Source organism: Garra rufa, chromosome 3, assembly GCF_049309525.1.
Source record: "Garra rufa chromosome 3, GarRuf1.0, whole genome shotgun sequence".
Classification (NCBI taxonomy): domain Eukaryota; kingdom Metazoa; phylum Chordata; class Actinopteri; order Cypriniformes; family Cyprinidae; genus Garra; species Garra rufa.
Window position 1 is genome coordinate 64,091,800 of NC_133363.1, and position 57,773 is coordinate 64,149,572.

The window sequence follows — 57,773 nt, forward strand, 5'->3', positions numbered from 1 at the left end:
TGGTGGTCGGTCAATGTGATGTCTTCTTGGGCGTTGGCTGGATATGAGAGTTGAGCGTGCGCTGATAAAGTTCGGGTCAACGAAGACGTTTAAGTCGGTCGCGGCTTGCACAAACTTAACTAGACACGAAACTCTCAACGGAAAGAAATAAAAAAAGATTAAAAAAAAAAAAACAGAAGTGGAATGATCTCCTCATGTTTCCTTTAGATGAGGAGGCTGGCATTCAGGCCAGGCGGCGTCGAGACGCCGCGGCGCGAAGCACGTGAAGAGCGTTGTCAGGAGTAAGAAAAGTTGCAAGAGAAGAGAGAGATTTGAGGGTGTCCTTGAGTTTTTAAACTCAGCCTTTGGACACCTCCCAAAATGATGTCTTGACCAATTAGAACATTGGCTGAACTCCGGTGGGCTGCTGGTTTCACCTTCCAAACCACAAATCCCAATGTTATCTTATTAGTCCCGTGATCCCAAATTCCCGCTCTTTGCAGAGATAAATTTGGACATGATTTCTATAACAAGACTATAATACATTTCGCAAAGAATTGAATTACAGGAACATTTTGAGAATGCGATTTCCAACTCGGACATATCAAACATCAATATAAACCATTAAACTATTCAAGAGTTATCAAAAGGGACATACACAATGAGTGATTAAAACATAATAGACAAATGTATGGGTTACATATATGAATAGGAAATTATGCAGAGAAATGATGAGTTGCTCATGAGTCCTTTAAGCATAATTTTGGGTGCATATGTACATCAATGGACAGTTTTCTGTGCCCTTCTGTGAGGGTCTGTTCTCTAAGCTGGGAGGTCAAAAGTTTAGGGAAGGAATTTCCGTTGTGTCCTGTGTGTGGGGGAAAACCAACCATATCGCTAATGACTTTAATCATGTGATGTTCAAAATGTGCATCTCTTTGACCATTAATCTTGGTTACTTGCTCCAAATTTGACAATCTCCTTATTCGAAGGATTTGATTATGAAGAAGTGTCTTTGTGTTAATTTTAAGTTCTTGGTTAGTTAGGTCTGCTTCAGGCTGGCGTTCTGGCGCCAGCTATGAAACGTCAGATTTATGATGGGGGGCCTCTTGTGGAATGTGAGTCTGTAGTGTTTTTACTTCTAATCGACTCTCCCAAATTGTTTGATTCGCGCTGATATACTACATATCCCCCTTTCGATCGGTGATGTGTTGTTGGCAGAAGACATCGACGAGCGCTGGAGAAACACAGGCAGAAGAAGCAGACACAAACACAGCAAACAACAAGACAACACTTCCAGGACAGTTACTGTACCGGTGCATGGCATTACGCTATTCAGGTACATGTAGTACCTGGAAAATGGTCGAATTCACCTAGATATTGTTGTTCAAATTTGTTTTTGTATGATGATCCTTTGATCAAATTTTGTGATTAAGTTTGTTTGTTTATTTTAGGTATTAAATTTAGAGACGTTCACCTTAGTTTATGGTGACATCATCTGTGGTAAAATGAGTTGACCTATCTTGCATGGAGCTCTCTGGCTCTCATTCAGTTCAGAATGGTTTGCGGATATTAGGTGTGGCAAGTCAATCCTAATATCAGACCTTTGACCCTTGTAGGGTGGCTAGGAGTTTCACCTGCTAAAGCAAGAGGGGAAGGAAAGCGATAGGCAAGAGGAAAAAAACAAAACAAAGAAAATTAGCTGCGGGTTTTCCTAGTCAGGGTTGCGAGTACTATTGAGCTAGGATGGCAGGTGCAGCTGATGTGTCATGTACCTTAACATAGTGTCCGGTGTTCTACCTGGGGTGAGGCTAGTTGCATGTTGTAAAACTATGTTAAACTGAGATTTGAATATTCTACTCGTGGGAAGAATATGTTTGTCAAAGGTGTTATCAGTAGGTGTGGTTACCTCTGGGTGTGAAAGTTAATTGTGTAGTGTATGTATGGTCAGATCTGTTTCAGTCTGTTTTGGCTCCCCCTTTTCTTGTAGGTCGGTGAAGATGCTCTCTGCATCCTTGGCTTGGATAAGGGTGTGTTCAGATGGGGGTCAGTCCAGCAAGGCAGGAAGTTCTTTAGCAGACAGTCGGAGGTAGTTTGGCATGGCTGTGTGAAGCTGGGGTGCAAAACTTTGTCTCCTATGTTGCATTTCACTTGTGATGCCTTCTGGTTGTGGCAGACTTTCTGACCTTCTGTGCTTTAGTGGTTGCTGTTGCACAGACATGAATGTGGTTCATGGAGTTGAAGTTCATTTGACAGTTTCTTTGTAAGTGATGGGTGACTGAGGTGATGTTCTTTGGTACCTCAGAGTTTTCATCAGCGGTTGGCTGTGAGAGACTTGTTTGTTCTGGGCGGTTGTTGAACAGGTGCTTGTCATCTCTGATGCGGTGGTGTACCAGGTGAATGTCGGCCTTCCGTTCTGTCGCTGGTCACAGCGAGCATGACTTCTGTTTCTAGTCATTTGTGTCTAGCTGGTTTTCAAGGAACTCTTTCAGTTGTTTCATGACTTGTTCCATGTCTTCTGAGGGTGAACAGTCTTGTTCTTGTGTAGACTTAGCACTGTGGGTGTCTAAGTGATGCTGATGTGGGTTCTGTCTTTGCTTACCCACTCTAGTTGTTGTTGGACAAGCCGGTCGTTTGGCTTTGCACTTCCAGTTAGGTTTCCAGCTGATCCTTTCTTTTGGGCTTCTTGAGAAGTGTGGCTGGTCCCATGGCTTTTCCCAGCGGTTGGGCTGATAGCTGTTGCGGACATGGGGCTCACGTTCTCTTTGCTCTTGATGGAAGACTCGGGTGTTGTGATGCCACTGGGTGTCGTCCAGTGCAAGGCGTGAGTCTTTGGTTACAGAGTTCAAGAGTGTGGAGGTTTTGTTACCTTTCTTTGAGGTCAACTTTTGCTTGGTGTAGGCCTTCTGTGTTAGATCGCGCAACTGTTGGATGGTCATGGAGCGCGGACAGGCCATGACGCAGAGGTGACGACTGACTCCAGGGTGCAGATTTTTCAGAAAAAGGCTTTTGAAGCTCACCTCTTCTTCAAGGTCAGGTTTGTGTGTGCACCGAAGTAGGCTTTTCGGAGCCGGTTATAGTAGGCTTGTGGCGTCTCTTGTCGACCTTGTTTGGTCTCCAAGGCAGTTAACAGTCCATATTCAGACTCAGGGTCTGTAAACTCTTTGATCAGGACCTCACAAAGTAGCTGGTAGTTTGACTTTGTGTGACTGAGTTGTCGATCTATGCAGTTTCGTACTTCGACACTTGACGTTGCTCTTAGGAGGTACAACCTGTCTCTGTCAGTCACATGAGGTCTCATTTCTAAATGAAAATTAATATCTTGCAGGTGGGCCTGGATGTCGTGGCCCTCTTTGGAGTTCGGGTCAAACTGGCTGATGCTTTTATACAGCTTGTTGAGGTCTTTGATGGTCAACCCAGGTGCAGCTCCAAGGTCTGCTTGGATGGGGTTTCTGCTTTCAGTGGCAGGAAAGAGCTGTGTGGCGAAGGCTAGTGATGTTTCGGGAGGTGGTTTTTCACTTCCTTCGTTGGATGTCAGTTCTTGGATGTGAGACTTAGCTCTGCTCAGCAGTGGTGAGGCTGAGATATGCTTCGCTCTTCTTGGCTCTTGTTCCAGTTCATAAGCATATTTTAACTCTTTTCTGACCACGTAGAGCTCATTGTTGGCATTGTCTAGATGTTGGGTCAGACTGTCTATTTCAGTGCTGTACCTTTCAAGGTGGTTTTCTAAGGCACTGATTTCAGCATTCTTGTTGCTGATGTCGTTCTTGGCTTTCTCTAGTAGCTGTTCGGCATACTGGAGTCTGTTTACCAGGTCTCCCTGGGCAGCCTTTGCTTGTTGCTGGTCAAGTTGAGCTGTTGCCAGGGCTGCTTGAAGCTTTTTAACTTGTTCCGTTGTTTCCTGCTCCCTCTCGTTGGGTGCTTTGAGTTGATCTTGAACTTTCACTTCCAGCTTGTCTATGCGGCGTTGAGCACGTGACAGCTCCTCTTGAAGATGGGTGATGTGCTTGTCGCTCAGTTTTAGCTGGGTTGTGTAGGCATCGCTTAGGGAGCTGGTGATTTTGACTAGCTCCTCGTGGTTGTTGTTCTGGCTTGAATCTTGTGTCAGGAACCTTCTCATTAAGAATAATAACAGTTCAAAGGCCTTGGGGGTGAGGCTGTCCGTCATGCCTCTCAGCCAAGTGTTCACATCTTCCCCGTGGGCAAGGGGGTCTGCAGTCTGTGGCATGTTTGCACGCTGAGGAGAAGGGAGACTGACACAGATCTGTGTGAGGTAGAAGCCTATGTGTGGTGGGACAACTAAGTGTTGTGTCAGTGATTGTGAACCCCTAATGAAATGTGGTGATGATAGTGTTGGTCTCAGGGTGTCTAGGTAGACTAGGGATGTGAAGACTTTGTCACTCTAATGAGGAAGAGGAAAGAAAACAAGAGAAAAAGGTGAAAACACTTCAGTAAAATAAAACAATTCCCTTTTCCAATGGGAGGAATTTTACCAAGATTCTGTTAAAAAGGTAAACAATATTATTATATCTCTGTTCGAGACGTGAGAATATAATAATAATGCTGGTATCTCTTTTCTTAGTCTGACAGGATTGACACCGAACACCTTACAGTTGGACCGCTTACCAAGGAGGCTTCGAAAGCGACTGGTGTTCAACACTTAACTCTAAAAATTGATCTCAGTATGGGATGAGATGCAAAAATTTGGAATGCGTTTTCAAATTCAGGGAGGTTAGGAAGAAGAAGGAGGGTTTGATTACAATCAAATTCATAAGGATGATTACTGTTCTTTGACAAGATTTTGCATTTCATTCACTTAGAATCGATTGATGGTTCTTACAGGTCCCTGCAAATGTGAGGAGTAAAGAAGAAAGAAAGCAGGAGAGACTTGGGTAGAAAGGAAGAGAAGGAGACTTAGCAAATTGAGTGGATTGGGTCCACTCACAGGCTGCGTGGCTGTTATACCCGACTACGAGTAGCGTGTTGTTTATAGTTGCTGCACAACTAATGAAACACCGATAAATTTTGAGTGAAAGAGAGTTGTCTTTCTAATTTATTTGAACTCGTAGCGAGGGATAACAATGTCTCCTATTAAAGCTCAGGTGTGTCGTTCCCAAGCTAGGATAAGGAGGTAAAGGAGAAAGGTAAAGTAGAATGAAATTAAAAGTAATAAATGGCAAAATGATCAAAATGAAATTAAGTGCAGGAGGAAAAACACAAAATAACTAAACAAATAAAATAAAATAAAAATGGAGGTTAATTGTATAACCAAGAGAAAAAGAAATAGGGGTAAAAACGCAATTAAAGAAATGAGTAAGTGTGATTCTGAATAGAATCTGTTGATAGGGGTAACAAATCAATTAGGTAAAATAAGTTACCCTTAACTTTCAAAGTTCAAGGCTTATTAGTACCTAAAATGATTTGACCTAAAAGAGAGAATACTAGAAATAATGATCATATGAAATGACCAGATGAGGAAATTCAAATGAGTCCAAATAAATTTAATGTTTGAATTAAATTTCAATTTGTCACAATTAATAATTGTGAAGTAATATTCCCCTTTCTAGTAAAATGCATATAAAGTGGTAAAGTTAGAAAATTGAGAAATAGGACAGAAAAATAGACCAACAGGTGTATTAGTTCAGAGGTTTAAACTTTAAAGGGTTAAATAACTTTAGCTTTGCCCACACACACTGTATTCAACCACTGGATGTTAATGCTAACTACCTTTGAGGCTAATCTTTAGCATAGACTTCAATGTAAAAGCAACAGTTTCGTTAGCTTAGCAACACCGTGGAGTTTGTTTATGGTATGACGTCAATGTGCTGCGCGTGCAGTTCAGAGTTGCTCCGGAAGTAGGTTAAGACTTCCGAGTCACCACCGTAGCTACGGCAACCAAAACAAACAATAGTGGGCTACGCACATGGAACATTACATTGCAAGTTCAGTTAAGCATGTTACATGAAATGGCAGTGCATTTCAACACTATATACATAACAACATCACTTCTTCCCAGCCAGCAATGACTTGTGGGGCCCAGCTGGGTTAACTACGGGTTCCATGGGAACTGTGTGGGCATGGGCTTTGGCTGGGTGAAATCAGCGGGTCCCATGTAGGTTTTGTAGTATGAGTCCCACATAGGAAGCCCATATGAGCTGATTACATGGGTCACATAAGGGACAGGCATGGGCCAAGTGGGCATGGGTTTGATCTGGGAACACATATATGGGTCTTGCATGACATATTTATGGGCCAAGTGGGCATGGGTTTTATCTGGGAATGCATATATGGGTCCTGCATGGCATATTTATGGGCTAAGTGGGCATGGGTTTGAACTGGGAATGCATATATGGGTCCTGCATGGCATATTTATGGGCCAAGTGGGCATGGGTTTGAACTGGAAATGCACATATGGGTCCTGCATAGAATTTTTATAGGCCAAGTGGGCATGGGTTTGAACTGGGAACACAAATATGGGTCCTGCATGACATATTTATGGGCCAAGTGGGCATGGGTTTGATCTGGGAACGCATATATGGGTCTTGAATGGCATATCTATGGGCCAAGTGGGCATGGGTTTGAACTGGGAATGCATATATGGGTCCTGCATGGCATATTTATGGGCCAAGTGGGCATGGGTTTGAACTGGGAATGCACATATGGGTCCTGCATAGAATTTTTATAGGCCAAGTGGGCATGGGTTTGAACTGGGAACACAAATATGGGTCCTGCATGACATATTTATGGGCCAAGTGGGCATGGGTTTGATCTGGGAATACATATATGGGTCCTGCATGACATATTTATGGGCCAAGTGGGCATGGGTTTGATCTGGGAACGCATATATGGGTCTTGAATGGCATATCTATGGGCCAAGTGGGCATGGGTTTGAACTGGGAATGCATATATGGGTCCTACATGGCATATTTATGGGCCAAGTGGGCATGGGTTTGAACTGGGAATGCACATATGGGTCCTGCATAGAATTTTTATAGGCCAAGTGGGCATGGGTTTGAACTGGGAACACAAATATGGGTCCTGCTTGACATATTTATGGGCCAAGTGGGCATGGGTTTGATCTGGGAATACATATATGGGTCCTGCATGACATATTTATGGGCCAAGTGGGCATGGGTTTGATCTGGGAACGCATATATGGGTCTTGAATGGCATATTTATGGGCCAAGTGGGCATGGGTTTGATCTGGGAATACATATATGGGTCCTGCATGACATATTTATGGGCCAAGTGGACATGGGTTTGATCTGGGAACGCATATATGGGTCTTGAATGGCATTTTTATGGGCCAAGTGGGCATAGGTTTGAACTGGGAATGCACATATGGGTCCTGCATAGAATTTTTATAGGCCAAGTGGGCATGGGTTTAAAATGGGAACACAAATATGGGTCCTGCATGACATATTTATGGGCCAAGTGGCCATGGGTTTGAACTGGGAATACATATATGGGTCCTGCATGACATATTTATGGGCCAAGTGGGCATGGGTTTGATCTGGGAATACATATATGGGTCCTGCATGACATATTTATGGGCCAAGTGGACATGGGTTTGAACTGGGAATACATATATGGGTCCTGCATGACATATTTATGGGCCAAGTGGGCATAGGTTTGATCTGGGAACACATATATGGGTCTTGAATGGCATGTTTATAAGCTAAGTTTGGTTTGAACTGCAATTTTACTAATTTACTAATTTACTAATTTTACAGAAAATAACTAACTTTTTTACAGTAGTTTTCTGTGATTTCAAATTACATTCATAACTTAGTAATATTACTAATAGTGGTGGGCCGTTATTGGCGTTAACGTGCTGCGTTAACGTGAGACTCTTATCAGGCGATAAAAAGAATATCGCCTTTAATCTATTCTCAAAGTTGGGTTGGGAACTGGGTCTAAACTACGCATGATATGATGACTTTCACCTTGATATTTTAGTGTGGATGACGTATACCTAGCCACTGTAGGAGGTGAGAACGAGTCTTCAACCTGTGTGTATGCCTACTATGAGTGTGAAATGACCACATCAAACGAGACGTGCAAACATGGATGCACCTATGAAGCCGCCGGGTTTGCTTCAGGGCAGGTGCGTTGCTAGACCCTGCACGTGCCCCAGTAAAATCTCAAGTTTGAGTTATAATTTACTTTGATAATCCCAAAATAAAGACATTAAACTATATGCAACAACTGAATTGACGCTTCTAAAAGCAACGCAGTTTAATCGAAGACTATGCACACAGATATCCATGCCCGCACGCGTCTGTGTATTTAAGGGGAACGCGCACGTCGTGCAGCCTTTTGCGCAGAAGTACTTGGTTACACAAGTTTGTATAGTTAATTATGTTGTAAATGCAATTGTCAAGCAGTTTTTGATGCATTTTGGAAACAGGAGATGAGTGCCTGGTCTAATGTGCCACCTGGTTTGAGAAACCCATTCTCAAAGACTACCTTTTAGTCATTATTTGGGTAGCACACATATTCAGATAGCCTTCAGCAGAATTCAAATTAGCCATTTTAATCTAGATTAATCTAGATTAATTTCAAAATTACAGTGAGATTAATCTAGATTTTAAAAAAATTATCTATGCCCACCACTAATTACTAACAATATCTGTAAACGAACAACTTGACTGTTATTTTAGGTCCTATATCATTAAAGGCAAATTACATTTTTTTTCTTTTTTATACAGGAAAATTACTTTTACAGTATTTTTGTGTTATTTTAAATTGTTGAAAACTTTGTAAAATTACAAACAATATCTGTAAATTAACAACTTAACTATTATTTTAAGTATTATTCCATTAATGACAAATTACAGGAATTCTTTTTTTTTTTTTGCAGTATTTTTTCTGTTTTCTTAAATTACTTACACATTGACATAAAATTACAAAAACAATCTGTAATTAAATAATGTAGCTCATTAAGGTTTATGTCTATACTAACAATTTAATGTTCTTTTTGTACACTGTGTTCCAAATTATTATGCAAATTGGATATAAGTGTCATAAACATAAAAAAAAAATTGTTTTTCAATTAAACTCATGGATGGTATTGTGTCTCATGGCTCTTTGGGTCACTGAAATGAATCTCAGACACCTGTGATAAATAGTTTGCCAAATGAGCCCAATTAAAGGAAAATGACTTAAGAAGGATGTTCCACATTATTAAGCAGGCCACAGGTTTCAAGCAACATGGGGAAAGAAAAAAGATCTCTCTGCTGCCGAAAAGCGTCAAATAGTACAATGCCTTGGACAAGGTATGAAAACATTAGATATTTCACAAAAACTTAAGTGTGATCATTGTGCTGTGCAGATTTGTGGCTGATTCAGAGCACAGACTGGTTTGTTCAGGAAAAGGCAGAATGAGGAAGGTTTCTGCCAGACAAATTCATCAGATTAAGAGAGCAGCTGCTAAAATGCCATTACAAAGTAGAAAACAGGTATTTGAAGCTGCTGGTGCCTCTGGAGTCCCGCGAACATCAAGGTGTAGGATCCTTCAGAGGCTTGCAGTTGAGCATAAACCTACTATTCGGCCACTCCTAATAATGCTCACAAGCAGAAATGGTTGCAGTGGGCCCAGACATACATGAAGACTAATTTTCAAACAGTCTTGTTTACTGATGAGTGTCGTGCATCTTTGGATGGTCCAGATGGATGGAGTAGTGGATGGAACATGTCCCAACAAGGCTGCGACGTTAGAGGTGGCGTTTTGGGCCGGAATCATAGGAAGAGAGCTTGTAGGTTCCTTTAGGGTCCCTGAAGGTGTGAAAATGACCTCGGCAAAGTATGAAAATGAGAAACTCATTGTGTGGCCCCCATCCTCCCCTGATCTCAACCAGATTGAGAACCTTTGGAGCATCCTCAAGCAAAAGATCTATTAGGTTGAGAAGCAGTTCACATCAAAACAGCAGCTCTGGGAGGCTATTCTGACATCCTGCAAACATATTCAATCAGAAACTCTCCAAAAACTCACAAGTTCAATGGATGCAAGAATTGATAGTGATATCAAAGAAGGGGTCCTATGTTAAGATGTAACTTGCCCTGTTAGGATGTTTTTGATTGAAATAGCTTTTGATTTCAGTAAATATGACCACCTAATGCTGCAAATTCAGAAAATGCCAATTTTCAGTTCTTTACAACCTATAAAATGTTTTAACTCTGTTGTGAATAATAATTTGGAACAGTGCATTTTCAGTTTTTTTTTATTTTTGAAATAAATACTGTTATCATTAGGAGGTTTTTTCAATAAAATTCAAATTATGCCCTATGGTTGATGACTTAAAAAATTATACTGACTGTCATTTGCATTGACTAATTATGAAAATCGGAGAAAGATATCATTTGCATAATAATTTGGAACACGGTGTAATTTGAAAGTAAATCTTATTAGTTTTTATTTAGGTGTATTTTACATTAAAACTCTGTAATTCTAAAAAAGTAGAATATGTATAAAATAGAAAATCAGTCTTAAAATCCACAAATCATGTAACCATGCAATAAAAATGCATTTTTTTTTTTTTATATATATAAAGAAAAAATTAACCAATAAAGAATGAGTGTATAATTTATTTGCATTAGTCGTGTCAAAAAGCAATACCACAGTAGTCCAAATGACAATACGTTTGCAGTCCTCTCTGGTGGAATATACAGTAGGATGATAATTTAGTGTGGGAAGCAGTGCATAATTCAAGTTGTTAAATGCTGAAAAAGCTATAGCGAATTCACTATAGCTCAGTTGACGCGCTTTCTTATTTAAATCACGCATTACCGGCTAAAAGTGAAACACGGCAAATTGCAATCTATGACGGTACTGGCGACAGCCAATGAGCGTTTGATTATCGCTGCCTTTGATTATTCTGGCCAATGACTAGTAGGGAGCCGTTTCCCGGTTAAATTTGAATATGCTGATCGGCTTCTGTTGCAGTCTGTTTCGGTCGTTCCTCTAGCAACGACTTTCACGTGGATTATTTTACGTCTGACTGTTTAATTCATATTTTGAGCGAGTTTTGGTTGTGGGATGAAGATTGAGAACAAACAAACGCGAATATGGACTTTTACCAGCAGCTAAAGATCATGCAAACTGCAAAAGGTAGGTACCTTTTACTATTATATAAAGTTCTATAGACTGTTACGCTAGTTACATTAAGGTACTTGTGGTAACTTGGCATGAAGAATCACACGGAAGTCAGGACTGAGGTACGGACGTTTTTTACTTCCAACCGCGATGCATACAGGATGAACAACACAGTCCCCGCACATCAGTACCCACACTGTCCTTCTGCCCAACAGCCGGTTCTTTAAAACAACCGCGACCTCTAGCGGTCGACAACAAGAACTACTTGAACTGTACTCAGTCTACTACACTTCTTCCCCCTCAAAAGTCAAAAACATGGAAAGAAGAAAGAGAAAAAACAAACAAACAAAAAAAAAAAAAAACAACAACAACAAAAAAAAAAATAATAATGTACCTTGTATTGTACCTACTTGTATAACTTATATAAATGCACCCTGAGTTATCTAACAAAGTCTTTCAGGTAACTTGGTTCATGTTTTTCTCTGGCTGACTTCCTTATGGCTGGCGACTGCAGCGACTGAGCAGCTACCCGTCCCGCTATTGGTAACTGTTCAGCAACAGCCTCTGGCTCTTCCTGTGACACTGGCAATGGCTCTTTCCATCCAACTGGCTCAACTGGAACACTGCTCACAGACTGCATAATTCCTTCTTCAATGACTGCTGAATTCTTAGTAACTATTGACTGGGGAACTGTGAGTATGTGGTTCTTGCGAAGCTGATCCACATGTCTTCTCCAGGTCTGTCCTGATCCTGTCAAGACAGTATACGACAGCGGACCCGTGCATTTCTCAACCACAGCCGGAACCCACTGTGGTCCGTAGCCATAATTTCTCACATACACAGCATCACCCTCCGAAAAGGTCCGCAGGTTTATGCTGTTGTCATGTTCTTCTTTCTGTTTCAACTGTTTCTTTTGTACTTTGGTTGCTAGGTCTGGAAAAAGCAGATCAAAAGTCGATCTTAATCTCCTGGACATCATCATTTCAGAAGGAGACAATCCAGTCGTGGTTTGTGGGGTAATCCTATAACTAAACAGGAACCTACTCACTCTTGTCTCCAATGTTTCTCCTCGCATTTTTTTGAGACCATTTTTGAAAGTCTGCACGGCTCTTTCCGCTAAGCCATTCGAGGAAGGGTGGAAGGGGGCTGTTCGGATGTGCTGAATTCCATTCTTTTTCATGAATGAAGCGAAATCTGCACTTGTAAAACAAGGTCCATTGTCTGATACCAACATCCGAGGCAGTCCGAATACACTGAAACTCTGTCTCAGTTTTTCTATAGTGGTCTGGGAAGTGGCTGTAGTGGTTGGGTAAACATCCATCCATTTTGAATGCGAGTCCACAACAATCAGAAACATCTTCCCTTGAAATGGACCAGCATAGTCAACATGTATTCTGGACCAGGGAGTTGTTGGCCACTCCCATGGATGTAAAGGAGCCGTGGCGGGTGCCTTCCCGCACTGTTGACACACTTCACATAACTGAGCCTCTCTTTCTACGTCTTTGTCCATATTGGGCCACCAGAAATAAGATCTGGCTAATCCCTTCATTTTTGAAATGCCTGTGTGAGTCTGGTGGAGTAGTTTTAACAACATTTCTCGTCCCTGTGTGGGAACAACAACTCTCGCGCCCCATACTACACAACCATCCCTGACACTCAGCTCCGTTTTCCTCTGATGGAAAGGTTGGAACTCCGGATCCAGCACTTTTGGCCATCCACTCAGGATGTATTCACGAACTCTGGACAACATGACATCCCGAGAGGTCCAGCGTCTAATTTGAGATGCATCAACTGGCGCGTCCCCCAATATGTCCAGCATGAGTACCTGTTCCGATTTCTTCTCCTCTGTCTCCTCATCCTTGATGGGCAGCCTGCTTAAAGCGTCAGCACAAACATTAGTTTTACCAGGCTTGAAAACTATGGTATAATCATAGGCACTCAGAAGCACGGCCCATCTTTGCACTCGTGGAGAGCCCATCTGGGGAATGGGTTTCTTCTCATTAAAGAGTGAAATCAATGGTTTATGATCCGTGCAGATGGTAAAGGCCCTCCCATACAGATATTTGTGGAACTTCTGTATTCCAAAAACCACTGCAAGCCCCTCTTTATCCAGCTGTGAGTATCTTTTCTCAGCCCCTGACAGCGTGCGTGACATGAAACTTATTGGTCGTTCACTTCCATCTGCTAATCTGTGTGATAACACGGCCCCTAGTCCGTAGGGGGAAGCATCACAAGCCAATACCAGTTCCTTATCGGCTGAATAATGCACCAGAACGCTCGCAGATTGCAGCAGCTTCTTAGAATGCTGAAAAGCCTCTTCTTGTTCTGCCATCCACTCCCAGCGCTTCTCTTTTTTCAAAAGCTCATACAGTGGGGCCAGGCAAGTTGCTAGATTCGGGAGAAATTTACCATAGTAGTTTAATAACCCCAAGTAGGCCTTCAATTCTGACACAGAAGATGGAGATGGGGCCTCTACTATAGCCTTCACTTTCCTTTCCACAGGCTGAAGGCCGTGCTTATTCACTCTATGTCCTAGATACTCCACATCATCTTGCAAGAACACGCACTTCCCCCTTTTTAGTCTCAACCCTGCATCTGCCAGCCTTTGCAGCACCGCCCCCAGGTTCTCTAAGTGGTCTGCTGTATCCACGCCTGTTATCAAGATATCGTCCAGATAAACAGCTACTTTGGGGATTCCCTGTACCAATCCCTCCATTATCCTTTGGAAAATGGCCGGAGCAGAAGCCACTCCAAAAGGTAACCGCCGATATGTAAATAGACCTCGTTGAGTATTTATTGTCAAGAACTTCTGAGACTCCTCATCGACCATCACCTGCTGGTAGGCATGACTCAGGTCCAATTTGGAAAACTTTTTGCCTCCTGACAATGTGCTGCACAGATCTTCCAGACGAGGTATGGGGTACTGCTCCAAGGATGCTGCTCGATTCACAGTCAGCTTATAATCACCGCAGAGCCGTATGGAGCCATCAGTTTTCAGAATCGGAACTACTGGTGCAGCCCACTCAGAGTACTTTACAGGGCGGATTACATTTTCCTTCTGTAGACGATTTAACTCCTCATCGACCTTTGTACGCATTGCATAGGGCACTGATCTGGGGCGAAAAAATCTAGGCGCTGCCTCTGGAGAGACATGAATTTTTGCTTGAACTCCTCTCAATGTCCCTAGTTCCTCCTTAAAAACGTCACTGTATTTCACCAGCACCTTCTGCAAAAAATCATCTTCAGTCTGAATCTGCAAAACTTGTCTGTCCTGCTTTATCTGGTCCCACAATAATTTCAATTCTGATAGCCAGCCCCTACCCAGCAGGTTCGGACCATTGCCAGCCACTACAACAACAGGGAGCGTCTTCTTTTGATCTTGATACTCCACTGTAACCTGGCTGGTGCCTCTCACTTCGATTGGCTGGCCTGTATAAGTTTCCAACTTAATTCCAGTGTTTTTTATTTTTGTGCTTTTACCACTTTTTCTCAGGGCCTTAAATGTCTCCTCATTTAAGACGGTAAGACTACATCCAGTGTCTATTTCTAGCTTCACTCTGTGTCCATCCATTTGCATGTCAACTGTATACGGCTGTACTTTAGCTAGATTTTGACTGTTTACAGTCTTTATGTATTCCTTGATGCAACCCAGTGTGAATGTATCAACAGAATCATCGCTGTCACTTTCCGCTACTTTATATGCACGATGACTTCGAACGGAGCTCTTTTTATCTCTGCTTCCTCTCCCTCTACTGGCCGTTTTGTCTTTACTTCTACAAGCTCGCGAAATGTGGCCAATTTTACCACATGAATGACATTTCTCTGTTTTAAATCTACAATCAGGTGCAGTGTGATTTGTTCCCTTACATCTGAAACAGAACCTAGCTGCACTGGCTTGCATTTCCTCATCACAGCTCACTCTGCTGTCTGCTTTACTACACATTTTATGACACCCTGCAGCTGCGTTGTTATTCCGCAGGTCCTGTGTATTTTTATCCGCTGCCTCCAATGAAAGGGCTATCTTCAGCGCAGTATCAAAGGTCAGGTTTTGTTCTGATAACAATCTCCTTTGGATTCGTTCATCATTCACTCCGCATACCAGCCTGTCTCTCAGCATCTGTTGCAGCGTCTCACCATAATTACAGTCCTGCGCGAGTTTACGCAGCTCAGCCACAAAGTCAGTTATTGTCTCGTCCGCCCTCCTTGATCGTGAGTCAAACTTGAAACGCTGAACTATCTCGCTCGGCTTCGGGTTGAAATGGTTCTTTAACAAGTCCACCAACTGGGCATAGGATTTAGATTTAGGCTTGTCAGGACTGAGCAAATTTCGGATTAAACTGTAAGTTTTGGAACCCACCACACTCAGAAGAATAGCTCTTTGCTTCTCAGCATTTTCAATGCCATTTGCTTCAAAGAAATTGTCCAGAATCTCACAGTATTCTTCCCATGACTGTGTTTTCTCATCAAATGCTGCTACAGTCCCAATAGTTGCCATTTTCACTTTCCTCTATTACTCTAGTATCGTGCAAAACAGTCTCTCACGCGATTACCAGTGTTATCCTCGTCGCCAAAATATGTGGTAACTTGGCATGAAGAATCACACGGAAGTCAGGACTGAGGTACGGACGTTTTTTACTTCCAACCGCGATGCATACAGGATGAACAACACAGTCCCCGCACATCAGTACCCACACTGTCCTTCTGCCCAACAGCCGGTTCTTTAAAACAACCGCGACCTCTAGCGGTCGACAACAAGAACTACTTGAACTGTACTCAGTCTACTACAGTACTGAAGTGATATACTAATCGCGATTACATATCTTCGTATCCTACCAGTGTGTGTTACAGTGTTTTGTTAGTATTAACTAATACTGTTAGCTGCGGCTAGGCGGTAACATTATATTTATGTCTTGCCGAACATATGTAGTGAAAGAAATCTGCAGCTCACTTGAATAGTCAAATACAGACAGTTTACTTAAGATGTAATTGACCTAAATACAGTCACTAATGTTTTGATTCAAGATTAACAAACCAGGTTAGGTGTCAGTTACTGGATCTGTGCATTTTCTTCTTAAAGTTACAGTATAATTAAGCTTAACGTTACCAGTCGGTCTTAATTATAATCAAACAACAAAATACTAAAGAGAAAATCATTAAATGTACTTAACTTGCTTTTGTATTAGTCCTATTGTTTGTAACTACTTTGATCGTATGTTGAATGCAATACAATATTATAAATAACTATACTGTGATATATTACTATTGTGAAATAATATGGTCATATCGTGCACCCATGCTAGTTTTAAGATCAAACTCACAAAATGTGACAGAACTTCAAAATGAGTAACCTAAGAACACTGTTATGTGAACTCATCTGACAGAGAGAGGACCTGAAAGCATGATCATTGGACTCCATGGAGAAGAATACTAGATGTAAACCAGGATTTTGGATCAGCTGTGCAGATTTGGTATGGAGCCGGTGAGTACATTTTCGCAAGCCCATGTCTGTCAGTAAGTAGATAATGTCTTATCAAACAAATTAATTTTAATTTAATTGATTGCTTGTGTGTGTGTTTCCCCTTATGATCCAGAAGTTTTGGGAATGAAAATCTTCTACTACATGATCTTCAGAGGAAGTAAGTATTCATTTTACATTAAGACACACTAACATTAATTTATTTTTAAAGGAAAGTTCGTAGTATTTTTCTTCAGTTTTTGTTTTAAATTTGTTTTTGTTTTGTTTTTTACCCCCAGCTGATTCAGCTGATTCCTGGCCATTTGGAGGAGGACTGCTCTTTATCTGGTGTGTCTGTCACTTCTGGTGCAGAGTCATGGACCTTTTGTTGTATGTTTTGGTTTTACTTATTCTCACACTACATTAATTATCAGAGCTACAGTGGTGCCCAAAATTATTAGAACACTAGTATTTAAACTACCTTAACTAATGGTTTGAACTTATTTATTTCATTTGCTATAGTGTGTCAGTATGAAATATCAGTTTACATTTCCAAGCGTTCTTTTTGCCATTAATTATAATAATCAGTGACACAATAAGTATGAAAACAAACAGCGCTTCACACAGAGGTCTAATCTCATCATTTAAATCCAGAAGAACTGTGGCAACATCTCCAAGATGCTTAAAGAAACCTACCAGCAAAGCAGTACTGTTAAAAATTCTGTAAAATGAGAATGTTGATAAAAATGTCATAAATGTTTTCTTTATCAATTAACTTCTTTTAACTAAATTAAATCAACATTTGGTGTGACCATCATCTTGTGTTTAAAGCAGCTTTTGCACTTGGTGCACTTGCGGATAGTTTTTCAGGTTTGCAGGTGGGTCTCTTGAAGCATCTTGGAGACGTTGCCACAGTTCTTCTAGATTTAATCTGTCTCAGTTCTGTTTCTTCATGCCATTCTGTGCAGAATGGATGATGATAAGATCAGATCTCTGTTTGGAGCACTGGCTGTTGTCAAACAAAAATCTTACTGGATTATTACATTTAATGGCAAAATTAATGTTTAGAAATATAAAATAAATTACCCATTGAAACACTACAGCAAAAGATAGACATGACTGAATTAAAATCATTTTTAGCTGGTAAAAATACTAGTGTTCTAATAATTTTGGACACCACTGTATGGAGCCCATGGGAGTCAGTAGAATATTGTGGATTAAAATAAAATGATGTGGATGAAATAGAAATGCATTTTCAGTTAAATTTCACCTCGGAGCTCTGAATAACTGGTAATGAAAAATTCAATAATCTAAATTTACATCTGAAACTAATAAAATTGTTAATCTTGACAATTTTGTAGATGTATTGGTTTTGTATTTATTCAGTTTTAAAGGACTAGTTCAATTCTGACACAAATATTTCCTGCTGATAATTTACTCACCCATGTGTCATTCAAGATGCTTGTGTCTGTCTCTTTTTCTGTCAAAAAGGTTTTTGAGGAAAACATTCCAGGATTTTTCTCCATATTTAAATGGGAGCCAAGGGGTTGAAGGTCCAAATTTAATTGTCAATGTAGCTTCAAAGGACTCTACATCATCCCACCCAAGGAATAAGGGTCACTGGGAACTTGTAAAGCCCTTTGAAAGCTGTATTGAAATTTTGAAACCTTTATCCTTGACCTTAATCCCACTGAAGTCCACTATATGGAGAAAAATCCTGAAATCTACTCCTCAAAAACTTGACTTTCTTTTCGACTTAAAGGTGCAATGTGTAATATTTAAGATTATCTCTAGACAGAAATGCAATATAATATAGATAACTATGTTTTCAGGGGTGTATAAAGACCTTACGTAATGAGCCATTATGTTTTTATTAACTTAGAATTATCAGTTTATCTACATACATACATATTTAATTGTGCTGTATTTCTTAAAAAATAGCTGAAATGTAAAATGTAAATTTTATATGGCATTTGCACAGACTTTGTATTGCAGACTGTTTTTTGTCTTTTAAATAAAAATGTTAATTGTCCACCTTGAGCATGCTTTGACACTTTATTGAAGGTTTTTTTAGTGTAATTATTTGGGGGGGGGGGTGCTGCCGGGGCGTCCGGGTGTGTGACTAGGGCGCGGATTCCGGCACATCCCGGGGGGGCGTCTGGGGCGGCCTGGACCTCCTGGGCGTTGGCTGGCCCCCATGTGGATCCCGGGTGCAAACCCACTTTAAACCCCTTTGGGCAGGTGGGGCCCAAATGTGTCTGTCATGAATTGCCCGATTAAGACCCACATAAGACCCTTACAGATCCCACTTAAAACCCATCTGGGCATCCACGGCTAGCCCCCATGTGGATTCCGGGTGCAAGCCCACTTTAAACCCCTACAGACTGGTGGGCCCCAAAGGGGTCTGACATGTATTGCCCGGTTAAGACCCACACAAGACCCTTACAAATCCCACTTAAAACCCATCTGGGCATCCACGGCTGGCCCCCATGTGGATCCCGGGTGCAAGCCCACTTTAAACCCCTACAGACTGGTGGGCCCCAAATGGGTCTGACATGTATTGCCCGGTTAAGACCCACACAAGACCCTTACAAATCCCACTTAAAACCCATCTGGGCATCCACGGCTGGCCCCCATGTGGATCCCGGGTGCAAGCCCACTTTAAACCCCTACAGACTGGTGGGCCCCAAATGGGTCTGACATGTATTGCCCGGTTAAGACCCACATAAGACCCTTACAGATCCCACTTAAAACCCATCTGGGCATCCACGGCTGGCCCCCATGTGAATCCCGGGTGCAATCCCACTCTTTGTGCAGGTGGGGCCCAAATGGGTTTGGCATGAATTGCCCAATTAAGACCCATGCAGTACCCTTACAGGTCCCACTTAGTAAGTCTGGGCTTCCACAACTGGCCCCAATGTAAATCCCGGGTGCAAGCCCATAATGGGGCCCACATTTGCCGCCCATGAAGCCCTCATCTGGGCCCCACATGTCATTGCTGGCTGGGTTGTTGGTTTTGCGATGTGGCGCTTTAAACTCTTAGTTCGTTCAGAGTTGGATTTAAACTTTATTTAAGTGGCAGCTTGGCGCTGCAAATGAGGAAACAAAATAATAAATGATCTCGGCGGATCATAAATCTCCGTGCCAGTTTCTCTGAGCACGTAGACACCACAGGTTTTATTCGCTGTTGTTTAGAGTTAAACTTTACTTGATCAAGATTTAAAACACTCCCGTTTAAATCGCACTGTTTCACTTAGTGAACAGACACAAACAGGCAAGCATTATTTCTAATGTTTTAACCAGGGGAGTCAAATTACATAGTTGCTTTGACAATGGAACACGCATTGACAATTAAACTATGAATAATAAGGCCTTTAAAATAGATTGAGGAATACGCTCAAACTATTCCTTTTGTCGATTTAATTTTACTTTTTAATTACTGCAGTTTAGTTCCGTTCAGCTAACGGTGCCTGAGATTCCCTGCCGGGATTATAGCAATTGAATGGCACTGGAACACGCAATGACATTAATTCAACTATAAATAAGACATTGCAGAAAATGAGGGACACGCTCAATTTCGACCTTATTGTACGATCTCAGACGTTAACTTTAAACTAACTTACTACAGTTTAAAAATAGAGAGGCGGTATCGAGTTACAGCCCTCTGCATTCACTCTAGGTTTCATTCATTCAAGCGGGCGGCCGCGCTGCTTACGTCACACACACACACACACACGCACATACAGTCTAGACTCAGACGCTCTCATCCACAGAAATAGAACATATTAAATAACTTGGTTGTGCTTACAATTTAGATTAAACTGCCCGCATTCTCCACCAATTATGTAAGATTGTAAAAGGGATTAATTACATAATAATTTATAATTTAGCTCAAAGGGAATCGAATATGATTCAATAGGGAATTTGAACAGAATCGCTGTTTTACGGCTGTTTCAGAGTCGACCCGCGATTCTTTCACAAGCCATTTAACAGGAACTCTGCAATGGATATTACTATCCAGAATATAGTGAAAACACTATATATTAGCACAGTAGCAAAATCAGCAGTTTAAGGCAGTAACTTGTAAGCACGAAACACAAGATACTTAATAAAAATATGAATTTATTAGATAAACCTAACACATACAAACTAATCTAACATAAACACGCATTCACACAGGTTGCAGAAAGAGAAAATGAGGAAAGAATGAGTTTAAAGGAATGAAAATATGAAGTCCCAAGTTATAGCAATGTGCATTTGCTTAGACCTGAACAACCATCAATCACTTAATTAACCCTCGTATTGAGTCTCTCAAAGAGGTTATTAAACTTTATATCAAAATGCACCAGTTCAGTAAGATTCTAGAGGTTACTTGCGCATTGCCTTTGGGAATTCCTTTGGTTGCGTCGCTTCAAAAAGGGGGCTTTCCCGAGGTTGCTGATTGGTTGGTGGTCGGTCAATGTGATGTCTTCTTGGGCGTTGGCTGGATATGAGAGTTGAGCGTGCGCTGATAAAGTTCGGGTCAACGAAGACGTTTAAGTCGGTCGCGGCTTGCACAAACTTAACTAGACACGAAACTCTCAACGGAAAGAAATAAAAAAAGATTAAAAAAAAAAAACAGAAGTGGAATGATCTCCTCATGTTTCCTTTAGATGAGGAGGCTGGCATTCAGGCCAGGCGGCGTCGAGACGCCGCGGCGCGAAGCACGTGAAGAGCGTTGTCAGGAGTAAGAAAAGTTGCAAGAGAAGAGAGAGATTTGAGGGTGTCCTTGAGTTTTTAAACTCAGCCTTTGGACACCTCCCAAAATGATGTCTTGACCAATTAGAACATTGGCTGAACTCCGGTGGGCTGCTGGTTTCACCTTCCAAACCACAAATCCCAATGTTATCTTATTAGTCCCGTGATCCCAAATTCCCGCTCTTTGCAGAGATAAATTTGGACATGATTTCTATAACAAGACTATAATACATTTCGCAAAGAATTGAATTACAGGAACATTTTGAGAATGCGATTTCCAACTCGGACATATCAAACATCAATATAAACCATTAAACTATTCAAGAGTTATCAAAAGGGACATACACAATGAGTGATTAAAACATAATAGACAAATGTATGGGTTACATATATGAATAGGAAATTATGCAGAGAAATGATGAGTTGCTCATGAGTCCTTTAAGCATAATTTTGGGTGCATATGTACATCAATGGACAGTTTTCTGTGCCCTTCTGTGAGGGTCTGTTCTCTAAGCTGGGAGGTCAAAAGTTTAGGGAAGGAATTTCCGTTGTGTCCTGTGTGTGGGGGAAAACCAACCATATCGCTAATGACTTTAATCATGTGATGTTCAAAATGTGCATCTCTTTGACCATTAATCTTGGTTACTTGCTCCAAATTTGACAATCTCCTTATTCGAAGGATTTGATTATGAAGAAGTGTCTTTGTGTTAATTTTAAGTTCTTGGTTAGTTAGGTCTGCTTCAGGCTGGCGTTCTGGCGCCAGCTATGAAACGTCAGATTTATGATGGGGGGCCTCTTGTGGAATGTGAGTCTGTAGTGTTTTTACTTCTAATCGACTCTCCCAAATTGTTTGATTCGCGCTGATATACTACAACATGCACGACAAAGGAGATATCAGGAGTAACGTTTGTAGCTGGACAACGAGACACTGAAAACAACCAACTTATAAAGGGGAGACTAATTACAAGGACAGGTGTAGTGAGTCCTGATAACAAGGGGAAGTCCAAATATGGGCATGGGGTAAACCAGACAACAGGGGGAGATAATTGGAGAAACCAAAACATAAGTCCAATGGGGGAGAAACCAAGACAAAGAGTCCAAGGGCGTGACACACAAAATATTATTTGTAGTATACAGGGGCAATTTTCTCACTGGCCACCACGACTGTGCAGTGATCTGACATTTATGTAGACTACATACCTGTAGGCCTGTTCTGTCTTTCTCTCACCTAAGAATGTTTTCTCTCAATGTCAATATATATATATATATATATATATATATATATATATATATATATATATATATATATATATTAGTGGTGGGCATAGATTATTTTTTTTAATCTAGATTAATCTCACTGTAATCTTGGAATTAATCTAGATTAATCTAGATTAAAATGGCTAATTTGAATTCTGCCAAAGGCATTGAGAATATGCGTGCTACCCAAATAATGACTAAAAGTAAGTCTTTGAGAACGGGTTTCTCAAGCCAGGTGGCACATTAGACCAGGGGCTCGTCTCCTGTTTCCAAAATGCATCACCAACTGCTTGACAATTCCATTTACAACACAATTAACTATACAAACTTGTGTGACCAACTATTCCTACACTGCATGTACTTCTGCGTAAAAGGCTGGACGACGTGCGCGTTGCAGTTAAATACACAGACGCGCACGGGCATGGATATCTGCGTGCATAGTCTTCAGTTAAACTGCATTTCTTTTAGAAGCGTCAATTAAGTTGTTGCATATAGTTTAATGTCTTTATTTCGGGATTGTCAAAGTAAATTATAACTCAAATTTGAGATTTTACTGGGGCACAGCAGATTTTCACTGGGGCACGCGCCCCAGTAAAAAGGGTCTAGCAATGCCCCTGCCCTGAAGCAAACCCGGCGGCTTCATAGCTGCATCCATGTTAGAACGTCTCGTTTGATGTGGTAATTTAATTTCACAGTAGGCATACACACAGGTTCGAAGACTCGTTCGCGTCCCCTACAGTGCAATTTAGCTAATATCAAGGTGAAAGTCATCATAGCTTGCGTAGTATAGACCCAGCTCCCAACCCAACTTTGAGAATAGATTAACGGTTATATTTTTTTTATCGCCCGATAAGAGTCTCACGTCAACGCAGCACGTTAATGCCGATGACGGCCCACCACTAATATATATATATATATATATATATATATATATATATATATATATATATACACACACACACACACACACACACACACACACTAAAGCTGGAAATTATTCATACCCCTGGTACACTGCTGGGTTCCACGGACAAAGATCAAGAAGGACACCACTTCTCCAGATAAGGCACACAAAAGCCTGCGTGGCCTTTGCAAATGCTATGGTCAGATGAAACAAAAATTGAATTGTTTGTCCACAATGATGAAGCTTTCATTTGCCGTAAAAAAGGAGAAGCTTTCTACCCTAAGAACACCATCCCCACTGTCAAACATGGTGGTGGAAACCTAAATATTTTGGGGGTTATTTCATCCAGTGGACCAGGGAACCTAATCACAGTAAACAGCACCATGAAAAGAGAGAAATAAATCAAAATTCTCAACAACAACATCAGGCAGTCTGCAGAGAAACTTGGCCTTGGGCACCAGTGGACATTTCAGCACGACAACGACCCAAAACACACAGCAAAAGTGGTGAAGAAATGGTTAGCAGACAAAAACATGAACATTTTGCAGTGGCCCAGCCAGAGTCCTGACTTAAATCCAATTGAGAATCTGTGGAGGGAGCTAAAGATCAGGGTGATGGCAAGGAGACTCTCCAATCTGAAAGAATTGGAGCTCATCGCTAAAGATGAATGAGCAAAAATACCAGTGGATGCATGCAAAAAGCTGGTCAGCAATTGTAGGAAGAGTTTGATTGCTGTAATAGCCAATACAAGCTTTTCTATTGATTATTGAGCAGGGTATGAATAATTTGGACATGCCACTTTTTGTTCAACAGTAAATAAAATATTAATAATATTTTTTCCACAATAATGCTTCTTGTACATCGTCTTATTATCTTTTGGGAGAAGCCTGTGAAAAAAAAAAAAAAAAAAAAAAAATAGGTGAATAAAAGCACACACGTGCACACACACACACACACACACACACACACACACACACACACACACACACATTTGGTCCCCACAACGTGATGAATACCAGGTACACACACACACACACACACACACACACAAAAGTATGAGTTTCTGTAAAGCTGCTTTGAAATAACGAATACTGTAAAAAGCACTCAAAAGTTGGGGTCACTAAAAATAATTTCCCTTCAGGAAGGATGCATTAAACACTGATAACATTTGCATTTGTGTTGATATAAAACATAAGTTTTAAGTTGAAAAATGTTGGTATTGAGTTCAAATTATGTAGATTTTTGTTATGTAGATTTTGTTTTGTAATGGAAATTGTTGATTGACGTTCAGTTGATGCAGTGTGATTTATGTTGAATGAAAAGGTGTGTGGAATATTAATTTAACTAACATTTTATTTGTATTCATGCATATTTTTTTGTTTTTATGTCATTTTAAAGGTTATCAACCTTCTACTTCTACCTCAATTACTGCGATTCTACTGTTACTTTGCCAAGCCTTTGGACACGTAACTTGAAAGTTAAAAAAGACAGTAAAGACGAGTTGTTCTCTTGCGTCCTTCAGTTCTTGAAGCGATTTGTCAAGTTTGGGTGGAGCATGATGTCAAAAGCTATGTATTAATGTCTTTCATAATTTAACCTCTCAAGTAGAAGTATATTGTTTAAGCGTGTTTAGATAACTACATTCAGTTTTGTTAAGTGGCGGAAAGATAAAGCTAGAAACTGTGTGGATATTAGACAGATTGTATGTTTACTTACCCAGTAAAAACAACACACTCTTGTAGAAATCCCTCATGTTCATTTCAGGTGATTCTTTCTGCTTTCTTTTGTGGAGGTTTAAATGAATATTGTTTCTGGGAGAAACACATTAGTTTAACTTTACATCAGAGTCACATGATGCAGTTTCTCCTCCCCTTCTCCCTAAATGAAGCTGGCAAATGTTTATAGAAAAACAGAAACAGAATTTTATTTGTTTAAAAAACATCTTTTAGCAACAAAGTCAAAAAAGTGAAGACATTTTAATTGAAAATATTGCTAACTTTTAACAGTTTAGTAATTAATTATACAATAATATCAATGCTGTTGAAACTTTAAACTACCGCTGACAGCGGGAAGAAATACATGGACTAAGGCTGCACGATTATGAGAAAAATCATAATTGCCGATTATTCCCTTGAAATTGTAATCGGGATTATTAATTATGATTATTACAATTTACATTGATTGATATTTTAAATAGCTTTATACCGTTGTTTGTAGCAACTGCATGTCATAATTTTATATACAAATAAAAATCAAGCTGAAAACACTCTTCCTGAAAACCTTAGTCGAACATTTATGGAGATATTAGAGTTTTTCTAATTGCTTGTTACAGGAGTGATTGGTACATGTAATGTATCTCGTAAATTGCACCACTAAACGTGCAAGTAATCTTACCAAACTTGTACAGTAGTGTAAATAGGTTATGTACTCACAAAACGCTGCATCGGAACATTTGTAAGTCCACCATGAGTGTTTTAAAAACACGTTTTACCCGAGAACTACTAGTCTCAAAAACTACAAATGGCGACACGTCAACGTCACTTCCCTGGTTTGAAAAAAGCACGTAAAAGTCCTCCTACTACATCTGTGTGCATGTCAACTTGTAGGAGGACTTTTACGTGTTTTTTTTTCAAACCAGGGAAGTGACGTCGACGTGTCGCCATTTGTAGTTTTTGAGACTAGTAGGGATCCGCTAAAACGTGTTTTTAAAACACTCATGGTGGACTTACAAATGTTCTGATGCAGCATTTTGTGAGTACATAACCTATTTACACTACTGTACAAGTTTGGTAAGATTACTTGCACGTTTAGTGGTGCAATTTACGAGATACATCACATGTACCAATCACTCCTGTAACAAGCAATTCGAAAAACTCTAATATCTCCATAAATGTTTAACTAAGGTAAAAAAAACTTTGGAATGGGGTATTTACATGGGCTTCAGAGTGCATAGCAATGAAGTCAATTCTACTCCGAACCATCCCTTTAATAGAAGCAAAAGTGTTTTATAATGCAATATGACCACATTAAGTATATTGTACTTATTTTTAAATGTAAGTACATAATAGTTAAGGCCACCTAATATAAAGTGTGACCGAAATTTATTTGTGAAAATGTGATGTCATAATACTGTATAACAAGATTAAATAACTATTTTCATATATCAAAAATAACTGAACATTTAAATACAATAAAGCAATACACAAAAAACATATAAAGGTAAAAAAAAAAAAAAAACACACCGAATAAAGTGCAAAAGACTTCTAAAGACCAATAGGTATCACTTTACAGTAAGATCTCATAGTTATTAATATTCACAAAGAGCAATAGCTATATTTACTACATAAGTAATTATCATAATTATTAATTATTTATTCTTTGTTAAAAAATACAACTCTTAGTTCATCTTAGCTCATTAAATAACACATGCTGCGTCCCAATTCGCATACTATCCATCCTAAATAGTATTCGAAAATAGAATTAGCATGTCCCAAATCGTGGTATGTTTAAAAAAGTTTTCCAAAGATTCCCGGATGGTGTACTACTTAACTTCGGAATTCGAAGTGCGGATCAATGCACACTCTAATGGTTTGTTCACACCGGACGCGACTTGCAAGGAAAAAACGCGCTATTCACGCGTAGTTGAACGCTTGAACATTTGAGTTTACTCGCGCCATTCGCACGGTAAAATTCGCGTCATTCGCGCGTGACATTTTCTTCACAACAGACGCGAATTCGCGTCAAGGGAGAGGCTTCTGCCACTCGTCAGCGGGAAAGTAGTTGTAAAATAGGTGAATGAGCTCAATTTGCCAGCTTTAGCTTGCTTGTAGTCTCAATATGTATGTATATGTAGGTTAAATTGAGTAAAGAGCGTTTTTTAAAACTAACCAGATTGTCCGACCTCTTCACTCACTTTATTCCTAGCAAGATCCCTTTTATTCCTGTTTCTACAAAAGTCCAAAGATGTATCGTACAGCTCCGAGGAACCACAGACAGCAACGGTGATTTTGTCCGCCATTGTTGTTTCGGATTTCTGCATCCGTCACTACTAGAGCAAGCTCCTGATTGGTTACCGCGGCGCGGAATTCCGCCGAAGTTCAGATTTTTGAACTCGCGCGTTTCGCGCGGCAAGCGCTTGAAACGCTCAATGCGCGCCGCGCCATTCGCGCTATTCGCGCGTTTCGCGCCGCCTCATTCGCGCGTTTCGCGCCGCAGGATGGCTATTCGCGTCTTTGCATTGACCGTGGATGTCAACCAGATGAGCTCCAAGGCGGATCATCAATAAAGACCTCGCCAACCTTGACGGCCATCGGCGCTACACCAGTGAAATGAATGTGAGTGAAATGAATTAATGCATGTTCACATTTATTCTAGAACTAAAGTAACATCTTACAGTTCCTTCCAACATGGGGACAGGAGAGCTTTTAATCAATAAATAGGGGGAATAAGTTGTCTCGCATAGCCAGACCTTCAGACTGACGGACTCACTGAAATAAACAGCACTGAAAGCTAAATAAGAAGAGGGAGAACAAGCAGTAAGTCAGTAATTTGTTTGCGAACGTTTTATAACAACAATGGCGTCTGCATAAGCACCTCTTAGCAAAACACAAGAGTAAATCAGTCGGCGCTTTGTTTCCCGGCGGTCCGAAAATAAACGCGACACTCGCGTCAACCGGAAATCCGATCAAATTCAACTAATCAGATGACGACATTCCAAGTGTTTCCAGTTAAGTGTACCATATGCATCAGACGTTTAGCCAACGTTCCATGGGCGTGACGTCTGAGGCTGAGACTAGGGATAAAGTAACTAGCATTACTTATACACTCTAAAAAGTGCTGGGTTATTTCTGTAAACACATTGCTGGGTTAATTGTGCTGGGTCAAAATATTGGGTTGTTTGAGGTACTGTAAACACACAGTTGGGTTGATCATGCTGGGTCAAATGGACTGTAAGAGGTTCTTTCACTATGAACACCTGGGTTGGGTTATTTTGACCCAACCGGTTTGTTTATTTTTTTCACTTCATCAAACATTCTGGATTCTTCACTCGTCTCGTCGCCAGGCGGTCACACACCTCGCAGCAAGCAGGATTATAAGGTAATTTAAGTTTATAATATGATTATATAATTATTTACCTTTATTTTTAATAAGTTGTGGTTAAGAGCACACTGATTTCACTGTTTAATGCAATATTTGACCTGTCGCTGTGCGGGGTTTGCATTTTATTCCGTGATTGACGACCGTTAAGTACCTTAGCAGCCTAGCGAGGTAACGTTTACTTACTATTTTTGCCTCAACATCGCTTTATTGTTATATAGAAGTTGTGTGTGTGTAACCTTAGTGTTATTTATAACTTACAGTATACATAGCCTTTATTTTAACGTCTTATGGAAAGGGTAGGTCAGATACGGGGGTAAGTTCTGTTACTGTCTGTGTACTGTATGGCTTTGCAGAAAACGAAGACGATTTCCTTACACAAATTGATCTTTTAAGGGCATATTTTTACAAGTAAATGTCTGCGACGTGCCGAATCCAACGATAGATCATCATTTGTATGTTGAGCATTTTCGCGCTATTTTCCCTCAGGTATCTGCATTAGCTAAAACGCCCTGCTCCTTACTTTAATAACGGTAAACCACAATATGACTGGTATGTACTGCTGTGTGTCACTTAAATGTAATGTTGTCTTAGCTACAGTATGTAAAGTTAGACTTTATCTCTCTTGGTATATGCGGTCATTTAGGGGCCGTTCACATGTTTTCAAATGTAGAAGGCGCTCATAATAATAGAAGCTCGTTTTTTCCAGGCGCGTCTGCGCACCACCGCAGGTCATGTGACAAGAACCAATGAGCTTCATCCTTAACAGCCAAGTTGGAGGAACAGCTTATCATAGCTGTACAGGAATAACCATTTTTAAATAAATTTAATAGCATGGGCCAGTTGCATAAAAGGTTTAGACAGTCATTCATTTTTTTTCTTTAAGACTGGTCAAATTTTTGAAAATTTGGTTACATAAAAACTTAGATTAGTCTAAGTTGGATCCAAAATATAAGACTGATTACTCCTTAGTTATCTGCTAGCTGGTCAAACGAGTTCTTAAGACACTGTCTTAACATAGAGATTAAGTTTATGCAACTGGCCCCAGCAGAACAAGCGATTTTTTTTTTTTTGCTGAAACTTCTGCGTATCATGGAGTGCAGGACATGGTTGCTTAGCAACGGCAGACGCCACGGGAGAACAAGCTTCAGAGCGAGCATTTTGGAAAGGAGGAAGCGTGCCCTTTACTCTTCCTCTATTTTAGTGAATGCTTGTGTTGCTTTACAAACTAGGAGACCAGTATAAAACTTTGACTTATTTAACCAGATTTGTCTTTCTTTTTCAATTTTTACCAGATTTCACAAGACTTTAGGAAGGTAAATCCAGAGAGGCAGATTTTTGAAGACTGGGCTACAATTGCAGACCTAATTCTTGCCAATGCTCAGCGAGGTGGATAGGTGCATTTAGAGCTGGGTGACATGACTTAAGGTAAGCTTTATCTTATAATATGTCAATATATAAAAACAAAATGCAACTGTATCTGACACATATCAACTGGTTAACTAGTTAGTTGCTTATTAGCTTGTATATTGGCTGTTCATTAGCACTTATAAAGCACATACTGATGCCTTATTCTGCATGAGCATATTCTACATCCCTGAATCTTACCCCATACCTATACTTAACCTGCAGTAGTTGAATGAGGGTGGGAATTAATTGGCATTATTTAAACGAATGAAGAAACTTTCACATGAAAGTGCTTCAATGTGTGATTATAAGATAAGTTTCACAGTTTGCATATTATTCCTATGGTTTAGATACTAAAGAGGAGAGTGAGGAAGTCCTGCCCTCTCTGGAGAAAAGGTCTTCAGACCCAGAAGCCCGGAAGCCATTCATTGACGTACAACCTGTAAGTTTTGTTTTACTTTTTCTACTCTAATAAGGGTGTATATATAAACACAGTGGTGGCCAAAATTATTACAACAGTAGTATTTTCACCAGCTAAAAATGGCTTTAAGTCTGTGATTGTTATCTTTTACCGTAGTGTGTCAGTAGGAAATTACATTTCCAAACATTCATTTTGCCATTAATTGTGATAATCCAGTGAGGTTTTTGTTTGCACAATAGTCAATCCTCCACAGAGATCTGATCTCATCATCATTCAGTCTGTCTGGAATGACATGAAGAAACAGAACAAACTGAGACAGACTAAATCCAGAAGAACTGTGGCAACATATCTAAGATGCTTTAAGAGACCTACCTGAAAAACTATATGCAAGTGCACCTAGTGTAGGGTAAAAGCTGCTTTAAACGCAAAGGATGGTCTCACCAAATATTGATTTAATTTAGTTAATCGAAGTTAATTGGTAAAGAAAATCTATTTATGCTATTATTTTTGACAGCATCCTCATTTTACAACATTTTTAGACAAGTGCTTCAAACTCTTAACAGTACTGTTTCTTGAAGCATCTTGGAGACGTTGCCACAGATCTTCTGGATGATGATGAGAACAGATCTCTGTGTGGAGGACTGGCTGTTGTGCAAACAAAAATGTCACCTGATTATCACAATTAATGGCAAAATGAATGTTTGGAAATGTAAACTGATATTTCGTATACTGACACACCACAGCAAAAGATAACAATCACTGATTTAAAACCATTTTTTTAGCTGGTGAAAATACTATTGTTCTAATAATTTTGACCACCACTGTATGAAGAGTTCAGATGTAAAAGACTAAAAGTGCAGTTTGAAATTTTCTTCTGAAATGAGCATTTATTTCACACCTCTGTGTTTATGTTCATAAAATACACTTAACTTAAAATGTTAGTTATGTTGCAAGACTAAATGTCATATAATTAACAGGTGGGGATCAACATGGTGGATTTGTGCCTTGGGGATGAGACAACGACTTCCCAGACCTTCGCCATTGTTCCAGGCCATGCCATTGAAGCGGACTTGTTGCCTGGGAATTTCTCCAGCGTGCAGTATATCATATTGATGGACATAAGTCTTCATGTGTGAAGTTTTTGAGGGCAACTGTTTTTTTCTGGCCACTTAACATTTAAACACTTACATGTTTTAAATTGTAAGTATTGTCTGGTGGACTCTTTGTTGGGCTTAGGTTTAATGGCACAATGTTTGGAATGATTCTAATGTGGTAATAATTCATTTTTGAGTGTTCTTCTGCTGCAATGTTGACATAAAGAATAGGAATGTACAGTGCCTAGTTTACAGTTTTGTGTTTTAAAAAAACTGATCTACTAAAACCGTTATTTGTGTCTATATGGGTTGGACAAAATGTGTGACAGCTGTACCCCTTTTGAAAATTGTATTAAAAAGAAATGTGAAAACCCATTAAATTGATGTTTAAAGTTGCATTTTTTTGTGTTGTGTAAATGTATTACAGAAAAACAATAATAATTTTACATTCCTTTGTGATTTAGATATTATTATTGGTAAAAAAATAAAGGTAGCAAGGCAATGAGACAACAAATAACCCAATGTTTAGGTAATCTTTAACCCAGCAGCACAGTTAATCTGACCCACTGGTTGGGTCAAATAAACAACCCAGCATTTTGGGTCAAATGGTTCAACCCAGCACTTGGGTCAAAACAACCCAACGCGTGTCCTGTCCCATAGTTACCCAGCAGCTGGGTTATGGTTGGGTTATTTTTTAACCCAGCACTTTTTAGAGTGTATGAAAAAGTAACTCAGACATTTTTTTGTCAATTAAAAAGTAATGTGTTACTTGTAAAAAGTAATATTACATAACTTGTTACTTTTAATGCGTTACCCCCAACGCTGTCCATGATTTCCAGTTTTAAGGCAGTCATTGCCTGCAAATATTTAAATAATACTAAGCAAGTACTAAATAATACTTGCTAAATATTATTAATATTAATATTAAAATGCTGTATAAAAATATAAAAAAAAACTATAAAAGTATATAAATTATACCTAAATAACACTGCCTCTACATTGTCAAGTATACTTGCACTTTATTCGAAACTTCAATGCAGCTTTACAAAAATCAGTTTCAAGAATCAGCAGTTTCAAATTTTATGTACAACTTTATTGTGATCAACATTGAAGAGCAAGGAATATTTAAGCATGTAAATGAAGAACATCACAGGCGATCTCATGAGAGTTCACGTTTCCCCATCATCATTATCATCATCATCATCATCATCTCTTTCTTAGAGAACATTTAGCTGCAAACAAAACATTGTCATTGTCATGTTTATTACGTTATAAAACATCACTTTCCATTTCATTCGTAATATGTGCATTTTCATTTCAGTTATTTAACTCGAAATCAACACTTTTTATTTTTTCATTTTCCAGTGTTTGTATGAACACGCTCACCTGGTGCAGCTTCCTTCCGCTTCACTTCCTGTTTGGGCGGTTGAGTCCACTGCAGCGTCACGTCAGAAATCCCTTGTTTGGCCAGAGCAGACTCCAGCTGAAATGAGCAGATCTCTTAAAACTGCTATGAATGTGATTTGATTTCAGATATCTGTATATTTAACTCTCTCACCTGTGACAGGAGCTGGACTCTCATTTCAGGTTCAGACAGACTCAAACCGGACTGTTGCAGTTTCATCCTCACAAAAGTTTTCTTCAGTAAAGGTCCTAAAAGGGCACATAAGAGTGAACATACACAGAAGGTAAAAGCAAACGCTAAATGTGAATATTAAAAACATGAAATGCATTGTGACTGCAATATCTACAGCAGTTTGGCACAAATGCATCTGCCACCTAAGAGTAAACGAATGCAATTAGAGTTTGTGTAGTGATGCCCAAAAATCAAAAACAAAAGTACATGATGTAAAACAAAAAAGACCCAGATGACATTAAATAAATACAGGTTCACTTGCAATAAGAATTGAAACAATGTGTTTAATGTAGTGAAATCAAAAACAATATATTGCCAACTACTGTTGATCAAACAACTCACACCTTCTCCATAGACCTCCACCTCACACAGAGTAAGAAACCTTGAATCTCCAGGGATAAAGAGATTCACATATCGACCCTCCATATTGTTACATACGTAGGTGGAGGAAACACCAGCTGGAATGCTAGGAATCACAGCGCATCTAAAAAGAGACAGAGAAAACATCATTTAGACTTGCACTCTTTATGTGTTTTTAGGGATTTTTATGGATATTAAGTCACTGAAAGGTGATCTCACATGGGATTGTTGTTGCCGTTGTTCTCTAAAGAGTTTCCGATGTGAATCTCTGCACCATGGGTTAGTCTGACCATTGGTTGAGGAACATGATGATTCCGGTTGTTTAAAACCTGGATTTAAATCAATGGCCTGATGAACAAGCCAGGTGCCAATGGTTGAAGACTGTGTGACAGTTTTTCCTGTTGCCAGATTACCTGTAAGATGTCATAGTGTCAAGAAATGGTGGTTTTAGTCTGCTTATTGTATACTCTTTAAACATGTTAATAGAGATTTGCTTAAATCTAGGAATGTAATTCTATCAAATCTGTCTGAACTTGCTGAATCTTGACAAGTAATATCTTTTCACTCTGTTGCTTTATTTGTAGCGCTTCTCAACATCAACTTCAGACATGCAAGACAAAGTCTTTTCATGTAAAACTTGCAAAACTGCTGGCCAGACTCACATTTAAATAACATACTGTATTTTAGATCAGCAACAACATTTGACATGAACTGCCCTATAAATGTTGTGTCTTATGTTCATTATAAAAGCTCTTATTTCATACTGGTCCAGCCAACACACATGGTGCAGTCCTGTATCAGGACTAACTGATACAGAGCCTCTAATGACTTCATTGGTGACTGGAGGCAGAACTTATTCCACCAAATAGCATGTTTTGCTTATTCATAATAATATGCAAGCACTATCTGAGTATAAGTCTTTGGGCCTGATAAGACTAAAACAAACTATGTTAAACACTACTGTAATGAATCGAAAAAAGCTTAAAAAAGTCAAGTCAATTCCACTGGTAAGGGTGTAGACCAGATGAAGTAGCTCTTGAATTACCTGCCCCATAGACTCCCACTTCACAGAGCGTGAGAGTCTTTGAAGTTCCAGGAATATTCACAAAAACATAACGTCCCTCCATCCCATTACACGAGTAGCTGAAGGTAGCTCCTACTGGAATGGTAGAAACTACAGCACATCTGGAGATAGACGAAAGAGTGAGTTACTCCTGTGTTTTTGTTGCTCGTTATTAGTATAACTCTGTATTTGTATTTTCTACCTATTTTACAATTATTTATATACGTTATGTAAGGGATAATCAACGGTTGGCCGTGCATTAAAGGATTTTAAAAGCATGACGTGGAGGCTAATAACCGCCCGATGCAAAGTTGCCTCTGCAAAGTGCATTTAAAATCTTTGAATGCACGGCAAACTGTTGATTATCTTGCTTATACCATGATTATTTGAAAATGTATTGATAGTTTTCACGTGAAGTCACACAGTCACAGGAACGCCCACTTGGAGGGCAAAACTAAGCTTTGCTCCACTGACCGCCAGTTATTTTTACGCAGTTTGCATTAAGTAGTGATGTAGTAAAACGCAGATATTAAAAGGTGAAATTCAGCACCTTATTGACGTATATTTTTGTACAGGCAAGCAGATGAACCCATAATATACACGCAATGTGCAAAGTTTCCCATAGAAAACCATTATAAGGAAAGCACTGAACCATTAAGCGGATTGTGTTCATATTCTGACCTCATCTGTTTGTTTATGTAAACTATGCATCATTAAAATAGTGATTACTAAATATTCAGGACTTGCGACTTGCTTGACTGAAGTAAGAAAATGGCTTAACTTGACTTTGACTTGAGAGCAAGTGACTTGAGACTTAACTTGACTTAAAGTGGAAGACTCGACAATGACTTGAACTTTTAAATATAATTTGTTTAAAAAAATAATTGTGACTCAGCAGCACCATAATTGGCGCCTGTGCCCTTAACGCTGCAAAACTCAAACCGCGCCAAACATGGCAGACAATAGTCGAGCTCCACAAATAGTCACGTTTGGCTATAAGGACTTTGAACTGGACCGTACCAATAAAAAAAAAAAAAGATTTGCCAGATGCAGAGAATGCAATGCAAGAATAGCTGACATGACAACCACAACGTCAAATTTCATCCGGCATTTCAAGAACCACAAGGAAAGGTAAGAAAGTCATTTCTTTATAGTCAATTTAATAAAATGATTACTAATGTAATGAATTAATCGTTTCTGTTTTGTCATAATTTGGCCTTGGTTGCATGTTTTTTTTTTTTAATCAGAAATGTGATGATCATCTAACGTTACGTCTCATAAGTAATGTAGATGGCTATAACAGTGGCGTAGTCCGAATTTTAATGTTGGGTGCATCTTAAAATGAAGGGGCTTCTCGATATTACATGTAAGCTATAATGTCTATATTAAATGTGCACATTTTCAAGTGTTTGTATGGACTGACTGCGTGTGGTAGTTGAATGGAAGCTCGCATATAGCCTACTGCATGAAAATCTAAGATGAACACATCGGTGCGATCACTTGCCCTTAAAAAACTATTTCAAACTCTTTTTGTGTACGCTCACAATAACTACAAAATGTTGTGTGCTGTATTACAATGAAACCAGTTCAAATAGAAAACAAATATAGAGGAATTAGTATGTGGCCCCATTGTCAACAACTTAGTGCCAATGTCTTGGCAAACCTTATTTTTTATAAATGCATGTTTACAGGTTTCACATGTTTTGGACCGTTCCTGTTAAATTGAATTGGATTATACATCTTAGACTGGATTTCTACATGTTTTTTAAACATTTTTTGTAAGCAACACAATATTATTTTCAGATATTAATGTAGCACAGATATGCATATAATCCAAATATAGTTACTTCAAAAAATGTTTTGTGTCATATCTATGATTTGTTTATTTGCTATGAAGTAAAAAAACGGGTGAACAACATCTAAGTGTGGTGATTCCATATTTCGTCAAACACATTCATATCATATGCACACCAAAGTCAATTTCAGAGTGTGAATTACACGCCAAATAGAAACAGAAAATCGTGCTATTGATACACATTTTCGTGAGACCGGGCTCTTTAATCAGTACATTATCATGTTAACGATACCTTAAAAAATCAAAGAAGCATGTTTTGGAGAATAGTGACTCACGTCCACATTATTCTAAAACGTTTAATTATTGATTGATTGTGGCACTAAACATACATTGTAAATTATGAAAATTAAAGTAACAGTCAGGTACAGTGAGGACTTGTGCTTATTTGTATTGGAAATATTATTTAATGATTGACTGATTGATTGACTGTGGCACCATACATTCATTGTGCAATATGCAAATTGCAGGAACAAATGACTCTTATGGCGACCACCTTAAATCAGTCAGACCAATCATTCACTGAAGTGAATCGACATTTGCCGCACTTACACGTTTACATTATTTTCAGTTAAGTAAATTGAATAACGTTTGTGATTTTTTGTATGAAAATGTATTGCTATGTTGTCATTATACCAATATTAACATAGTCTAAACACTTTTTTTCTACCAGTCCTGACATATATTAAATATAAGAATGTCAGAGAGACTCACACTGGGTTGCTGAAAACATCTGAAGCAACGTTTCCAACCCGAATCTCTGCCCCGTTTATCCTGGTGTCGCAGCAGTCGAGTCTGTTAGTGATGGTCACTCTGTTCACACTGTACATCTTCGTCAGATCCAGCTTCCACCACGGGTCAGTTTGTACAGACGTATGAGTACAGGTTAAGCTGTTCCCATCCAGAGCGTTTTGGGAATACCAGTTTAAAGCTGTTGTCGACTGTGTGGCTGTTCCCCATTTTGCTACATTCACTGGAATATGTTCAATGGAAAAACCTTAATTACAATTACAGGTACTCATTTCTATTCTGATTGGAATTTTACACGTAATATAGTAAAAAAGATCTATGAGTTTCTGTGAAGCTGCGTTACTAAAAGCATATTCTTTTCTTCAGGAAGAATGCTTTAAATTTATCAGAAATTACGTTAGTAACATTTAATGTAACAAAAGATTTATATCCCAAATTAAAGCTGCCTTTGAGTTTTCTATTCATTTGTGAATATAAAGAATCTTGAGCATCAAATCAGGATCACGTCAAGTCAAGTCACCTTTATTTATATAGTGCTTTTAACAATACAGATTGTGTCAAAGCAACTGCACAGTATTTAAACAGAACAATAGTGTGTAAGTAACGCATTATTGTAAATAATCAATTTTCAGTTAAAGGCAGTTCATCAATGAATTCAGAGATATCATCGTCAGTTCAGTTCAAATAGTATACGATATCGCTGGAAAGTGTCCCCAACTAAGCAAGCCAGAGGTGATAGCGGCAAGGAACCAAAACTCCACAGGTGACAGAAATGGAGAAAAAAAAAAAAAAAAAAAAAAAAAACTTGGGAGAAACCAGGCTCAGTCGGGGGACCAGTTCTCCTCTGTGTTTACTGTCACGTGACAGTAAACACTGAGCAATGATGCTGGAGATGAAATGTTACGATATATTACCACAGAAAACAGTCATTTTAATAATATTTCATTATAATAAGTAATAACATTTCACAATATTACAGCTTTTACTGATTTTTGATCAATGTTTTGTATTTTGTAGTTTCACTGACTCATTGCTGGTCTCTTGCACATTTCAAAATAAGTTCACAGTCAATGTTTTTGAGTCATTGAGATGGGGTGGGTGGATCTTCAGTATTGCATAACCACTTCTGGATAGTTTTCAGTGGTTCACAACTCATCAACAAGAAGTAATAGTGTTTAATTCAAGAAATCTCACCTTCTTTTCCTGCCTTTGTTTGAACTGAGAAAAATCCTAAAGTCAGAAAAACAGAATGATGCCTAATATTTAGAAATTTAAATAGTTTTTTTATATATATATGAGTATAGACTTACATTTTGTTATATTTACACGAACAAAAAAAAACACTATGTTGTCTAAAGTTATGTATTAATGTCTTACAGAATTTAACCTCTCAAGTAGGAGTATATTGTTTAAGCGTGTTTAGATAACTATATCTAAGACCAACACATTCAGTTTTGTTAAGTGTCTCTGCCTGAATGATAAAGCTAGAAACGGTATGGATATTAGACAGATTGTATGTTTTACTTACCCAGTAAAAACAACAGACTCTTGTAGAAATCCCTCATGTTCATTTCAGGTGATTCGTGATTCTTTCTGCTTTCTTTTGAGGAGGTTTAAATGAATATTGTTTCTGCGAGAAACACATTAGTTTAACTTTACATTGGAGTCACATGGTCCCGTTTCTCCTCCCACTCTTCTCCCTGAATGAAGCTGGAAAAAATTTTACAGAAAAAAAGAAAAAGTACTTTATAAAAAAATCAAACAAACAAACAAAAAACATATTTTAGCACCAAAGTGAACACAGTTTCATTGAAAATAATGCTTCAGTTTAGTGATTAATTATATAAAAATATCAATGCTGTTGAAATTTGCATCTATTTCTTTGGAGGAATCTTATAGCTAAAGTAGGTCAAGGTATACATTTTTGTTGACGAGCTTACATTAAATACTAGGTGTAAATAGAAATGGCAATAGCAAACTGGATTGGTTTGTCAACTGGCTTATGCCACTTCTCCTGACTAAGGGACAAAACTGAGGGGACAATCTTCCTGAATTGACATTTGTATTCACTTTGGTAATTTCATTCAGTGGCATTACATTTTTACATGAATTCTGTCATTAACCATTTGTTTGACCTTTCTTACAGTGAAACTCCAAGGGTGAATTTTTGAATTGAATGAGGATTGAAGTGGTCAAGCTCTTAAATTGTGCCACATAAGTGCTTCATATGATAGTTTTACCAGTCTTTATTTGTCATATTGCATGTTGTTTCCATCTTGTGAGTGATGCATCTGACATTTTAAAATAAGTTTGTTCTTCCCATCCTACAAAAGACATTTTGTTGGTTTTATGCATGAAGGCTGCCTGTCAAAAAAGCACACAAACACTGTGTGAATGGTCAGTTTGTGTTTGAAACTATTTTGGACAACGCAGAGTGAGTTTCCTTCAAGACGTTTTCTAAGAAAGCATGTTCAAAAAGCCTGAATGTCAAAGTAAATGTAAATGTTCTCAAATTGCTGGAGAGTACAAAGATGTGAGGAAGAACACTAAGACTGTGTCGGCACCGGAGTCATTGGGCTTTGAAAACTACCAGTTTATCATTGTGTGTTTTACATTTTTAATTTTCAAGCTCCACCTACAATAATCTGCCACAAATCCTACTTGCTTACTTCTACAAATGTCAGCCTTTTTCTTACCCCTAATGAACTTGGTTGTGCAGTTCGTTTGACTAGGCATACAATTCCTTTGCCTATGTAAATGATGTTGATGTTATTTTTTTTTCTTGGAAGAAGGCTTAGAAGAAAATGACGAAGGAGATGAATGAAATGTGACATGTTGATGGAACAAAACCAGTGAAGGGAATAGTTCCATTCCAAAATAAAAAGGCTGAGTTGATAAACTTCTAAACTGATTTACCTAAAAATGAATTTCATTAGCCCACAAAGGTTTTCCAAAAGTTTACAATTTGTATCAGTTAGCTTTAGTTCTAAAGTCAGTTGCGCAATAATTTTGACCTGTGTTCAACCATTCATTATTCATTTATTTAGTATGCCATCTCAAAATGATGTTATAGATTAATTTAACCCAACAGGCTGATATGCATGCAAGGTAAAAAAAAAAAAAAAAAAAGTCTTATAATATGCATTTATTTTTATCTTATTTGCTCAACAACACCCAAACAAACAATTTCTGCAGTGATTGTTCCGATGACCCAGTCTGTTGTGATTGGTCTACTTCTTCATGCAGCGCATGTCAGAAACGGAACAGCCATCACCATTACATTAAACACCCAAACAGCCATATGCATTTGCCCAACACAGAAATGTATTAATAAAGCACTGCAGTTTGTACCCCAACGTATTGCTCTATTCTTTATCATAACTCCAAGTAATAACACTGACAAACATTCACTATTCATCGACACATTTCAAAACAATTGCGAGCGAACAGATATTTCTGTTAGCCAGTTAGCCAGAGACCTAAAAACTGTGTGGAGCAAACACAACACACAAAACGAAATGCATATTTTGCATGCTACAGAGTACACAAGAGCAACAGTTTTTTTAAAGGTTCATTTTACTTTCAAAATAAAAAATAAATTCCTGATAATCTACTCACCCCCATGTCTTTCATTCATGTCTTTCTTCAGTCGCAAAGAAGTTAAGTTTTTTGAGGAAAATATTCCAGGATTTTTCTCCCAAGTAGCAGTGTTAATTTTGACAGCAAATTTTGATTTAGTTTTAGTCATAGTCTTTTGACTAAAATGCCATTTAGTTTTAGTCATATTTTAGTCATCTGAATTGTTTTTAGTTTTAGTCTAGTTTTAGTCGACTAAATCTACAATAAATTTAGTAGGCTAAAATCTAATGGGTTTAGATATAGAGTGTAATGCATTTATTAAACGTTTCATATTAAGGTTTTATCATGATAGACACAGATTTAACTGCTGTGATATGCAACATGCTTTTAAATTAAAATGAAATAAAACCACTTCTCATAAAGAAACAAGAACAAATAGGCTAATTATGCATTCTTTATAACAACTTGTTTACCACATTCTTCATTCTTTCAAGCACACATTTATTTATATAAATAAATTTAGATTAATCTTTATTAGGGATACTAAAGTGACTCAGTCAAGAGCAGTGAGTGATTTTCTATCTTTTTTTTTGTTGTTTGATTAACATCAATGCCACAGACAGCAAGTAAATTATGCTGTGGTCCCTTTAAAACCGAACGCACAGATTCAATGTACTGATGCACATCTGATCATAGATGTAACCGATTGTGTTTAAATTAATACTCATCAACACGGGTAATTCGACATAATTTTTTGTGTATTTCTCCTTTCATGAGACGCGAAACTTACTTGTGTGCTGTGCGAGAGGCGCTCAGAAAACCTACTACCCTACCACGCAGCAGATTCGTTCTGATTATGAAACTCTTCCGAAACCGTCCCTCCCCAACCTTTTCATCTCGTTTTTATTCGTGGACAAAATTGTCAATACATTTTTGTCATAGTTTTTGTCATTCAAAACGAGTTTTCGTTTCGTCATCGTCTGTGAAAAAATGTCGTTGACGAAAATTATGACGAAAATTATTCGTCAACGAAATTAACACTGCATAGTAGACTTCAATGGTGGCCAATGGGTTGAAGGTCCAAATTGCAGTTTTAATGCAGCTTCAAATGGCTCTAAACGATTCCAGCTGAGGAATCAGAATCAGATTCAGAAAACTTTATTGATCCCGCAGGAAATTGCTTACGTAGTGACTGCCATAACACACAAAACACAAAAACACAAAACAGATAAAATTAAGTTAAATAAAATGGAATAAATCTAAATAAAATCTGAATAAATCAATAGAAAGAAAACAACCACAATAAAATAAAATATACAAACTATACTACACACAGTGTAGGGTCTTATCTAGTGAAACAATCTGTAATTTTCTTAAAAAAAAATAACGTTTATACAATGCTCATCTTGTCTATTTCTGTGATACTCAGTGCACTTCGGTTCAAGACAGTTAGGGTATTTCATGTTCTTTTCCAACTTCAAAATTGTCCTGCATAGGTTTTTATTTATTTATTCTTTTTTTTTTTTTTTTTTTTTGTAAAGGGTGATTGACACTCCTTGTTCACTTTGTAAACACTGGGTCGGTATTTCTGCAGTAATGTAAGGTGATTTTGTTAGAAGAGTCAGCATGTGCAACAAGTAGGCAGGCAATATGCTAATGTTTTATGTTGACGTAAACTTAAAGATGCCATAGAATGGAAAACTGTATTTATGTAACGGAGGCCAGCTAGTAGGTGCTGTGCAGGTAAACCTCACTCCCCGATCTCAAGAGACGCACTAGCGACAGATGCTAGAGGTTGCAGTCTTTAGCCTCCTTGTTAGTGTGTACGCCTCCCGTGCTGGAGACCGGAGTTCGAGACCCGCTTAGAGTGGGTGCGGTAGGACCCGGGTGTGAGGGGTTACATTTACCCTGGCATAGTTGAATAATAACAACAAACCGCAAATTAAAAGTGGCTAGAGCTTCGTAATTGAATATATATTTTCCTCCATGTGCCAGCTATTGAGATGAGGCGCATTGTGAGACAGCCAATCAGAGCAGAGCTCATCATTAATATTCACAAACCTTCCAAATAAGGTAAAAACAGACCATTTCATTCTAGGGACAAATCCTAAGGTTGTAAATGGACCTGTAAAACCGGTTCTGCCCGTTCCTATGCCATATACCTTCTATGTAGATATCAGAGAACAATTTAACAACAATTTAAAATATTGTATCAATGCATTCAATGGCACCTTTAAAACAGCTTGGGATTCATTTTAAAAATGACTCATTTCTGATTCAGAGCCACCTTTTTTTTTTTTTTTTTTTTTTTGAGGGACAATGACTTTATACATGGCACACTTTCAGATTTTAAACTTTGCAGGATGTCCATTCACTTAGAGCTGTGTTACACACTGCATGAAAGGTAATTTTCAAAAACCCATAATAGGGGCACTTTAAACTTTGCTACCAGCTGAAATCTCTTTCAGTACTTTGTTTGTAGTGTTGGTCTACAGGACAGCGGCTGGTCTAGTGACTAGACAATCCAGAGAACGTGGAATATTGAGTAGAGGTACAAAACAAACTATACAATATACAACTTTGTCAAAGTGTTGCCCTCACCATTTGAGACACTGCAACCTTTTCAGTCTTATCGTTCTAGAAGTGGGATTTTCCTTGAACCATTCCCTGTTTCTAGTTAATTTACTGTTAAGAATGCCATTTCTTAATATTGGCATAACATTTTTTATAGAGAAAGATATGAAAAGGGGTTTACTGTATTGTAAACCAGTCTTTTATTGTTCAGTGTGGAAGAATTATCTTCAGTGCACCCTTGATGTTGGTGCAAGAATAGACCGTGACTCCTTGACCCCGAGGATGTGAATAATAAACTAGTCAGGGAACCATACTTAAAGGTTAAAATGACACATAATTAAAGAAGCAACTGGATTTGATCTCTTACACTGCTGTCTCGAGTAACCATGTAACCATCTGACTCGCCACTGAGCTCAAAGGCAAAATTATCTGCATTTCCGCTTACTCCTCTTTTAGAGAGGAAATAGCTGGAACCTTGTGCACCTGGATTACAGTTAGGTGGAGCAGAGAAATATGCTCTCCTGCAATTATCCCCACCAGTGTTGTCCTTTAGTGAACAAGAAGTCAGATTAGGTTGGTGGTATTTGGCAAGAGGACAGTCTTGACTTCCTTTGTGTCTATTTTGTGGTATTTCTCTCACAATTTTATTTGCACTTATGTTTCTGTGTATAACTACAACATTGTGTCATAGGGGAGCGAGGGGCATAAACTAACGCATATGCTGGTAAGGTATGTTTTGGTGCTGGGATGCTGGTTCTTTGCTGTTTTATGCTGGTCCGTAGCTGGTTAATGTTGGTCTTTTGCTGGTTTATGCTGGTCATGTTGGTGGTCAAGGACCAGCATAAACCAGCAAAAGACCAGCATAAACCAGCTAAAACCAGCATCCCAGCACCAAAACAAACCTAACCAGCATATGCTGTTTTTTTTTAAGCATGGTTACCATAGTAAAAGTAAATTTTTGTCTGAAGTAAATTTTTCATCTTAGTTTTTAGTATTCATTTAAAGACAAAGACACATCTGCTATTATTTTAATCTCCAATCTGTTATTTATCAGTTTAGATTGTTTATTAAAGCTTGGCAAACCAGTCAAAGATACAGCAGAAGCCCCGCTATTATTAAACTATGCTATTCTATGACATTAGCGATGTAATGTAAACCATTTACTTTTATGGATTTTAATGAGAAACCACAAGAAACAGGCGATAAAGACTGACAGTCAATGTTTAAATGTAAAGCATTTTGGCTCGTTTCGTGTTCTATGAGAGCTGTGTGTGGAGGGAGGGGAGTGTTTTTCTGAATGTCTAAATGTGTTTCATCTATTTGTGCACATTGTTTTAAAGTATACTGTATAGCTGTGTGTTTAGATTAGATTAGATTAGATTAAACTTTATTGTCATTACACATGTACAAGTACAAGGCAACGAAATGCAGTTTAGGTCTAACCAGGAGTGCAATAAGCAGCAAGTGCAGGATATAGGTATAATTTACAAGTTAAAAGTGCACTTATGGGAGATATGTACAGGGAGAAACTATGGAAATTATTTACAGATGAAAGTATTGTGGACATAATTTATAGGTGCTATTAACAATTAGAATGTACAATTAGAGGAGCATAGTATACAGGTTGCTATTAACTATAATCAGGAATTGCAGATTGATATGAACATTATATACAGGTAGCTGATTACTAAAGCAGGAATTAACAAATAATAATTTACAAATGTATAGATACATTTATCAAAAATTTACAAAATGTATATGTGCAATGGAAATGTGCATTTACAATGTACAGTGTAGTGAAACAGATTAAGTAGTGCAATGGTAATGGGGAGAGTGTAGGGGTGTGTGGGTTGGGGGGTGGGGGGGGGCAAAGGTGTCAGTGGGGTGCAGAGTTCAATAAGGAGACAGCTCTGGGAAAGAAGCTGTTCCTCAGTCTGCTGGTTCTAGTCTTTGGGCTTATGAAGCGCCTGCCGGAAGGCAAGAGAGAAAACAGTTTGTGTTCGGGGTGAGAGGAATCCTTAAGAATACTGCGTGTTCGACGCAGACAGTGCTTCTTCTGAATGTCCTCAATGGTTGGAAGTGGAGTCCTTATAATGCGCTGGGCAGTTTTCACCACCCGCTGCAGTGCCTTACACTCCGCAACAGAGCAGCTTCCGTACCAGACTGTGACACAGTTGTTAGGATGCTTTCTATTGTGCAGCGATAGAAGTTCACCAGGATGGCTGAGGACAGCTGGTTCTTCTTAAGTGTTCTCAAGAAGAAGAGGCGCTGGTGAGCCTTCTTGACCAGGCTGGAGGTGTTGGTGGTCCAGGATAGGTCCTGTGAAATGTGGGTCCCCAGGAACTTGAAGGAAGAAACAGGCTCAACAGCCATCCATGTGGACGGGTTCGTGTGAACCTCTTCTTCCCTTCCTAAAGTCCACAATGAGCTCCTTGGTCTTGGTGGTGTTAAGGAGCAGATTATTGTCTGTGCACCACGTGGCCAGGTGCTGAATCTCCTCCCTATAGGCAGTCTCTCCGTTGTTGCTGATGAGACCGATCTCCGTAGTGTCGTCTGCAAACTTGATGATGGTGTTAGATCCATACACTGGCCTGCAGTTGTGGGTGAAGAGGGAGTAGAGGAAGGGGCTCAGCACACAGGAGGTGGTACACCAGTGTTGAGTGTGACAGTAGTGGAATGGATGTCACCTGATCTAACATGCTGAGGTCTGTTAGTCGGAAAATCCATAACCCAGTTGCAAAGTGAGGTGTTAACGTCCAGGTCTCTAAGTTTAGTGAGGGTCTGACAGTGTTGAATGCTGAGCTAAAATCAACAAACAACATTCGTGCATAAGTGTTTGTATTGTCCAGGTGTGTGAGTACAGAGTGTAGCGCTATGGAGACTGCCTCATCTGTGCTCCTTTTTGCCACGGTAGGCAAACTGGTGTGGGTCCAGTGAGGATTGGAGAGAGCCTTGAGGTGTGAGAGGACCTGCCGCAAGAAACACTTCATAATGATGGGTGTGAGTGCTACAGGGCGGTAGTCGTTCAGGGATGTTGGGTTGGAGTATTTCGGCACTGGCACAATGGAGGTGGATTTAAAACATGCTGGTACAGCTGCTTGGGCAAGCGACATGTTAAAAATGTCTGTGAATACCCCAGCAAGCTGCTCTGCACATGCCCTCAGTATGCGTCCAGGAGCACCGTCTGGTCCAGAAGCCTTGTGCGCATTGACCCGGCTCAGTGTGGTGTAGACGTCTGAAGAGGCAAGTGTGATGGGTGAGTGGTCGGTTGAGGGAGTGATTTTGGTGGCAGTGTCTGTATTGTCTCTCTCAAAGCGAGCATAAAAGTCATTAAGCTCGTTCAGGAAGAAGACATTAATGGCTGTGGGGGTGGAATAGCTGGGTTTGTAGTCGGTGATGGCCTGAATGCCCTGCCTCATGCGTCGAGGGTCAGAGTTAGAAAAGTGCTCCTCAAGCTTTAGTTTGTAGCAGTGCTTGGCCTTTTTGATGCCCCTCTTCAGAGCCACCAGTGGTCAAGGAAATTAGAGTGTGGCCACAGGAGGCTTTCTCATCTTTACAGGGCTGCTTTGAGTGTACACAATGGGACTTTTTTAAGGAAGCAGCAACATCTGGGGACTGTATAAACTTAGAGGAATATACAGAGACTGTGTTGGGATTTACTAGCAAATGCATTGATGATGTGACTGTTATAAAAACTGTCAAGCTGCGTCCAACTGATAAGTCTTGGCTCACATCAAAGGTTCGATCATTGCTAAGGCTTCGGGATGCTGCATTTAGATCTGGTGATATTGAAGCGTACAATTTAACAAGAAATTATCTAAAGAGAGCAATTCGAGAGGCTAAAAGAGAGTATGGAAAAAAGTTGTCAAGTAATTTTAACGACACCAGGGACACAAGGCGGTTATGGAAGGGATTTCAGACAGCTATAGGCTATAAGCCTACTGTCCGGATAACAGAAAATGATCCCTCTCTACCAGATAATCTTAACACCTTTTTCTCTCGGTTTGAGATTACAGATGATAAACTAGCACAAAGGCAGGTGCTGCCTCCCATCAACCAGGCATTCCAGCTGGTGTCAGACAGCGTGAAGAGGATTTTCTCTAAAATCAACCCTCGAAAGGCGGTTGGTCCAGATCACATCCCAGGTTGTGTGCTGAAGAAATGTGCAGAACAGCTGAAGGATGTCTTCACAGATATATTTAACATCTCCCTCAGCCAAGCCAGAGTGCCCATCTGTTTTAAAAGCGCGACTATAATACCTCTGCCCAAGACGTCCAAACCAGCCACCATGAATGATTATCGTCCTGTAGCCCTGACTCCAATAGTTATGAAATGCTTTGAGCAGCTTGTTATGAACCACATCAAATCATGTCTCCCAACCAGTTTGGACCCATTGCAGTTCGCATACAGAGCAAACCGATCAACAGAGGATGCTCTATCTACCCTGCTTCACCTGTTTCACACATTTGGAAAACAGGAACACTTATGTAAGAATTTTATTCATTGATTTTAGCTCGGCTTTTAATACAATTTTGCCACAACAACTGATTGAAAAGTTGCTATTGCTGGGAGTGGATCTTGGCATGTGTAGATGGATCTTGGACTTTTTGGCGGAGTGGCGGCAGACAGTCAGAATAGGTAACAAAATATCTAAGACAACCACAGTGAGCATGGGATCACCACAAGGGTGTGTACTTAGCCCTTTACTGTTTACTTTGTTGACACATGACTGTTCTGCTAGTTTTACCACCAATCATATTTTAAAGTTCGCTGACGACACTACAGTTGTTGGCCTCACCACTGATAATGATGAGTCGGCCTACAGAGAGGAGGTGGAACAGTTGACAGTATGGTGTAAAACACACAACCTTGTCCTTAACACCAAAAAAACTAAGGAGATGGTTGTCGACTTCAGGAGGACTAGTCGTCGGCACCATCTCCCACTTACCATTAGCGGTTCTGAGGTGGATATAGTACACAATGTCAAGTTCCTGGGGGTCCATCTAACCAATGAGCTAACCTCTAGTGACAACACAACAGCTATAATCAAGAGGGCCCAACAGCGTCTTCATTCTCTCCGTAGACTGAAGAAGGTGGATCTCCCTATTCCAGCTTTGACCATGTTCTATAGAGGCACCATTGAAAGCAATCTCACATATTGCATCTCTTGCTGGTTTGGAAACAGTACGGCAGAGGAGAGACATAAACTGAACAGGGTTGTGAGAACTGCTGAAAAAATAATTGGTGCTTCATTGCCACGTATTCAGGACATTTACACAGAGCGGTGTGTGCATAGAGCAAATAGTATTGTTAAGGACTTTACTCATTTCTCACGTGACATTTCCATACTCCTTCAGTCTGGTAAAAGATACAGAAGTATCAGGGCAAGAACTGGTAGGCTACTAAATAGCTTTTTCCCCAAAGCTATTAGACTGCTTAACCAGAGAATGTGATTTGAACTAATTATTTTATTCTTTTATTCTTTTTAGTGTGTTTTAGTATATTTCTACTGATACTTAAATTGTGCTCTTTTTATTGGTTACTATTTCACTGAATTACTGAGTAGTGGATGTGTGAAACACAATTTCGTTTTTATGTACACCATGAAAATGACAAATAAAAGGAATCTGAATCTGAGATTTGCCCTGGAAGTGCTGTAGGCCTGTGCATCACCTGATCTGAAGGCAGTGTTGTGTGCTTTCAGCAGGAAGGGGGGGGGGGGGGGGGGTCACAGTATGCCATGTTTGTGTATAACATGGTCTAAAGTTTTGTTTCCTTTGGTGTGGCAGAAAACGTTTTGATGAAATTTGGGGAGCACTGCCTTTAAGTTTGAGTGATTAAAATCCCCCGCAACAATAAATGCAGCCTCCAGGTGAGCAGTTTGTTGTTTGCTGATGGCCGCATGAAGTTCGTGATCAGAAACTACAATAAATGGAATTTTATAAGCCCTTAATAGACCCTTATGTAGACCAGGAGTGATTTTTTTATTTTTATTTTTTTCTGGGAGATGATTACTGCAGTTCTCACCCATCCATAACGAGGCACTGTAGGCCTACTTCATATTATATTTAATATTTGAGCGTTCTTGCATAAACGTATCATAGTATTGAGCCCCTAAAAGGTCATGGTGGTGGAAAAGAAACTCGGGGTGTGGGTAGAACAAAAAATCGGGGTGGTGGAAAAAAAAATCAGGGTGGAAAAATAAATTATTTTTCGATTTTTTTTTATTTATTTTTTTGCGTTCCCCCCAAAACTGTCGGCGTTCTCTGGCAAAACCAGTTGAGTTAGGACAAACACGTCCTGTTTACTTTACAGCGTGCAGTGGTTCATACAGCTTTATTTTGAACTTGGACTTAAGTATTAAGAAATACAGTCTAAAATGCTTAATGTAAAACACTGGAGGACCAGTACACACCTTAGCATACAAAATATTAACATAAAGCTCTCAGTTGCACGTTAAAGGGTTTCTTCCCATAAAGAATACGCGTCTTAAAGGTCCCATATCGTACACATTTCTGGAGGTTTATTTTATTTGTTGATGTCCTTAAGAATATATATTTGCGGTATAAGTGCCAAAATCCATCTCAATATATTTTTACAGCTCCTTTTTTAGGAGCTCTGTCAAAAACAGGTCGATTTTGGCCTATCTAATTAATACTCATGAGCCTCTCTTCTGATTGGCCTGTTGTTTTCTGAGTGACACACAACCAGGCCAATCACAGGTAACTACGGTATGCTGTTAGCGTAAGCGAGCTCAGCGCAATAGAGAGAGCTGATACTCAACAGGATATTTTAGAATGATCATTAATGTTTTTTCTTTTACAAACACCGAATGCAGTAAGCTACATAACTGTTGCTTTAGTAAAGCCCTTTTCACAATGCGCACTGATTCTGGAAAATTACGGGAACTGTGTGAACCAAAGCCAGAACCTAAAGGCAGTGTTGTAGTAATGATGCACGTTATCAAGCGACTCGTCACAACGAAAAATAATGTTACGTGCAAAGTGGAATGAAGCAGCGATCATCAGGCAGAGCCAGCTCCTCACTATCAGCGCTGAAGCACAGTTTGTTCAGGTTAGTTTCAGTTTAGTGAAACGTACGCGTCGCATCACATCTCACATCCAAACGTCACATGTCTTTATGTTTTGTGTGTAAAGCACGCACAGATCCTGGAAAACAACTGTGAATGAATCAAATTAAACAATTCCGGAACAAATCGTGGGACACATTATCCGTGTATTTACCGGAATCGCTGTGTGAAAGAGGCTGAAGTTGACGTGCCGCTGGTCTCTTATATTCACGTTGTTCTGAAGCCTGTGTAATGATCGTAGCTTGACATCTATCGACTGAACAGGGTTTTCTCCACTTGTTTTCCTGTTGTTGTTGCTCAATGGAATGGATGCGTTGTTGTCTGGGGGTTTGACAAAAAGAGGGTGGGACGTTGGTTTGTGACTTGGCGGTGACTTGAGTCGATCGGACGTCACATCGTTACGGAAGTCACAGCGGCTCGTGAAAATGAACAGCTACTTTAAGCAGGCTGTGTGCAGTTTACTGTGGATTGACTGTTTTGAAACTCATATGGTAGTTAGATAGCCCCTAGACCTTAGTTATGAAAAAAGCCAGGAAATTTTGATTTGGACGATATGGGACCTTTAAGGAAGACGGTGATTAAAAAAGACCAAATATGCTACAGAAATTATAAAAAAAATAGGCCTATATTCTGTGCACGTGCAAGCAAATGCTGAATTTTATGATACGTTTTTCCCCATATAAAACCCAACTTAACGTGGCCTAAAGGTTGTATCAGCGATTTCTAGCCTAAAACATAAAGTGTGTATTTCAGCTGACCTTTCTTCACGATCCGCTCGCTGCTAGCCCCATAAATTGTCTGTGAAAAAAACGCGTCTCTCTGGTCAGCCTCGGGTCCGAGATATGCCAAAAAAACAATCGTCACTACCAACCTTTCTTCTGTCCCATCACGAAGAATGTGTGTGTGTGTTTCTCACTTGTGATGTTCTTGGAAGGAACGCAAGTAGAAACATTTTTTGAATAAAAAATAATGCAAGGGAGAAAAAAGCTTTGAAGAGAGAGAGGAAAAAAAGGTTTCGACGAGAGATAAGTGTTCACCTCAGGATTTAAGACACTACATATGTTTTTTTCCCATTTACTGATGATCAATTTTTGACCAGGTAAAAAGGTTGTTGTTATACATGACAATTGAGGAATTTCAATTAAAGTATTTTGCAGACATTACATGCAGACTTTAAAAAAATGATTCCGACTTGTGGAAAATGGGCATCCGATGTCCCTATTAAAAACTTATTTAGCTGAATTTAATGTAATTTAAAATTAAGTTGAAGTTAGTACATTTTTAGGATGCGTAAAGTAATGAAAACAAATCCATGCTGATTTTGATCATATTTTATCATGAATTAAAAACTTGCTTGTTTTTTTCCCCATTGCATCAGTGAATATGCTGCTGCTGACATCTAGTGGTTAGAAAAATTATCATTCCGAAAAAAAAAAAAATGTTAACTGAAATCAAATTTAACATTTAAAAACCAGTAATATCAATGTAAATATTGTGTAAAATAATAATAGAACTACAAGAATATATGGGTCAAAGACGAAAAAGGGTTTAAGCATAAAAACAATAAGTGTAATATAGCTTTAAATTGTTGTTTTTCCAGAAAATGTTCAAAGGTTTTTTGTTTAATAGCATTTTTGTTTTTCTGAGCAAAAAGTTAATATCATACTTTTTTTTCCCCTAATTTACAGAAGACACCCACTAAAATGTCATTCAGTGTAACAATCTTGTCAGGCATATTTACAACAAAAATCAATTTATGACATATTAAAATAAACTACTGTCACCCCAAATACTAAATAGTTGTATTTCTACATTTTTAAAATTTGCCACTATCCTAGGTTTTGCCCATTTGCCAGTAAGAATTTTTTACTCAGTTAAAACACAATAAAATTGAATATGCTCACTTACTATTTTCTATATTTTCTTTTGTAAAAGTCAGAATAAGCATGTTGTTTGAATTTTTACATAAATATTGTGTTACACTGTATGACAATGTGACATTATTTTAACCAAATTTTGACATTTTATTCTCCAAAAACCTTAAAAGTAAACACTTTACTTACATTTAATGTGCTTTCTATGGTCATAAAATCACTTTTGTAAATTTCTTTTGACGTGGACGTCAATGTCTTTGACCCATATAAATTTAGCTTAAAAAAAAAACAGTTTGCATGTCTCAAAATTCAGCTTCAGGAATCAGTATTAGTTTTCATATACAACTTTATGAACTTTATGATCCACATTAATGAATGGAGAATATACTAGCATGTAAATGAAGAACATTAAAGATGATGATCATCATCTCTTTCTTACAGAACACTGAGCTATAAACAAAACAGTTCATTACATTATAAAAAAGTCACTTTCCACTTCATTTGTAATGTATGCATAGGTATTTTTATTATTTTAATTTAAAATCAACACTCCTTTTCAGTTTTCCAGTGTTTGTATGAACATTCACTTGGTACAGCCTCTTTCCGCATCGCTTTCTGTTTATGAGTCCATTGCAGCGTCACATCAGAAATCCCTTGTTCCTCCAGGGCAGATTGCAGCTGAAATGACCAGATCTCTTAAAACTGCTATCAATGCAATTTAATTTCAGATTTCTGTATGTTTCCTTCTCTCACCTGTGACAGGAGCTGGACTGGAAGGTCAGACGTACTCTAACTGGTCTTCAGTTTCATCTTCACAAAGGTCTTTTTGAGAGCAAGTGAGAGTGAACATGTATAAATAGAAGAAAAAAAGTGAACACTTTATGAAAATAAAGGAAACATAAAATGCATTGTGTCTACAATATCTACAGCAGTTTGTTGCAAATGCATCTATCACTTACAGTGAGATTAAACGGATGTATTTAGAGGTTGTGATCATTAAAAATCATGAAAACACAAAAAAGACTTGCATGACATTAAAGGTTCACTTGCAGTAAGGATGGACATTGGTTAAGTGTCAAACACTAAATGCATGCAACTGTTCAACATAAATTGCCAAATTTCAATTACTGTTGATCAAATAACTCGTTTGTTTTTTTATTCACACCTTCTCCATAGACCTCCACCTCACACACTGTAAGAACCTTTAAATCTCCAGGGATGAACAGATTGACGTATCGACCCTCCATATTGTTACACATGAAGGTGGAGGAAACACCAGCTGGAATGCTAGAAATCACAGCGCATCTAAAGAGAGATAGAGAAAACGTCATTCTTCATATGTGTTTTCAAAGATTTTAATAGTCACTGAAAGAGTGTCTCACATGGGATTGTTGTTGCCGTTGTTCACTAAAGAGTTTCCGATGCGAATCTCCGCTCCATTTATTCGTTCTGGACAGCAGTCTTGTCTGTTTGTGATGACAACTCTACTTACTCTGTAAATATAACTCAGATCCACTCTCCACCATGGGTTAGACTGAAAATCGGTTGAGGAACACGATGCTGACCAGAGTGCTGTGGAACCTGGACTGAAGTCAACGGCATGTTCAGCAAACCAGGTTTCATAGGTTGAAGACTGTGTGACGGTTCGTCCTGTTGCCAAATTATCTAGAAGATATCATAGCGTCAGTAAATGGTTTTAATCAGCATATTTTGTTTTTGAAAGTGTTTAAGGTTTACTTCAATCTAGGAATGCAGTTTTATCAGATCTTTCTGAGCTGGTTTTCTCACACAAGTTATGTAATAATATTACTTTTTCCAAGGAACTAGTAAAGAAACGCATTACTTTTTAATTGACAAGAAAATATTTGAGCTACTTTTTCAAAAAAAGTAACGCCAGTTACTTTTTCCTCCCATTTATTGATTAAAAGCTCTCCTGTCCCCATGTTGAGAGAAACCCTGAGTAATATGTAAACAGTAAAATTCAATGCAAACCTGCAATAATTAAATGTTAAATAATAATTTTATTAAATAATGTCTTTGCTGCTGACCTTCGATGATCCAATTCATCCATAAGCAAAAATCAAGATAAATCCAACATTTGTTTTCATTTTTTTTTTTTAGCTGAAGTGTTGACATTTTTTCTTATGTGGTCTACTGTACAGATGTCAATTTACTTTTCTTTTGGTGTCAAAAGGCTTTTACATTTGCCAAAAATATAACTTTTTATATTAAAAACAAACAAGCAAGCCCTGCCCAGATTTAAAAAGTAACGCAAAAGTAATGTAACGCATTACTTTCCATAAAAAGTAACTATGTAATTAGTTACTTTTTTAGGGAGTAACTCAATATCGTAATGCATTACTTTTAAAAAGTAACTTTCCCCAACACTGTCTCACACACACCCACATACAGTAGTCAACATTTGATGTGGGTCAGAAACTTTCATCAAAGTTGTCCTAAAACCAAAACAATACCCATTATTGTCTAAGGACAACTTTAATGAACTGTTTTGGTATATCTTATATTTATTTATAGAAATACTGCTATTTGCACTTCTGGGCTCTGTACTTGTACTCTGTACAATCCTGGTGAAAAAACCCCCCAGCTAAAACCAGCCTAGGTTGGTTGGCTGGTTTTAGCTGGTCATAGCTGGTCAGCAGGCTGGTTTTAGAGGGGTTTTGGCCACTTTTCCAGCCTGGTCAGACTGGGAAACCACCAGCTAAAACCAGCATGACCAGCCTGTAAAAGAAAAAAATGTTTCAATTGTTTCAGTTGTTTCAATTTTAAATAATTTGTTACCTCGCTGACTTAATTTTTTTTTAGTTCAGTCAACTTGAAATGTTAAGTTACTAACTGTTCATTTAAGTGACAACTGGAATATTTTAGTTGACTAAACAAAAAATTTTAAGTCAGCGGGGTAACAAATTATTTTGAGTTAAAACAACTTTTTTTTTTTTTTTACAGTGTGGGAAACCAGCTAAAACCAGCTACTTCCAGCTTAAACCAGCTAAGACCAGACTAGACTGGTATTAGCTGTGTGTTTTTTTTTTTTTAGCAGGGAATGAAAATAAACTTGAATGTAATCTAATGTAAATTAAACTAATTTAATCTAATCCTGGAAATGATTTAGACCAAGTTGTTAAGTAGCTCTGAATTACCTGGCACATAGACTCCCACTTCACAGAGAGTAAGAATATTTGAACTTCCAGGGATGTTCACAGTAACATAACGTCCCACCATCCCTTGACACGAGTAGCTGATCATAGCTCCAGCTGGAATAGTAGACACTATTGCACATCTGAAGAAAGACAGAGTAAGTTTCTCATGCATTTTTGCTTATGATTGTACAAATGTATTTGATATGATTAACTATACAGCTCAAAAAATAAAGGGAACACTAATAATTCGTTACATTTATATAGCGCTTTCCTAGACACTCAAAGCGCTTTACAGTGTCAGGGGTATCTCCTCATCCACCACCAGTGTGCAGCATCCACCTTGATGATGCGACGGCAGCCATAGTGCGCCAGAACTCCCACCACACACCAGCTTACTGGTGGAGAGGAGACAGAGTGATGAAGCCAATCAGAATATGGGGATGATTCGGAGGCCATGATGGTCAGAGGCCAATGGGCAAATTTGGCCAGGATGCCGAGGTCACACCTCTACTCTTTTCGAAAGACATCCTGGGATTTTTAATGACCACAGAGAGTCAGGACCTCGGTTTAACTTCTCATCCGAAGGACGGTGCTTTTTGGCAGTATAGTGTCCCCGTCACTATACTGGGGTGCTAGGACCCACACAGACCTCAGGGTGAGCACCCCCTGCTGGCCTCACTAGCACCTCTTGCAGCAGCAACCTAGTTTCCCCAGGAGGTCTCCCATCCAGGTACTGACCAAGCTCAACCCTGCTTAGCTTCAGTGGGCGACCAGTCTTGGGCTACAGGGTGATATGGCTACTGGTCAACACTATTGTGTTGTACTTTTTTGAGCAGTATATTTACATGTATTATGTATGACCGCTGAAACGATACACCCCTCCCGCAAACGAAATGCCCCAGCGTGGGCTTTTCATTCTCCTCAGGAGCGAGTGTGTCATCAGGGCCATCGATTTGATGGACTTCATCGGTGAAATTAAGGTTTGTATATGTTATAAAGTCTTATTGTGCTGTAAATGAGTGATGGGAAGTTCGGATCATTTTACTGACTAGGATCTTTGAATCTCATTCATCAATATGAACAAATATTTGTCAAGTCATTTAGTTTATTTTGTTCACTTTAGCAGAAAATCATTATAATGTTACATGTTAATAGCCAAATTCAGTGCCGACCCATTCAACAGGCGATACAGACGGTCGCCTAGGGCCCCGCCTTAAGAGGAGGGCCCCGCGGCCTCCAGGATGTCAGTTGGATCTTTAGGGGCATTCGACTTGAAGTTGCGCTGGGCAGAAAGATTCCTGTTTAAAATCGATGTCTGACAGATCTGGCCATTAAAAATGCGTCTATTTTCATACGGCAGCCTGCAATTCGGCACGCGTGATTACGAATTTTTCAGAATTTTTTAAAACATTGTTGCGCTTCATATAATATCCACCAAGGAACAACATTCTGTAGCCAATCACCATGGCCAGCTCTAGGGGGCGTTGGTCACAAATACCATTGTAGTTCAATGAGTCCTCTTTCCTGAAAATACGGGAGCGCGGGGCACAAACCTAACAATTTTTGAATTTCACCTTTATGTAAATCCACTTGGGGTTCAGAGTACAATTTTTATCCACATTATTTTCACACTTGTCTAGTACAAATATATCGCTTTGTTACATATTTACAGTGTATACGTCTTTCGTTATTTACCTCAAAAGAAAGGAAGTGAAACGTGACAACATGCCCCGTAGGTGGGGTACATTGTAACACGACCATATGACAGCTTAAAATGTTATCTGATCGTGTTAACTTTTTTCAAATGAAGTAATGACGTTTAAAAAAAAAAAAAAATCAAAATCTAATTTTGGAGTTTGACAATGAACACATCGCAACAATTCTTGGAACGACCCTAATCGCAACACACAGCTGTACAGTAGTTCAAAACAATGTGGACAAATAGATGAAACACATTTAGACATTTAGACATCTCCTCCCTCAACACACAGCTCTCATAGAATATCGTCACACACGGGCATAAATACAATCATAAAGTCAAAACTTTATTGGCATAATCGTCAGGCATTAAAAAAATATATATAGCCCTAACCAGTTATTAAAATAATAATAGCCTAATAATAATAATAAATTATAAGTGATTTAGAGCTATCTATTTTTTTTATTTATTGTGAATCGCTTAACCTAAATAACTTTCTGTATATGCTATTTACCATATATTTTGCAAATATTGTAAAACGACAAATTATGCCAATAAAGTTTTGACTTTATGATTGTATTTATGCCCGTGTGACCATAAACGATTTAAGTGAATGATTCCTCGTCAATGAAACATATATACATATATAAATAAATATATATATATATATATATATATATATATATATATAT

General features: G+C 38.9%; 1 long non-coding RNA gene and 2 pseudogenes across 1 annotated transcript; 1 reads left to right on the forward strand and 2 right to left on the reverse strand.

Moving 5' to 3' along the window:
• The first annotated feature begins 29,676 nt into the window (after positions 1-29,676).
• On the forward strand, positions 29,677-31,826 carry LOC141331457 (uncharacterized). Its single transcript, XR_012355261.1, has 3 exons — positions 29,677-29,952; positions 30,282-30,373; positions 31,330-31,826. It is a non-coding gene; the product is annotated as an uncharacterized lncRNA (long non-coding RNA).
• A 789-nt stretch (positions 31,827-32,615) lies between these two features.
• Positions 32,616-38,678, reverse strand: LOC141332481 (uncharacterized; annotated as a pseudogene).
• A 14,046-nt stretch (positions 38,679-52,724) lies between these two features.
• LOC141331455 (uncharacterized) overlaps positions 52,725-57,773 on the reverse strand; it is an 11,466-nt pseudogene continuing 6,417 nt past the window's right edge.